At 52.4% G+C, this 70,656-nt stretch overlaps 1 protein-coding gene across 1 annotated transcript; it reads left to right on the top strand.

Moving 5' to 3' along the window:
• Positions 1-4,152: 4,152 nt before the first annotated feature.
• RND2 (Rho family GTPase 2) lies at positions 4,153-33,595 on the top strand. Its single transcript, XM_054014100.1, has 5 exons — positions 4,153-4,301; positions 5,741-5,828; positions 23,696-23,805; positions 28,997-29,131; positions 32,108-33,595. Exons 1-5 carry the CDS (start codon positions 4,203-4,205, stop codon positions 32,354-32,356), a joined length of 681 nt encoding a protein of 226 aa, XP_053870075.1. The 5' UTR covers positions 4,153-4,202; the 3' UTR covers positions 32,357-33,595.
• The last annotated feature ends 37,061 nt before the right edge of the window (positions 33,596-70,656 follow it).

A 70,656-nucleotide genomic window follows, 5' to 3' on the forward strand; every position in this document is an offset into this window, starting at 1 on the left:
TTCGTTATCTCTATTTTTACAGCATTTTGTGACAGCCTGTCGGTGACAAATTAAAGTTTGCCATTAGGGTAAATCTTTCTGCAACTCAGCCAGTGAGATATTAGCATAGAAGGAGCCCTTCCTCTTTCAGTAACTCTGCTCATTAAAATCGGTGCACGTAATGTATAGACACGCGGTCCATACATAGTGAGAAATGCCCCTCCACTGCAGAGCTGAAATTACCAAACTCTTTGCCGAAGGCCGTGGAAGCTCAGAACAGGCCTGTGGATCTGCCCGAAGGCAGAAGCAGCATGTGTAAATGGCCAGCAGACCGGCCTTCTGTCTTTGCAGATACTACTCGATGCTCTTCATGAAATAATGCGGAGGTTTTAGACTCTTGCGTAGAACTAGTCAAAATTTTTAATTCAAACTGTTTTTTTCAGTGAAGACACGGCGTTTTTGTCGCCGTGGGAAATGTCCGCTTTCGACAAAATTTTGGAGGTGGACAATGAACTGACAAAATTTTGTGGCAACTGAAAACAAAAACAAAAAGTCTAAAAACTGGGATAAAAAAAAAAGAAAATGTTGAATGAAAATGAAAAGTTGTTAATTTTTGCTGAAAATGTTCATGGGAACAAAACATATTCCCCTACCACCTCTGCTTCTGACTAAGGGCTAACACATGCGGGGGCGACACAGCAGGAACAGTGCCAGGTGAGGGTGAACAGCCTTGACCTCTGGGATGCTTTCCAGGTCCTTTGGTGCCTTTCATTAGTGTTGTTATTATTTGCATGATGGTAGTGCCCCAGGCCCCCCGTGCTGCACGAACATAACCCAAATGACAGAGCCTGCTCCGAAAAGCTGACAATCACAGTTCTCACCCTATGCGATCTACAAAAAGAAACCCTCCATTGTAACATACAAAGGTACTTTCAATTAAAGCCAGGTCATCACTGCACAGAGGATGAAATTCACCCCACTGCACATGGCCTAGGCACCACATAAATACATAAATTAATGGAAGAAGAACAGGAGTACTTGTGGCACCTTAGAGACTAAAATTTATTAGAGCATAAGCTTTCGTGGACTACAGCCCACTTCTTCGGATGCATAAATTAATGGAGATATCCTATCTCTTAGGACTGGAAGAGCCCTTGAAAGGTTATTGAGTCTAGCCCCCTGCCTTCACTAGCAGGACCAAATACTAATTTTGCCCCAGATCCCTAAGTGGCCCCCTTGAGGATGAACTTACAACCTTGGGTTTAGCAGGCTAATGCTCAAACCACTGAGCTATCCCTCCCCCCACTTGGCTTACTGGTGGCCCTCCCCCAACACAACCAAGGCCTGCTCTGCAAAGACCTGTGCAAACTCCTGTTTTTCATAAGTACTCACAAATGTGATTGAAAGTGCAATTTCACCAGGCCTCCTGGTGAACCCAGACAACAGGCTGGCAAAAAGGTGCAAAGACCCATTGGCCCATGGAGGCTCACGTCTGGCTTTCTGATTTTTGCACCGGCGATACCTGTGTATTCGTTCATGCTTTCCTTATGGTGAGCACCCTGATATGACATTTTTTTCTTAGCTTTAGACACAGACAAGAGAGGTGCTCTGGGACGTGCCAAAGGCTTCCCCAGAACTAGTTATAACCATCTTGCAGCTCAGCAAGCGTATCTCACTATTGAATCAGCTGCTAGAAGTTTGGTTGCAGGAGGACGCTGACAGATCATTATTAGTAGGGTAGCTTACCACCAGCTCTGGGCCAGGGCACAGAGATCGGTACCCAACGCCTGAGAGAAACACCTTCACTGACTGATGAGATCCATTATTTGCACCAGGGGAAAGCCATTATTATTATTTGTAAAGAACTTAAGTCACCCAAAGTGTGCTATCAATAACAGTTAATGATGAACTGTGTGCGTCTCTGATCCACCCATTACAGATTAACGACAAGAGATGCTGTGGGGGATTGTAGGCCCTGATCCTGTGTGAGCAGAGCCCCTTTTACATGAATGGGGCCGTGTGTGCGCCTAGGGTCTGTCTGCAGAGTTCTTCTGGCAGGATCAGGACCTTGTTCATGTCAGCAGTGTCTCTGTTAAAGCTCGCCAGGGACTGGCAGAGCAAGGTGTGCTGGATTCTAATCACATCTATTCAGGCCCCAATCCTGCAAAGACTGAGGCACACGAAGACGTTACACATTGCAGTAGCCCTACTCCCCGCAGCCCGGTAAGCATAGGCACAAATCTTGGCAGGTTAGACTGCCTGTCTGTACAGAGCCTGCCTCAATTGGGTGCCACGCCTGGCTGTGGCCTCTGTCTGGAGCTATTCTTGTAATAGATCCCATTCCATTCAAACCCGCCCTATTGCCGAGAAATTAAAAAACACCCCAAAAATCAGGGGGGGAATTAACTGCAGGCCCCCCAGAAAGCAGAGCGGGGTGCTCCCCCGGGTAGCTCCCCCTGGGCAGCACTGCGGAGCCCAGCTCTGGGGTGGTGTAACCCTACAAACATTCAGTGCATTAGGTGAGTGGCCTCCTGCGCCCCCAGATAAAGTTCAGTTCAGCCCATGGGTGCTGGAACCCGGTTTCCATCACATGCAGGGTTTGCAGTTTGGTTCAACGGCTCTCAGCGCCCCCGCCCCTCCCCCGCCCGCCCCTTAGTTCTTACTCAGCCCGTCTCCTGCGCTGCTGGTGACCCAAACACCGCAGCACGGGGCCAGCGAGCCAAGCGCAAAGGGGAACCAAGAGGCAACGAGTTACTGGCAGAAACACAGAACCCGGCACCTCCGGGAAGTGCCCAGCCCTCAGGGGCTGTCCCAGTGACTGTGGGGAAGGGGTCTGAGCTGAGGGGTCGGGGGAGGGATGGGTTGGGATGAGTTGTGGGGGTTGGGGAGAGGGATGAGTGGGGGGGTGCAGAATGAGTTGGGGAGTTGGGGGGAGGACTGGGCTGGGGGGCTGGAGGGGAGAGATTAATTGGGGGCTCGGGGAGGAGGGCTGGGTTGGGGGGCTTGGGGAGGAAACCAGGGCTGGGGGGGATTGTGGGGGAGGGATGAATTGGGGGCTCGGGAAGGAGGGCTGGGCTGGGGGGAGGGATGAATTGGAGGTTCGGGGGGCTCGGGCTGGGCTGTGGGGATTGTGGGGAAGGGATGAATTGGGGGCTCGGGGAGGAAAGCGGGGCTGGGGGAAGGGATGAATTGGGGGCTCGGGGAGCTTGGGCTGGGGGGATTGTGGGGGAGGGATGAATGGGGGCTCGGGGAGGAGGGATGAATTGGGGGCTCGGGCTGGGGGGATTGTGGGGGAGGGATGAGTGGGGGCTCGGGGAGGAGGGATGAGCTGGGGGGATTGTGGGGGAGGGATGAATTGGGGGCTCGGGCTGGGGGGATTGCGGGGGAGGGATGAATTGGGGGCTCGGGCTGGGGGATTGCGGGGGAGGGATGAATTGGGGGCTCGGGCTGGGGGATTGCGGGGGAGGGATGAATTGGGGGCTCGGGCTGGGGGATTGCGGGGGAGGGATGAATTGGGGGCTCGGGATGGGGGATTGCGAGGGAGGGATGAGTGGGGGCTCGGGGAGGAGGGCTGGGTTGGGGGGTTGGGGGGGATTGCGGGGGAGGGATGAATTGGGGGATCGGCCTGGGGGGATTGCGGGGGAGGGATGAATTGGGGGCTCGGGCTGGGGGATTGCGGGGGAGGGATTTATTGGGGGCTCGGGATGGGGGATTGCGGGGGAGGGATGAATTGGGGGATCGGCCTGGGGGATTGCGGGGGAGGGATTTATTGGGGGCTCGGGATGGGGGATTGCGGGGGAGGGATGAGTGGGGGCTCGGGGAGGAGGGCTGGGTTGGGGGGTTGGGGAGGATTGCGGGGGAGGGATGAATTGGGGGATCGGCCTGGGGGGATTGCGGGGGAGGGATGAATTGGGGGCTCGGGCTGGGGGGATTGCGGGGGAGGGATGAATTGGGGGATCGGCCTGGGCTGGGGCTCAGAGGCGGGGAGCAGCGGCGCCCCCCGTCCCCGAGCCCCTTGGGCGCTGAGCCGGGCTCGCAGCCCCGGGAGAGGCGGTCGCAGGCGGGGCTCGGGGAGGGGCGGCGGCGGCGGCTCCGCGCTGGTTGGTGCCGGGGGGAGCCGGGGGCGCGGCCGCGCGGGGGCCGGTCCCGGCTAAAGCGGCCCGGGCGCCGGGCGCGGGTCCGGACGGAGCCGGGCGGCGCGATGCGGGGCGCGTAGCGGCACCATGGAGAGCGGAGCCCGCTGCAAGATCGTGGTGGTGGGGGACAGCCAGTGCGGCAAGACGGCGCTGCTGCATGTCTTCGCCAAGGACTGTTACCCCGAGGTGCGGCCGGGGCCGGGGGGGACTTGGGGGTGCGGCCGGGGGGAGCTGGGGGGATGGTCTGTGGGTGCGGTGGGGGGAGCTGGGGGGATGGTCTGTGGGTGCGGTGGGGGTTGATGGGGGGGCTGTGGGTGCGGTGGGGATATTAAGGGGACTGGGTTGTGCCTGGGGGCGCGGTGGGGGGAGCTGGGGGGATGGTCTGTGCGTGCGGTGAGGGTTGATAGGGGGGCTGTGGGTGCGGTGGGGATATTAAGGGGACTGGGTTGTGCCTGGGGGTGCGGTGGGGGGAGCTGGGGGGGATGGCCTGTGGGTGCGGTGAGGGTTGATGGGGGGCTGTGGGTGCGGTGGGGATATTAAGGGGACTGGGTTGTGCCTGGGGGTGCGGTGGGGGTTGATGGGGGGGGTCTGTGGGTGCGGTGGGGGATATTAAGGGGACTGGGTTGTGCCTGGGGGTGCGGTGGGGGGAGCTGGGGGGGATGGTCTGTGGGTGCGGTGGGGGGAGCTGGGGGGGGTGGTCTGTGCTTGCGGTGAGGGTTGATGGGGGGCTGTGGGTGCGGTGGGGGATATTAAGGGGACTGGGTTGTGGCTGGGGGTGCGGTGGGGGGAGCTGTGGAGAGCTGGGGGGTGGCCTGTGGGTGCGGTGAGGGTTGATATGAGCTCGGGGTGTGGCGGAGAGTTGAAGGGGACAGGGGTGCCCCCAGGATCTGAAGGGGGCTGGGGGTGCGGTGAGGGCTGAATGGGGCTGGCGTTCCAGCTGGGGGAGCTGTTGGTCTGCGTGGGGGATTTTGCGGGGGGCAGCTGAGGGAGCTCAGGGGATGGCCTGTGGGTGCGGCAGTGGTTGGGGGGGCTGGGGGTGCGGTGGGGGATGAAGGGGACTGGGTTGTGGCTGGGAGAGCTGGGGGAATGGGCTGGGGGTGCAGTGGGGGTTGATATGAGCTGGGGGTGTGGTGGGGAGTTGAAGGGGACAGGGGTGCCCCTAGGATCTGAAGGGGGGCTGGGGTGTGGCTGGGGGGATGGGCTGGGGGTGCGGTGGGTGCTGAAGGGGGTTGGGGGTGTGGTGGGGGATGAATGGGGCTGGGGTTCTGGCTGGGAGAGCTGGGGGTCCGGGTGGGGGATTTGGGGTGCAGCTGGGCTGGGGGTGTGGCAGGGGCTGGGGGTGCAGTGGGGGATGAAGGGATCTGGGGGTCTGGGTGGGGGATTTGGGGGAGCACAGGTGATGGCCTGGGGGTGCAGTAGCAGATGAAGGGGACTGGGTTGTGGATGGGGGAGCTGGGGGTCCGGGTGGGGGAGCTGGTGTCTGGCCTGGGGGTGCCGCCGGACGCTGGCTGGGGTCTGTCAGGAACGGTTACAATACGCGATCAGCTCCCAGTGCTGACGCTGGGGCAGGATCCGCTTGGCTCCCTGGGGCTGCTGACCCAGGCTCATCTCGTCTCCTCCCCCAGAACTATGTCCCCACCGTGTTCGAGAACTACACAGCGAGCTTTGAGATCGACAAGCAGCGCATCGAGCTCAACATGTGGGACACCTCAGGTGAGGGGGCAGACAGGCCGGGTGGGGGCGCAGGGGAGATTTTGTGGCTTGGCTGGTAAATGGTCATGAGAATGTTGCATCCTGGATTCAGTAGTCAGGACTGGGACCCCTCTTTTCCCCTCCTGCCTGCTGGAACGCCCTTTCCCTCACCCCATTCCTCCTGTTGGGGCCCCCAACTCTCCCCATCCCCCCATTGCTCCCCACGCAGGTTTGCAGAGCCCCCTACTCCCAGCAGCCCCATCCAGACCCTGTGCTCTTCCCTCCCCAGGGCACGACAGCTGCCCCCAAGAGGAGGCAGCCTGCCAGCTTTGATGTGCTGGCATGGGGTGATGATAGCAGCCTGGCTGCTGATCTTCCCTGTGTGGGGCACACACCAGACCCAGCCGCAGATCTGTGTCTTCCTCCCACGCAGGGAATCGTGGCAGTGCCCCTTGCCCAGATAGGTGAGGGGTTTTAAAGTAATACAGCAGAATTAGTGACACCCCCAAGCCCCGCAGGCCATAGGAGGAGACAGAGTGATGGGTTATTGGGGGAGGCCAGGGTGGGTATTTTCATAGTTTCCTACGATTTGCCTTGCTGGGACTCTTCTAAGACCTATGGAAGTTGGACCTTTGAACTGACAACTGCGTTGTTCTCACAGAAACTAGAGATGGGGAGGTTTCTTGGGTCCTTTCTACCTCTCCTCGTCCCCACCCCCCCCAATGCAGGGTCATGCCCTACAAGGGGCTAGTCCCTGAGGGTTAGAAACTCTGTTTCCATCCCGCTTCACCAAACCCACTGAGCTGAAACAGGGTGCAGCTACCTCCAGGGGTGGGATTTTTCTGCCAGTTTGTGCTGTTTTTATTTAATCCAGTTGTAAATGTCTCCAGGGCCTGGGCTTTTACCATTTCCCTTGGGAGACTGTTCCGTAAGCAGCACGAGCACATCCCCTAGGAGCTATTCCTGACAGTTAACCTAGATTTTCCTTGTTATTGGAAACCTGTGACTCCTGGTTATTATACCACCTTGTACCAGGCCAAACCAATCTCCCTCCATGGTGTGGGTAGCCTTCACATCCGTCTATTATCGTTACACACCTGCGTGCGGCTGTAGACCCACTCTGCATGCTGTGTGCACTCACGACGACTGGCTTTCCCACTAATGCCTACTTGTTCCTTGGAACTTGCACTGTTGTTTAGAAATGTCACTGGCTGCATTCGGATACTGGGGTAGTGTCCATGTCTTCCCTGCGCAGCCCTGTGCTTCACGGCACCCTCACACAAGCCCAGTTGTTCCCCACGTCTGGCCCAACACTAATGCACTAAATGACACAGTAACCCCTATAGATGGATTGTAGCTTGCACTAATACAGCCTCCTAGACGTGCTGCTCTACACTACGTTCAGTTGCTGTACGGCACTCAGTGTCTTTCCTGTTTTGGTTGTATAATGGATACAATTGCGTAATAATAAAACCAGTTCTTCTGTGCAAGGTGAGGCCAGCAAGAAAAAGGGAAAAAAAGCTCTCAAGACTGGAGACCTCACCTTGGTGAGGAATGTGCTGCAAGAAGGTTCCTTTCTCTCATTACTCTCTTCCTTTTGACAAATGGTTTTGGGTTTTTGTTTGTTTGTTTTTGTCTGCGTCCTTGGCTGAGATCATGCAGGAAGCCATAAATACAGCCCTCCTAAACCACAGAGAGCCTTACGAAGCGGGATTCAACAGAAGTGGTTTATTTGTAGCAGTGCTGATAAAATGTTGGCATTTAGCAAACAAATTTGGGTGCACCTTTAAATTTAGCCAAGACCTGGCTGGGCGCTTGTGCTAGAAATCTGCTGGGAAGGTCAATTAAGGCTCTTGTTTATTTTTTCCTATCGATGACTGTTGCATTCAGAAAGAGAAGTGAGATTATATTCCATATGAAACCTTAAATCGGAATTCCCTCGCTCTCGAATGTTGAAATCTCACCCTTGCCTGATAGCTTAATTTATAGCTGTGGGATTAGCACCGTTTACCCCTGGTAGCTGGTCTAGCTCTGCTCACTAAGGGCTTCCTGACCTGGGAGACGTGTGCGCTGCCGAAAGGTCCCTCTGTCTTGCGAAAAAAGAGGGTCTTTCCCTTTGCAGGAGCAGCAGCGGCAGTGAACTGGTTGGCAGGGCAGCTGTTGGAGGTGGTAGAGCAAGGGATGAAACAATGAAGTGGAAAAGCTTCAGCTACCAGTGTTTACCTAGAGGCAGAAACTGTGGAGATGGAACACACAAAGTGATGGTTCAGAGCTGGGAAATTATTGAACTGATGTGTCTGCATAAAGTCCTTCCGAACACCCAGTAACAAAAGTTCAGCAGAAGTTGCACTGCTAAACTTTTCGGGCCTGTTAACGGTGGGGTACAACATGGGCTACACCAGCCTGGTGCAGTGGTGAATCAGACACTTGGCTTGCTAGGGAATGAGGTGGGAGCGGAAAAGCTTGTCATTCTCATGGCTTTTTGTCTGTGCATACTGAGTTTTGTTATCCAGGATAATTGCCTCGGATTTGCTTGGGGGAGTTTCTGAACTGTGGAACCTTGAGGCCTGTCCCCAGCAGCTCAGGGGTAGGGTATGATTGTTCGAGACCAATGGCTCCGCGGTGGGCGTCTGCATCTCAGAATTAAACACGGCAGCTTTCGAGTGCATGGCAGCATGTTTGACACGCTTGGTGTTTTTTAGGAATTGTCCAGAACGTTTGCTTTGATCTTACAAATGTTAAAAGAAAATGATGCAATGAAATGGTTTTAGAGCTATGTACATGTTGTACACCTGCATCACGCTCTGTGTAACACACTGAGTTCTACCCTTTTTTTCTTTTAAACAAAAGAAGTGAGTTTTATCCAACATTTATCTCCCTTTCTTCTTTGCTGTGAACGGACTTTGATTCATTCTCACTCCTTCTCCTTCGGAAACATGTAAACCCTTCGTTAATGGGTTATTGTGGAGAGAGGTCACTAAGTAGCTTCCCAGATAAATTCCCTCCCTTTGCAGCTTGAATTGAACTATTCAAGATCTAGTTCTTCAGTAAATAGTCCTGCAAAGCAACACACCAATTTCCCCGCATAATCAAACTGATATTTTTAGCTGTAGACTGTGAGCCACTGTTGAATTTCCACTTCCCTTTGGACACACTTGTCAACAGAAGCTTTGGGTAAAATACGTTTCACACAATAGCAAATGGAAGCAGCTGAACTGATGGGATCTGGAGCAGCTAACTGCCCCACTGGTGCAAAGTGGCAGTCTGCAGGATGCTCTGTCTCTAGACTGGGGGCTACCTGCTGCCCCTTTTAACTGGCTTCCAGGCAGGGAGTATTGTTCCTGCTACATTCCACCCTCTGCCGGAGGGAAGGGTGCTGCTGGGTAGCTCCTTCTTTTCTCCTTTTGAGACTGTGCTTTATATTTTTCTCACTCGCCAGCTCCTGGTAACTGAAGCTGAAGTCCTGGGCTTGCACCCTGCTGGGATTTGTAAAGAGACCTGAGCTGGGGAGCTGCCCAGCCATTTTTGTCCTTTGCAATTAGGTAGTTGTGAAAGTGTGTAGAGCTGCACGGGGTGGTCCCGTGTCCAGAAACGGGCACTAGTGCAAGAGCATTCTAGTTCGAAAACTCCCTCTATTGGAGCTAAATGCAGCCACAGCTTGTCTGACTGCACGAGATGCCTGTTGATAATCGTGTTCTAAACAACGATCTTGTGTGCAGCTCCTGGGAGCAGCTTGCCTGAGGCTAATGGAGCCAGGTGACGTGTGGAGGAGGCTGGCTAATGTAGGCCTATCAGGTTGAATTTGCCCCTCTTGCTAAGTGGCAAATCCAGGCTCTGACATTAGCAGATGGCAAGGGAACAGGTAAATCTAGTTAGGGAAACGTTATTGGAGGGTGAATGCAGCGATGAGAATCAAATTAATCCCAAATCATACTGCAGACTTGGATTTTTTTTCTTGAAAATCTTTTAACCCTTAACTCTCCGTTTAGTTTTTCATAGTTGGAAGGTGGCCCTGGCCTAGAATAGAATTCTTGGCCCCGAAAAGCCTTCAGCGAGGGTAAAGCCTCCTGTGCAGATGAGGCCAGTGCAAGCATTATGCACCCCGTCCCCAGGAATTTCACCCCAGGTCCTGAGAGCTCAAACATGCATTCAACAATGAAGAGAACAAGAGGTTGGTTCAGGTGCCCTGGCAGACGTCAGTCGTGTTCAGTGTTTGTTTCTTTGTACGTCGGTCCTACACCCAGACACAGCGTGAGAGTGAAATTGCATCAGGTGCCATTTTACAGCACAGCAGGGACGTCCGTTCCTCCCCCGCCTTTTTTATGTGCATTTTGGAAGCCATTAAGAAGCAGTTTGATGCCCCTGCGTGAAAGGAGGTGGGGAGGCGGGGACAGCCCACCTGTCAGTCTGGAGAAGAGGAGCATTTTGCCTGTGGGAGGGGGGCCCGTGGCTTAGGGAACAGCTTTGCCAGGTTCAGGACTCCAGTGGGGAGCTGTGGTGCTCTCATTGCAGAGGAGAGATTGCTTTGCCGCCTTTCAGCCGCATGGCGCCTGCATTCTGGTCTCTGTGCTCACGGAGGTGCATGTGTTGGCACAGTCTGGAAGTACCGGTTGCACTGGGAGACTCTCATATTTGTCTTGTGACCCTGGTGGCTTGGTAAATAATCTCCCCCATCAGGGCTTGCTTCCTCCGCAGATCTCAGGAGTGGTGCCTGAAATCTGATGTGGGCAAGGGTTTTCCCCCTCCCCTGCCAGGCGTAGCGAGAACCTGCAGCCAGCTGTTAAAAGGGCTGGATAAGTTAGTGACCCCTCAGGACATTTTTGCTGAGGTGAGGCTGTGACATTTCCAGGCCTCTGAGCGGGTCTCCACTCGGTGGATTGATGGCTGGCCAGGTAACAGGGCTAGGCAGGTTGGTTGTGTTTTGGTGATTTGGAGGGGGGTGGGGAGGTTGCTTTCCGTGCAGCTCCAGGCATTGGTCACTGGCCTTGCTGGCCCAATGGTCTGATTAGCTATGGAAAATCTTGCTCTCTATGGGAATGGCTGGTGGGTTCAGCAAGTCCCTCTCTCTCCAGCAGTGCAGTGGCTAAAGGCTTTGCTTGCCCTCTTCCCGGTGACCGAGCTCTCCAGCTGAATCCTGAAAGGGGGTGACTCAGGGTTTGCAAACTGAACGCTGCTTCTGCCCACTCCCTGCCAACAGTCGCTGCTGCCCCCACGTATCTCCGGTGTGTTTACTGCAGCCAGCTCACACCAGAGTGACTTTCTCCCATCCACCTCCCTTTCTCCTCCATGGCTCTGGTGCTAGCGTTCCTTCCCCAGCACGCCCTCCTTTGCTCTGGTTACTGGATTTGGAGAAACAGCCTCCAATGACACACGGGTCGGGAACCCCTCTCCGAGGCCGTGGGACAAGCAGCAAGTCAATGGGGTTTGGTCGGTCTGGGATTTAATCCCTCTGTTCTCTCCCCTTAAAGGGCAGGAAGTGAGCCAAGTAATCCGAGGCCTCCTTTGTGCGGTGGAGTTCAGACCCGTGCAGACAAAGCCGCTGCCGGTGCGAACGGCCAGCACCCCTTGACACCAGTAGCACTGCACTCTCATCCTACGGCGCCCCCTCGTGCAGACCGGCAAAGCTGCAGTTTGCATTGCAGCGGCTTATCCTTGCTTGGGACCCGGGCACGCCTTGCTGATGCACATCGCGGGCTGCCTGTTGATGCTCGGGGGAACTACGCCAACGGTGTAACTGGTGTGGATCCTGGCCTGACTCCGTGCTTTGCACTGGCTCCGATTCAGCCCCCTAAAGGCAGTTAGACAGCACCGGTCGATGCTGAAAAGAACGGGCCCCAGAATTCACCGCCTGTAGGAGGGACAGTGGGAGTTGTAGTGTAGCTAGGACTCTGGTGCCTTTACCACCTATCCTGTCGACCTGCTAATCTCAGGGCTTGGGCGATTTAAGCAGCGCCGTCTGCCTGTGCTGCCGCTTGCAGCCGTGGGGCTGCTTCAGCGCAGGGTCGCGGGTTGTGTTTTTGCCTCGGTGGTTGTGCTTTCAGGACAAGAATAACACCGTGAATCTGGACTTCTCCCCCTCCCCGTTCCCCTCTGGCATTCAGCAAGCAGGCTGCCGTGCTGTGGTCTGGAGTGTGGGAACCCACCGCTTCTGATAACAAATCCCTCTTCAGTGGGAGCTCGTGAGGAATGTTGATGAGATTAAGGAGCTGAATAGGGTTGGGGTTTAAGGGTGACCTTGCCATGGATTCTTGGTGCTTTCTCATTCCCAGAGTCCCAGGGCAAGTGCCTGCAGGATCACCACGGCGGGTTCTTTTAGTCCCAGGGAAAGGACGAGAGAGTTCAGTGCCACTCGCTCTCTGGGGCAAAGGAGAAATGCAGAGCTGCCCTTTCATCCCAGAATAACTCCTCCAATGCCCCCCATCAACGTACTTGTGTCCTGCCTCAGAACAAATAAGTAGTTAAGCCTAAAAATATGTGCAGCTGGTTCACATTCTCATGCAGGTCAATAACCAATTGGACAGCAGTTTAGGGAGTCGCGGGGCTAGCAGCAGAAATGCTGATGCTTGAAATAGATTTCCTGTGTGTCTGGGAAGATGCTAGCAGAGGCTGATTTCCCTGCGCAGGGATGGCCCAGGGGTCATTTAGCAGGACAGGGGTAAATGGGATTGGAGCAGGTCCAGGCAGCAGTGAAGTGAGGGGGCGCTGGGGTTTCGGGTGCTGGGGTGCTGTGTGGCACAACAGTGACGGTTTTCTGCCAAGCAATGCGGTTCTGGCCCCGACATGGCAGGGGCAGGGCGTGGCTCTCTGCAGTGACAGGCATTTCTCCATCTCGCAGGCGGGCTGGCAGCTAACCTTTCTACAGGCCTATAAAGCATGCAGAGACTTGCTGGTGGACGGGGCTGGAGAGGCGGTAGTGATGGGAGTGTGACTGGTTTAGGAGTGAGAGGCGGGTGTTAAGGGCTGTGCTGCCACTTAGGAGCAATGGGTTCATTCCCAGCTCTGACACACACTCCTTGTGGGACCTTGGCCCAGTCACTTGCTCTCTCCGGACCATGCTTCCCCTTCTGTACAATGGGGAGAATAATGCTCCCCTTCCCCAGCTCTGTGTCTCTTCTAGTTGGACTGTAAGCACTTTGGGGCAGGGACTGTCTCTTCCTCGGCACATCTGCAGCGCCCGGCTGAATGGCGCCTGATTGGGGTTGCTAGCGCAATACACAGCAATACAAATAACTGTAAGGGGGAGGGGAAGTTTCCTATCATGGCAGGCGACATAAACAGAACTGCAGAAAGCCCCCTGGAGCAGCAAGGAATCCGGGCCCTGCAGTAGCTTATCTTTATAATAGCAAAGGGGCCAAGGCAGCCAGACTAGTAACAAGAATCCCACGTCTTTTCCCTTCCAGAAATGCGAATAAACTTCAGTCTGGCCCATGGGGGTGGGAGCTGTGGGGGAATGCCGGAGTCCTGATTTGAGGGGGGGTGGCGGCGGATCGCACAAGGTCAAGCTCGCTGTGAATGACATGGCATTCCAGGACCCTGCTCCACTGGGGAATGGTGAGGATGCAGCATTCCTTTCATGCCAGGCTCGCCAAGTTTATGAGCTCCAGCCCTTCGTGCGGGCAGAAGCCCCCGTGCTCTTCGCCAGGCTGCCAGCCATTGTCCAGTTAGACACGTGGAACTCAAAGCGTGGAGCATCTCCGCTCGTTGGGAGATAATTGCATGAGCTCGGTTGGCCCCAGAAACATTTCCCTGTGAAGCCCAGTGTCATGGTGCCTGAACCAAGCTACGCCGAGGGAACCTGTGGGCTTGCCACTTCCGTTCCTTGCTGTAATCCAGGCAGTGGATTAGGAGGCACCAGGGAGAATCTGGAATGTGCTTGTGGTGCCGAAAGCCCCTGGCTTCCGGATGTGTCACGGTCACGTCCAGAGACTTTTCTCATTCGTCTATTTCATCAGCTGCCACCAGCGTGATTCTAGCATCGGGTTGGAGAAACTGGGTGAGCTGCGTGTGCTGGAGCCAGTGCCCAGTGACTCTGAGAACTGGCTGCTAGAGAATCGCCAGCCAGGCAACCAGAGACCACCACGCCCTCTGTGTTCACGTACCCATTCTCACTGGCCCAGGGAGCCAGTCTCCACTCCTTTCCCAAGCCAGGCCATCTGCACACCACCACATGCTCTGGGGCATTTAAAACTGCTCCCTGGGACTCCTTGAGACAGCTGCCATCTGGGTTAGAGACCTGCCTGCCCCACTGAAACCCTGCAGAGCAAACTGCACACGTTGCAGAGGGGCTCCCAGGTGCTGGGCCTGGGGCTTTAGATGGGTCTGGTCCTGGCTTCCCTAAACTGAGTGTGCTGAATGTCTGGAAACGCCCTTGGCCCAACCCTTCCCAGTCCCAGTGCTCCCCAGGAGAAGGGAGGGGGCTGGTCTCTCAGGGTGGTGTGCAGCAAAGCTCGCCTTATGGACCTTCTGGAGCCGCTCCTTCCTGACGTGCCTGGGCTTGCTGTATGTCTTCAGCCCCCAGCAACTGCGGGTGTGTGAACCAGTGCGGTTCTCTCCCTCCGTGAGCTGCCACAGCCACGGTGAGAGTTTGGCACCAGCTCCCTGAGCCTCGCCTCGACTGGGGGATTCCTCTGCCAATAACGACACACGCTGGACTTCCTGTGCGTGACAACTGTTCAGTAACGAGGCCCGGCGAGAGGCCCAGAAATACACCCCCCCAAAGTGGGTAAATCCCACACCCCCTTCATCCTGGTCACCTCCATTCGGAAAACCCACCAGCTGGGCCAGTTTGTAATTTATTTGTTGGCTTTTTCTATGTGCAGCACAAGAATTAGGAGCAGAGGTTAATTGTCTGAGCTGATTAGCTGTTGTCTTAGTCATGTGCTTTCCAGATGATCGCTTATTCTGCCTGGTGTTCGCTGACTTCGGGGTTACAGCAACAGCGCAGAAGTGTCCTGCCAGGCGCAAATCTCCGTTAAGACGCTCGGGGTATTAGGCTGTTGAATCGCCTCCCCCAGCTCCCCACTGAGGACTGGCCTAAAGGTGGCTGAATTGATCTCGTTAAGCTGTAACTTCTGCAGAGCAATTCAGGGCGTCCTTGGCCAAAACTCCTTCTGAAGTCCCTGGGCGTCCTGTCTCCCTGTGGTAAATGCCGCTCATGGGGAGTCTCAAGATGAGGTGAGAAATGCGTCAGCAGGTGCATGTTGAGAAAGTCCTGCTTGTCTGGTTGTGTTGGGGATGGCATTTTGATGAGGGGGTCGGCTGCAGCTGGGTTTCTTTATGTCGCATTGTTGCGTTTAATAACGTTAGGGTGCCCAGAGCAGCAGATAGACGTCTTCCGGCTTGTTTTAAGTGCCAAGAAATAACTAAAATGGGGATAACAAGACTTTGTGAAGGGCTTTGAGATCTCTGGGTGAAAAGTGCTGGAGAAGGGCCAGGTACAAGCACTGCATTTCGTCTGCAGACATGGAACCGGCTGCAGCAGGGTGGAGGTTGGAGTGTTCTTGCTTCTGTTCTCCCTTGTTTCACTAAATCCATTTCACTTTTGGTGTCATTGACCTTTATCTTTGATGATAAGAATAGTTGCTACTTGTTGCTGCATTGTGCCACTTGTGCTGCGAACATCCCTGCTCTGGATTCTGGTGCATGCTTTTGGGCTTCCTGGCTGCTCGGTTGTCCTGCTATCCCAATTAGCAGGGCCCTGACTGCCGGCTCGCCTGGGTTTGTCACCAGAATTCTTTGCTTCCTGCCTCTGCCACTCACAATTCCTGGCCTGAACTGGGACGTACACCACACCACCGCTTGAAATAAGCTTCTTGTATCAGGAGGGACTGCATTCTCCACCACTGCACACACTGAGCCACTAGGCTGGGGTCATGGATCCTGGACCTCTCTTTGTGCCCAGCTGAGTTGGGGTCAGGAGGGCACCCAGCAATCTGCTCGGGAATATCGCTGCTGCCTGCGAATCAATTGACAAGAAATTCCTCTGACTTTTATTCAGGGCGAACGGGGCTTGTTTCAGATCGGGAGAACGAAGCTGATCTCTGAGCCAAGGCACGAAAGCTCAGATCATCTTCCTGACTTGACAGCTACTGCTGTATAAAAAGCTGCAGGAGCTAATTTCATAGAATATCAGGGTTGGAAGGGACCTCAGGAGGTATCTAGTCCCACCTCCTGCTCAAAGCAGGACCAATCCCCAGATAGATTTTTGCCCCAAATGGCCCCCTCAAGGATTGAACTCACAACGCTGGGTCTTAGCAGGCCAATGCGCAAACCACTGAACCAAATTTCTTAGCCTCCTGCTTATATTGCCCATCAGTTCTAGCTATAAAGAGGTGGGACATTTAAATATTCTGCTCTGTCGTATTCCAGAGACATCGAGCCAGTTCTCTTTGAATGCTACCTTTTCTCTGTAGTTTAAGGATTGTAAAGTCGTTCGGGCAGGGACCCTGCCTTCCCGCACCTCTGCAAAGAGTCGGTCAGATTGCGGGTGCTATACAAATAACAACCTCTCTTGTGAAGCTTTTATTAAATGGCATCTACACTGCCCCTGTTACAAATGGGCCTGTGGTGTCTTGGGGTTCTGAGGGCCCATAGTGCCATTCCTATGCTCTGACGATGGCTTTTCCACTGGATACGCAGCTTGGAAGCACGTGTATTCCGGAGAGTTTTTGCAAGACGGGAAGATGCATCAGAAGGAATTCCAGAGAGTGGGACAGAAAAAGCTCCCAGTGCAACGGCTGGTATCACCAACAGCTGAGTGCTTTGTTTCCGGGCCAGTCCCCAAAGTCAAGGATCTGGGGATGTGTCTGCAGTCGGTGCACATGGATTCGTGTAGCTGTTGGTGAGCGTTGCACACACATCTCAGTGAAGGGATCTCTGCAGGGCTGGGCCCATCCCGAGCTGGCAAGCTAGTGGCTGGATTCCCATGACATGCTTGCTTCCTGTAAATGCCAGCTGGGCCTTTTACAGACAAATAGTAAAGAGCCTGCAAACCCCCAAACCTCCCCACACTCTGTAGTGGGAGGGACAAAGGGACCAGGCGTGCCCTCGCAAGGCTGTTTAACCAGCTCTTGAAGGCTGGGGTGCTTTTTCCCTGCACTCTCCCGGTGTTCAGCTGGCCCTCGGGAGCTGCCAGGAGATGTGGGAGGGCGTCCCCTCTCAGTGCATCTGCAGAGAAAATGGCACCAAACATTTCTTAGAAAATCAGCTGGCCGGTTCCCAGCTCCCCATGGGGACTGGTCTGGCCGTTGTTTACCAAAGACTTCTGGGAAGGCTGCCACTTCTGTCCCTTTCATTCACTGTCAGGTTTTCAGTCCAGGGTCTTTTACACTTCTTTACTTCCCCTTGGACAGGTCCTGGGAGGGGGACAATAGCGGGGCTGTTATATACGATCTGTGCCGTTCTCATGCAAATGAGCTGCCTGCTGCAGGAGGCTCCATTCAAGGACACCTCAAAGCACAAAGGTGGATGCGGGAGAGAAAAACCCAACTGCATTTATCGCTCAGAAAGGCTTTGCTCGGACCTGTGAGTTGCAGGATTTTGCAGAGGGCAGGAAGGGAGCAAGGAAGGGCCAGACAGGTGGTGGCATCTGCTGGCCGGGACTGGATGGAAACAGTAAGGCAGCTGAAGGAAGGGGTTTACACTGGGTTCAGGCTTGTCTCTGTGAATTCTCCTTCTAGACACAGCTGAGGAGTGAGCAGAGTGAGGAGGGGCCAGCAGCCCAGGAAGGGGTGTCTGCAAAAAATAATTTGTATGCATGAAGCCCACTTCCCTCAGGCTTGCCTTGGGGCATCATGTTCCCTCCCTGTTCTGCTCTTATCCCATTCGTGGACCACTTGGTGCCGCCAGAAGAACATCCTGTCCTCACGTAGGGTGACCAGATGTCCCGATTTTATAGGGACAGTCCCGATTTTTGTTTTTTCTTATATAGGCTCCTATTACCCCCCCACCCCCTGTCCCGATTTTTCACATTTGCTGTCTGGTCACCCTATCCTCACGCAGCAGGGAGGTGTGGCTCGCTGCTCCCCAGTGCATGGCTGTGTCATGGAGGAGGCTGCAAGTTCAGCCACTGGCACCCAGAGCCCTTGTGCAGCTCCATACCTGGCCGAGGGGTTCCCAGGCTGCTGCCGTGGCAGAAAGCTGGATGCCACCTGGCTGGCGTCTGTAGATTGACTCCGCGCCACCTTCTGTGCTGCCTCTGCCCTGGCTCACAGCCTTTGCTCATCCACCCATTCACTCTTTCTACCTCGCTGCACAGGGGCAGCCCTTCACTGTGGGCTAGCCCCCTGTCCAGGGCTCATGAGCTAAGCAGGGCTATGCTCAGAGCACAGTTGGCTGGGAGACCCCCAAGGGGAGACTTGGGTGCTGCAGGAAGTGGTCTTTTCCCCAGCAGGGGGTGCTCTTCCCTCTGAATAGGTGTGGATGACTGCCCTGCGGTGATGCTAGGGGGCATTGTGCTGATGGGCTGCTGCCCACACGTGGCCGTCACAGATCCCACCTGGTCAGTCCTGCTGGGGTCCCCTCGCAGTCGCCGAGGCGCTTACCTGGCCCCTGTTGCTGTCTGACCCCTCGCAATCTTTCATGCATCTGTCCTCACTCACTCTTTGGGAAAGCGGGGCTGTTATCCCAGTGGCGAGGCAGAGAGACTCGGTGAGAACTGAACTCATGTTTCCTAAGCCCCAGACTGGTGCTCTGACCATCCTTCCTCAGTCTCTTCCTTCTTTACTCCCCGTCCCAAATGACTGTGTAGATTTGCTGGGTGCTGTCATATGGCTGTTGTCTTCCAGCCTGACGGGGGGCTGGGTGAAGTATTCCTTTATCCTGTGCGTTTCTAAAGCATGTTGGGATTTTCACAGGATGAATAAAATCTGCTTTATTAACACCTCCATCCTCGCCGGACCTGCTGGGGCAGTGACTAACCGGGAAAGCAGTTGCGTTTAGCTGGCACGTCATGTAATATTAACTCCGGGATTGTAGACTCGGAATCGTAAAGCAGCGGGATTGGCGAGGCTCTGTGTGATTGAATGCTGGGCTTGTTCCTAAGGCAGAGTTTTGTTCTCCCGTTAGTCCTGATCCGTCCCCCAAACACCCAGGGTTTCCCAGCCCGCCTGGGGGGATGTTTGTGTATCCGAGTCACGCCTGTGGATTCACAGCCTTTGCGGCTAGAGAATGAACCCGCTGTCCAGCTAAGGGCCAAGCGGTATCTCCCATCCAGCTCCTGTATTAAAGCAGGGTGCGAATGCTGACCAGAGGGGTGGGGGCTGCAGGGTGGCTGTGTGCTGGGAAGCTGGGGGTTGTTTACGGCTATGGCCACACGGCCTCCCATATGTGATCTGAACTGGGAGTGGAACTGGAGCGTTGCATAGCCGGCTGCCATGCCAGGACTGGCAGAAATGGTGTGAACCCTCTGCACAGAGCCAGGGCCTTCTGCGAGCATCAGGCGCGAAAAACGAGCCGAGCCCCCTCCCCGCACAAAGCGGAGGCTGAGGGTGCTCAGCTAGTGGGCTTGCTTGCCCAGTGCCTGGGAGCTGGGACCCTTCTAGCGAAGGGGGGGCGTTCGCAGCAGGCTCTGCAATCTGGGCTGGCTTGGCGCCTCGTGCTCGGCACAGGGAGCTGGCTGGAGCTGCTGCCTCGCTCTGTAAAGGACGTTCTTGGCAGGACTCCAGGAAGCCCTGCAGCATCTGTGGGTTCTGGAGGGAGAGTTTACAGCGAATCCTCTGGGGCGAGTGTGAGGCTCCAAGACTCTGGCCCCTCTGCAGCTTTCTGTGCTGCGTAAGCTGGAGCTGGTGGGGGCCTCCTGCCCGGCCCGCTGGGGCTCTGCTGTCCCAGCTTGGAACGTGCTAGTGTTGGCTGGAGGGGCCCCGGGCTCGGCGGCTCGTTATCGCTCAGAACAGCTGAGACGCAGCAAACGGAGCTTGGCACTGTTTGGTGTAAGGCCCCAGCGCCTTGCAGTCCCGTGCCCAGCAACGGGAGACTCCTGGCTGAGTCACCACTCTGGCATGGCGTTGCTAAGGAGAGGAGCTAGTCACCTCTGAATTTCAGACGCTTGGTTTTATTTTTGACAGTGACTTGGGAGGCTGACTCAGTCTAGTTAATCATGGACAGATGCCCATCGACCTTATTTCCTGCAGACCTGGGTCCAGAAGGGAGTATGTCCTAGGCAGTCCTGGTAGGTCGGCTCCACAGGCCCACGAGCCCGTGCGTGCGTTTGAAAGCGCTAAACCGCAGGTCTCCAGGGCATCTCGCTGGAATCTTTGAAAGGCGTAGCGTGGTCAGCGAGCCAATCAAAGCCAGAGTCGGCGTTGGGGGAACCAGGGCCTTTGATTGTCAAAGTGTTGACTGCAGAAATTCTAAAATGGCCCCCAGGCAAATTTGAGAGGCGTTTCCCCGAAAGACCATCGGAAAGTCTGGGTCTTAGGGAGATATGAAACCAAGCCCCTCCTCTGCTCTGCCTCAGAACACCTCTGGCTTCGGGGCTCCTAGGGCAGGCAGAGACTGCTCCAGCCCTTGCCGTTCACGGCTGGAATGGACTCTGGAAAGCGGGTGGGTTTCTGGACCAGCCAGGAGTGACACGGGTGTGACTCCAAACTCTCCTTGTGTGCCTCTCCCAAGCTCCTGAGTTGGGAGCAGCAGGTCAGGGGGTGCGAAGGCCATTCTGGCCTGGAGCCTCCTCCCCATCAGCAGGAGGCCCCCGCTGCCCTGGCAGCCCCCAAACAGCGAGCGCATGCTCACGCGGCCGGAGAAGCTGCCGAAATGTGTGTGACTCGGGAGGGTAGTGACGCTGCTGGTGGTGCACAGACTAAATAAAGGGCCGTGCTCCATTACTCAGCATCCTCGCCCAGCCAGGCGTGCTCCGCAGCCCCGCGGGATCCGCTGCAGGAAATGGCATGTTGCTATGATACAGTTCGCTGTAGCAATGACTGTGCTCAGAGGAGCCGAAATCTGCAAAAAAGGGAAAGTCGCCCAGACTGGAAGAGGGGAGGAGGCATCCAGAGACCTTTATTTAAACCTTGGGAACTCTAACAAGGGGGTGTGTGGGGCAGGGTGTCGTGGGGGGGGGGGCGAGGGTGCAGTCCTGCCCACACAGGGGGATAAAGGCTCTATACAGACTCTGTCCAAGCTCCTTTGAGCGCACAGAGATCTGTGCTGGGTCCCATGTCCGTTAGCTGGGTCCCAGTGCAGCGGGGGGGCCCCGTGACCTGTTCTGACGGCAGAGCCTGTGTCTATCTGTGCCAGAGCTCGAGCTGCCGAAGTGGCTTTGGAAGAGGGGCCTGGAAACCGGCTGCCTAGCGGAGCTCAGCCCTGCTGGGCTCTGGCTACCTTAACCAGCAGCCTCTGACTCAGTGGGAGCAGGGTCCGCTCGGTGCTCCGGGGACAGCTGGGAACGGAGGGATTTGCTGGTGCCAGATCTGCCAGCCACAGACAAGGTGATTCGGGCCTAAGGCTGGGCCAGGACTCTCCGGATGGCATCCTCCACCTTCTAGGTGCGATGTGCAGGGGGCTGTCGCGTGCAGGCTGGTGGGGACTCTCCCTCCTGGGCCAGGAGCCTTAACTGGCCCAGACTGCAGCATCCGAGTCCGATTGCTCAAAAGCGGGTGCCCTGTGCTGGAGCTGGGTCGGCTGGGGCCACCCTAAGCTGAATTTTGCAGTGAGTCTGAATTCCTCCAGTCCCCAGGAGTCCGGAGTGCTCAGGACTTCCGGAAAATCTGGCTCAAGGCGTTTTGAGACCCCAGAATGGGAGACCCCTCCCCAGATGGGGCTCACGCTGGGACAGATGTGACCCTAACGAACGGTGCCCGTCTGAGATTAGCAGACGCTGCTCCCTCTGTACAGTCCCATCCCCAGCTCCCTCACAGCCTATCTCTGCGGCTCTGGCTCTGCGTAAGCTACTCGGTAACAGCGTCCATTCATTCATACAGTTTGCAGTGTTCTTGTGGCTGTGTTGGTCCCAGGCATGAGAGAGACAAGGTGGGCGAGGAAAGCATGTCTCTTTCACTAGCGGAAACAGGTTACCTCACCCGCCTTGTCTCTAGGGTGCATGGCGAGCTGATTCCTGTCTGGTTTCCCGTCCCCAGCCTTCTAGGTTTCCTGAACGCTCACTGGACTGTTGGCTTGTGGAACTGCACTGTCTGTCCTGTGATCTGCTGACCTCCTCTCCATGGTTCAGGGGATTCCAACATGCAGCCCACAACTCCACTGTGTTTCAGTACCAGGCCTCGGCATGCAGCACTCCACCCAGCGAGCAGATGGCAGCCCTGCACAGCACCTGGGGGGCTGGTCTCGGGGTTCTGGCATGGCCCTTGGCTGGGCGGAGTTGATGTATCCTGCTCTGTGATAGTGGGAGGGCTCTGCAGGGTTAGCACGTGTGTCCCGCTAGGATTCCCCGAAAGCCCGTTGAGCCCTGATGGTGCCAGGGGATGGGGAGATCAGAATGTTCTCCCTCTCTGGGGCTGAACAGGGAATGAATAGGTCTCCGTGCTCAGCCTGTCCACACAGACGAGGAAACCCTGCTCCGGGTGGTTTATTTCTCCCTCCCTCCATGGAGGAGAAGGATATTTCAATGGGAGGCAGTTTGGGGCAGCGCCTTGTCCTCTTGTCTGCCAAGTTCCTGGTTGGTGCTATGCGTTGGCCCGTATGGCGGAGCCTTCTCTTAGCCAGCGACGGGGGAGGAGAGCTACATTCTCATGGCCAGAAACTCCGGCAGAGAATTAGCCTATTCTCCTCTCACCCTTCCGGAAATGTGAACTGTCATCATCCATAATTCATCAGGCGCTGCGCTCCATCAAGGGGCCATTTGACACCAGGCCTGGGTGTTCGGACTCCCTCCCTCGCAGTGGGAAAGTGCCCGCCAAAAGTATTCCCAAGGGGCTGCCGACAGGAAGCGTGTCCTGTTTCCGCACCCTCGGGGTGGGGGATTCTTTTGGTGAAAGAGGGAAAAAGAATCGTGAATTCAACAAGGACTCGGGTGTCTCTGCTTCCCCGGTTCATAAATGAACAGCTGCTGCTCACCCCTCCGGAAGCTTAGGCCATTGTAAAGCCAAATATAAAGCTGTAACAGTGTTTTTAAGTAGCAGTGAGCTGATTGCTCCATTACTGTTTACTGAGGCATTTACAATCGCACACAGAACGCACTTCAAATAAAAACCTGATGGGATGCCGACGTTAATGGCTGACATTTGCATTTGAGGGCTCGCTGGGTGGGTAGGTAGCAGTGCACGCACCCTGCCAGCTCCGTCAGAAATTCTGCAGAATACAGAACTGGAGTTCCTCTATGGCCTATTCTCCAAACACGGCACATTCTGTACCCAAAAAAGGGGGGAATCCGGCTGACTGTGGTGGGGATATGTTTTCTTCCAGGTCATTGATAAAAATGTTAAATAGTGCAAGGCCAAAAACAGATCCCTGCAGGACCCCACAAGAGAAACACCTGCTCAGTAGTTCCATTTTCAGATCTATCTGTTAGCTGGCTTTTCATCCATTTAACATGCCATGTTAATTTTATATCCTTCTAGTTTTTAATCAAAATGTCGTGTGGTACCAAGTCAAACACCTTACAGTAGTCTTAGTATATTACATCAACATTATCACCTTTATCAACCACACTTGTAATCTCATCAAAAAAATGATATCAGATTAATTTGACAGGTTCTATTGTCCATAAACCCAGACTGATTGGCATTAATTATATTACCTGGGCAGTTCTGTAGCGATGTCGCCATCAGCTGTGCCTGGAATTAACATGCTGGCACCTGGGAGAGTGAACAGGCCTGCCTGCCTGGCCTGCCCTCGCCAGGCTCCAGGAATAACTGATCGCCTAGCTCCTGTCTAGTACAATCCAGGGGTGTGGAACATGTCTCCACTAACAGCTCGCCTCCCTCTCTCTGTTGCAGGCTCAGCGTATTATGACAACGTCCGCCCCTTGGCCTACCCCGATTCGGACGCCGTGCTCATCTGCTTTGACATCAGCCGCCCAGAGACGCTGGACAGTGTACTCAAGAAGGTCAGTGTCCGATGCTCTGTCATGGCCGCTGTCCCATGAAGCAGGCTGTGCCAATACAACCCAGGGTGCCTCTCCCAGAGGCCTGCTGCTCCTCTGGGAATTTGTAGCCTGAGGCCTGTGGAAATGGGGTCAGGGCATTGCCAAGGGCCAGGTGAATGCCCTGTTGACCCTCTAGGTCCGGCAGTGTGTCCTGGCCGTTGTCTAACACCCAGCTCAGAATGGTGTCAGGCTCTCCGCTCACAGGAATGGGGCCCTGAGTGGTGGGGCAAGATGGCCTATGCACACCTGCTCACCCGGTGCGCTTCCCCCTCCCTCAGGGTGCTCACACTGCCTGGGAAAGGACCAGCTCTTTCTGGAGTGAGTTTCCTGATGCCTGTGCCCTTCTGGAAGGGCCAGTCCCCTGCCGTGAGCCAGGTCGGAGGCCACTTTTCTCATCCCTACCCTTGACAGCAGCTACTGCCTCCCCCACCTGGGCTGCCGCAGAAAGTGACACATTTCAATCTGAAAGGAGCCCGTATGAATAATGCAGCTCCTGGAGTGCTGGAGAAGGTGGCTTGGCTGGTGTTGTTCTGTTTTTAATGAAGACCTCGGAAAGCGCTGTGCATCTCAAAGCCCTGGTTAGCACCCCCAGGAGCCGGTGTGCTAGGAATTGGCTCACGGCAGAGTCGAGAAGTGGCCTCCGGTGCCCATTTTCTTGTGACTGGAGTGTTCGTTAGCTGGCTCAGTCCCCCTCGGGTCAGTGTGTGCACCATGGAGAGGACAGCAATCAACTCCCCACAGACTGACAAAAACATAACCAGCTGTGCCACTGAATCTCAGACTTGTCTGAGAAGAAGATGAATTGGCACGAGGGTGCTGGCCAGGCAGGGAGGCAGAGGGCCGCGGTTGGTCCATGGCCACTTGGATGCTGCCTGCCACTGGCAGCATAAATCTGAGCTGACCGGTCAAGCTTCTCCACTAGCAGCCAGAGGTTTGTCTCGGGGCAGTTTAGCACCTTCCAGCAAAGCTGTTCTGTGTGCCTGGTAATAGTATGTCAGATCTTTAGCGCTACCCAGGGATAACAGAGTTTGGGTAGAACTTCAGCAGACCTGCATGCGCTATGTGGTGCAGAGATGGGAGGCTACCAGGGACAACCCACGGCACTGCTGGGAACGGAGCTGGGGAAGCACTTCCCTCTGGGTTAGCACTGAGTGACCCAATGGCCCAGAATTTTGCTTACGGGTATCATGCTGTCGGAGCAGCCTCCTTTCTGGTGAGCTGCAAAACCCACACCTGTGACCCGAGAGCACTTCTTGTTACCCCAGCATCCTGGCCAGACTCGGATGGGCCATTACATTCCGTCGACGGAGAATCCTCCTGCAATTTCCAGTAGGGTCTCACTGTGATGCACCACTGCTGTGCTCTGTGAAATAGCTGCTCTGTCCCACTCCAGAGGGGCGCCGTGACTGATATCTGCTTTGAAAAGCACTTTGGAGTCCTGTGGAGTGAAAGGCCCTAGAGAAATCTATTGTTGCTCCCGCTAACAAGCCCCAAGATACTGGACTGGCCCAGACTCTGGCTTCTGAATAAGTCACATTGTGGTGTCTGGCCTGGTGACCCCCCCCCAAAGTTTGGCCAACTGCTGAGCTGAAGCAAATGCCTCTTGTTCAGCTGTTCCTGCTGATAGGGAGCACTGGGAGGTGGGGCTGGGACTGCGAGATCCTGGCGAAGGGGACAAAGACCCTTTAACAACTCAGTCAGTGGCTCAGTGTTTGAATCCAAAGCAGCTCCCTGGATCTGTCTCTCGCTGTGTAGAGGGCGGCATGCGGACAGTAAGGAGACTCATTGCCCAGTTTTAGGATCTGCAGAATAATTGCGACAGCAAATCACTTCCACCTTAATGAGCAAGAAACCCACTAATAACGGTCTTGAGCTGGCATTTATTTACGGCTCTGTCTGCAGACATTCCTGCGCTGTTAAATGCAAGATCTTCCCCGCACAGCCTTCCCAGATGCCTCAAATACAATTAGGCAATGTCTTTTTGATATGGCAACTTAAAATAAACCCTAAATCACCAGGGATTTCTTAAGTACCTCTGAGTAGATGCCTTGTTTCCTTTGGCGCAGGTTTTGCAGCCTTCAGAGGTGAGGAGAATGCCTAAGACACCATGAAGTGGAAATAGGGTTTAGCTTTTGATATCAAAGGAGTAAGGATAATAAAGCTGTCTATTCCAGCCCTGGCTCAAGATGCTAATTCAGCAGAGGAATCTTTATTGTCACTGTCCATCTGATGCCTAGGATGCAAAACCAGAACGAGTGTTTGATTCGTGGAGCCTTAGTTTCTATAAACAGCACCTCGCACTGAGGGGGAAGGAGCCACCTGAGAGAATCCAAACAAACATCTTGCTAGTTTATACAGCCTGGGCTTCCATGGTGCACTGCCTTAATCCTGACAGGTCTTGGTAGTGCAGCCCTGTGCCTGGGACCTACGGCAAACGCCAGTCCCTGTGTGCCCCTCTCCAGCATCTGCCTCATGCAAATTAACTTCCGCCTGGTTACAGACCAGAATCAGGCCCCTCTCTCTCCAGTGCAGGGGACTGGGTGTCATTTCGGGGCTGCAGTAGTTTGGAGCCTAGTTCGGGTGATCCTGATGCTCCACCTTCTCCGGGATCTCTATCCCCTGGAAGAATGCTGATGTTTGCGTTCAAGCTACAAAGGAATTTTAGGCACCTGCCATCAGAAGTCTCTGAGTCATGGCAACTGGCAGTGATGTCTGAGACCGTGGAATCTCCCGTGAGCTGTGCAAGCAGCTGCTGGTGCAGAGGCTGCACGTGTCCCTGGCCCCAGGTGTGGACAGGCTGTGGGGAAGCAAACACTGAGCCCCACCCGCCTGGTGGAATAGATGGTTTTTCTCTCTCTCCAAGCCCAGCTGTGGCTGCTCTGCCCTGATGTTTGCAGAATGAAACCGGCGCTATTCTGAGCCATGTATTTTTCCATCAGACCGTGGGCACCAGCTCATTTTTTAATTGCCTGGAATGTTTTCCCATCAGCTCCTCTGGTAGGATATTGCTAGTTCTGAGTCAAGGCTGGATGAGTTGAGATGCTGGGAGTTTCTGCTCACCGTCTGGCTGCATCTCCCAGCACTGAGCACGTCGCCGGGTAGCTGACTCCAGATCACAGCAAGGGCGACCTAGACAAATCTTCTTTGGAGACGGGTGGGGGGCGGAGCGGTCACAGGGATGGTTTTATTTTCTGCTGCAGTCACTGAGCTGCATGGTGGAGCTTCAGAAGCTGCCAGAGCAGAGGAAATGGCCGTTTTGATGCCCTCGCTTGTTCCTACAGGGCTCCCAGTTCCTAAGGCCACGGGCCATGGCTGTGTTCTGAAGTCTGATGGGCTTTGATGGCTCCCAACTGCAAACCAATTCCGTGTTTGCTGTGCAAATAGCTCCCTGCTGACTGCGGTGTCTTGGAAACAGTTGTGCAGAGGGCTCAGCTGGGGCACCCTTTGAAGTGCCAGATCTGTGCACCAGACTGTGTGGTCGTTACTTTTCCATAGTTAAGCCCAGAAGTGGCCTCCTGGGGGCCCACGGTGGGGGAGGGGAGCTTAGGCTTAGCAGGTCTGCAAGGCACATCTGGAACAAGTGAGCAGAAAGCCCCCTATTCAAGAGACACTCTGCTAATTCCCTGCCTGTGACAGTCAATAATGTGCCCTGGTGAGCTAATCACCCTTCGAACAGCTGTGACCCCAGCTTGGAAACGGCATCTGCACTGGCGGGCTTTGCAGCTTGTCCCAGCCCATTAAAGCCTCATGTTCGATTCAAAAGGCGACTGTCCCGGTGTTTTCCCATCCTGGCCTCCAGGTACCCAGCCACTCCCAGCATGTGCGTTGGCCGAGCGTTTGTAATAGGATATGGCAAAGTCCCCTCTGGTGTGTCTAGCTTCAGCGAATCCAGGTGCGGTTTGCATACCCCTTCCCCCCTCCACCCCTGTGTCTCATGGACCCCGGGCCTCTTTGACACCAGTCCCCATCCTTGTGCCACTGATTTGGGTTTGCTGGGGCTCCTCCCGGGCAGGGTAAACCCATGTCAGCTGCATCTGTCTAGGGACGCCTGTTCCGAACCAAGCACCCACGCAAACTCGCCCCGCGGTACCTGTGGAGGCGTATTGGGCCAGTCTGCTTGTTTCGGTTTCTGTGCTGCCCTAGGCTTGGCTTGCGAGGGAGATCTGCCGGTCAGGCTGGCTTGGTGGCCCCTGAGGGAGCTGGGTCAGAGAGTGCGGGAGGGAGAAATGCACCCAGGTTTGCATGGCTCAGGGCCCTGGCATGCAGCCTGGAGAAGGCAGAGGCCTCTCCCTCACTGGGAGCCCGGTGCCGGTCCGTAATTCGCAGGCTGGCTGGTATTGAGCCAAGCCAGGGAGCTGAGGGTGAGGATGGAGCTGGCGGTTCAGAGAGAAGAATTTTTTTCCTTGAGGGAAGCTTGGCTGGGGTGGGGGCCAGCTGCCGCTAACTGAAGGCCGGGGTGGGTGGGGGGGAAAATGGGGCCTGTCAGCGGCAGCTGCCTGGGGTCTCTGGGGAGCCCCCTGCCAGCCAGCTGCAGATAACCTGCTGAAAGCAGCGCTCCGTCCCTGTGAAGCATGGCTCCAGCGACGGGGCCTGGGGGTTCTTGTCCCTGAAAAAGGGACACAATGTGGGACTGGTCGTCACTGGCTGAGTCCAAAGACTGTGGAAAGAGCTCCTTTCTGTGCTGACCGTGCCAGGTGGGGTCCTAGGATACACTGCCCAGCCAGCCGTGCTGGGGGATGTGGGGAGGGTAAGGACGGGGAGCCAGGACTCCTGGGTTCTATCCCCAGCTTTGAGAGGGGAGTAGGCCCTAGTGGGTTAAAGTGGGAGGGTGGGGGAGACTGGGAGCCAGGACTCCTGGGTTCTCTCCCTGGCTCTGGGCGGGGAGTGGAGCTGGAGACGTGTCCGATACACAGTACTATTACGATTGCCCGTGCCTGCTTTCCTGAGGTGCCCCCATTATGCCCCCCTGCTGGCCCGAAGGGGCTGTGCCTGAAGGGCTGAGTCTGCCAATGCCCCTGGCTGGCTCCTGCTGTTCTCCGGGCGGCTGTCCAGCTGCCAGGATGAAGGTGGCGTGGGGGAGAGCCCTCACCCTCTCGGGGAGAGCCCTGCGAGCTGCCATCTCACCCCGCCCCCGCTTTGCTCTCTCCCGCAGTGGCAAGGGGAGACCCAGGAGTTCTGCCCCAATGCGAAGATCGTGCTGGTTGGCTGCAAGCTGGACATGCGGACAGATCTGAACATCCTCCGGGAGCTCTCCAAGCAGCGCCTCATCCCCGTCACCCACGAGCAGGTGTGCTTCTCCGGGGGGGCGGGGGTAATGCCCTACGTCCTGCTAGCCCCAGGCAGCCCCGCTCCCGTCCACTGTGCCAGGGACTCTCTGCCTGCTCCAGAGCTGGTCTGACCCAGGCTCCACGGAACAGGCAGCCCTGGCTCACAGACGCTCTTGGCTGGGTATATTCTTAGCGCTCTCACTGAATATTCAGGTTGCGGGCGCCTCCCAGGAGCCGTTACTCTGCACACAGGCGTCAGTTTCTGGTTAGCACCTAACAGCTAAAATTACTTTCCTAGAAGGTGATGAAGACACTTGGTCTCGCCTATAAAGTGGGTGGTAAAGGCGGGGGGAGGTGGGGCTGCTCTAAGGTGGGAGGGCTCCCGGAAGCTCTTTCTCCAGGCTGGGAAATGAGGCTGCAGTTCTCTCTCCTCCTATTGCTGCTCGGTGATAAGGGTGACTTGCTGGGCCGGCTGCGGCTGCTGCAGCCTAGGTGGAGTGAAAGCCACAAGCCAGCGTTTAGTGACTGCAGTTGGGGGCAGAGCCCTAGCGCTGAATGTCACTTATCCGAGCAGATCATGGCCCGTTGGAGGCTGTTGCGCAAACTGGCAACACCCTCTACTTCTGATCACGAGAGACCGCTTGGCGCAAGCTGTGAGTAAGACAGAGGAAGCTGCTGTCTGGGGGTGCGTCTAGCACCGGCGCTGGGCTTCATTCCCTCCTGCTGCTCCAAGGAGGCCACTGTTCAATTACCCCGAGACTGGCCCTCAGGCCGGGTGCCCTGCAGGCCACAGGATGAGCCATTCGCTGTCAGGTGTGTGAACACATCCCTGGGTGTGACACGTTCCCTCAGAGCATGCAGGAGTTGCGATCGCAGACGGACTCGGTCCTGCCTTCTGCTGCTTTGGTGCATGCTGCCTGATAACCTCTCGAAGGCACCGCTGCCAATTCTGCGAAACGCACTGTCTTCGATGGGGGGAGTTTGACCTGTCAGATTTCAATGGCGTGAATGGGGGTGAAAGCCCCAAAGGAAAAATTCACCCTTGTGCAGGGCGCCAGTGCAAGGCCTGCTGAAGCCTTTCCAATCTGTTTAATCAAATTGATGCAAACCGGCGCGTGGACGCGTGTTTTGGTGCAAGAGCAGTTTATTTCAGTTTGTCTTAAACCAATTCCTGATACAAACTAATCTGAAATTAACCTGGTTTAAACTGAAATCGGCACATCCACACAGCGGTTTGCACCATTTAACATCCTGTCTTTGGTTAAATGGCACAACTGGGTGCAGCCAAGGCCTGAGACAGCAGCACTTTGCCCCTGAGGTCAGTCCTCAGCCTCGTCTCTTTGGCATTGCTGGGGGGTGGGGGAGAGACATGTTGCACCGGCTGCAGCCTCCTGGCATCCCCTTTGGAGTTGTCGGGCTGTGGGCTGAAACCTGTTCTCTGTTTATGGCGCCACAGTGTCAGCTTGCAGGGGAGGGATGAATGATGCTGTGGTTTTGCTTGTTCTGATGCTGGTAACTTGTGCTGAGGACACAAGGTCGCTCACTGGGACAAGGGGATGATTTCCCCTCCGGGTTCACCAGCGGGGTGTCGGTGCAGGCCTGGCAGCTGAGATGGTGGCACAAACACGCATTGGAGACGCACAGCTCACAAGTCCTCCCACTGTCCCTTCTAGGTGCCAGGGCTCCAGTCATTTAAGGAGCAGGTCTCTGGCTGAGTGATGAGCAAATTCCCACTCTTAGGCAGCGGGGGTTCAGTGTCCACTATCCAGAACTGGAGGGGAGGGATTCTGTCTGCCATGGGACCTGTGTGGGGTTAAGGCACTGGCCTGGGGAGCTCTTGGTTCAACGGGTGACCTTGGAAAAGTCTCTACTACTCTCTGGGCCTCAGTTCCTTGCCTGTAAAATGGGGACAATAATCCGGCCTTTGTCTATTTGACAGGCCAGGGAGGGTCTCAGTGTATACCCAGCACAATGGGATCCCAGTCGCAAATAATTCGTGGTAATAATGTGCCAATCACAAGAGAGGGGTCTAATAGATGGGAAGCTGCCTGGACAGCCAGTGCCTGGTAACTCTGGGGCCCTTGCACCAGGACAAGCTGGGAGCAAAGGGTGGAGAGAAGAAAGAAGCTGTTTCTTGTAGTTAGAAGCGGGTGGTGACGAAACCCAAACCAGCCTGTTCTCTCACTGCCCACAGGCAGTCGGACTCGTTGAAGGTGCCATTTATCTCGATTATCTAACCATGGTGAGCATGGCAGTTACTGTCCCTTGTCTTCCCACAACGGCTGAGCGGCTCTAACTTCCGCCAGGAGCACAAAAATGCCCCCCCGCATCCCTCCCTTGCTGGCCTCTCTGTGTGTAACGTGGTCCCAGCCCTACTGCTTGTTAAGGCTGGCCTGTGGAAATGGCACAGCCCCACACGAGCTCCTGGAGCCCTGCCTGGGCACGAGCGTCCAGCGTGGCAGAGCTCCGGCATGTGGAGCTGCCCGAGGCCTGGGTGGCAGTTGAGTAAGTCATTACGTGTTCTTAGTCCCAGGCCACGCTGCCTGCCCGGGGGCCAGGAATGTGAAGAACCTGTAATTGAATGCCTAGTTCGGGGGAGGATTTGCACCCAGCCCTCTCGTGCCTTGGACCCCAAGCGAGAGTCGGGGGGAGGAGGGGGAAGGCCGCCTTGCCCTCCTGACAGCTGAGAACGGGCCCTCCTGCCTGTCACAGGCTGATTCTGCCCACAGCTGGGATCTCAGTGAACCGGCACCTGACATCAGCGTTCCTGGCACTGCCATCCCGTTGGCACCTGCAGCGCCGGCCGCTCAGGCGGCTTGTCTGCACCCAGCACTCTCACAGTTTGGAGAGGGGATGAATTAGCGTTGTGTTAGAGCAGCTCCCCGTTGAGCTGCACTTACTGCCCGCAGCTGCCAGCGCACACAGGCTGATGCCATGTGGACGGATGGTGCCCGTGGCTGCCATGCAAACACTTCTCTCCCTTCCCCGACTCCTAGGGCAGCACGCTGGCCCGGCAGATGGGGGCAGTGGCCTACGTGGAATGCTCCTCCAAGGTCTCCGAGAACAGCGTGCGGGACGTCTTCCACGTAACCACGCTGGCCTCCGTGAACAGGATGCACAAGAATCTCAAGCGCAGCAACTCCAAGCGGGGACTGAAGCGGGCGTCTCAGATGCCCAGCAGGACGGACTTGTTGAATGACACAGAGATCAGGAAAGACCGAGCCAAGAGCTGCTCCATCATGTGACAAATGGGCTGTAAATAATGTGTGTGTGTGTGGTGTTTGTTTTGTACAGTAACGGGCCTAGACAAGGGCCCGGCGCTGGCTGCAGGAGCCAGCCTGCCTTCCCAAGGCTTTTCTTTTAGTCTCTAGGTCTGAGAGACGCTAGCTGCAAATCAGGGTGCATGTGTCACCCCCCCACCACGGAGACTTCTGGATTGGCTGCTGCTGCGCCGACTGCTTGGGATAAAGGAACCGCTCCGCAGAGGAATATTCAGGTGCTGGAGAGTCTGTGCTGAGAGAGAGAGAGAGTGTGTGTGTGTGAATCTCCTGTACACACGTCTCCCTGTGTATGTGCGGCTGTACCTACACACACCGCGCGCACGGGGACAGGCGGTGGGGTCTGGAACCGAGGCCGGGGAAGTGGGGGGAACTGTCAGTGACTGTTCCTGGGCCGAAGAAGTACTATCCCAATAATCGTTTAGGACCAAAAGCAGCAGGTGAGTCACTGGCGCCCAGCTGGTGACTCACCATTGGAAGGGACTGGCTCCGGCTCTAAGGCAGGGTCACCGTAGGAAGTAGGAGATCTGGGTCAGTGAGCTGGGCGGGGAAGGCTCCCTGGGGTGGACTATAACCCAGTGGGATTTCTAGTCACTCCCAAGTGGAGGACAGATAATTTGCCCCTTCCGAGACATTTTAATTACATCCAAATGCTGTTTAAACAGTTGTGATCTACCCGTGGGGAGACCTGGCCCCAGAGGAGAGTTCAGTCCCAGCAGATTCACCCCATGAACTGCGGTTCCCTTTAGCAAGCGGGTGCTATTCAGGAGAACGTGCAGAACAGCCAAGAGCCAGGCGAGTATCTGTATTGCCCCCCGCCGTGGGCAGCTGCACCCTGAAGCATGCAGCGTCCCACAAAGCAATCCGCAATAACTATCCAAATCCTGTTCTCCAGCCATTCCCAGCCGCAGAGCGTGTTGCATGGTGCCCGTGTTTGGTTTGAATACTCAAAAAAATATCCTCACCTCCCCATCTCCACTATACCAGTGGGAGAGATGGAGTATCCTGCCTTCTTAGCCCCCTGTAACCAGCCTGCTACTGCCACCTCTCATTGCTTCTAATGTCCTCTAATGCCTTTGACTACAAGCTTAACTTTGACTTGATGTCACACAGACACTTTAAGGAAAAACACCAACCTCATTGCCTAGGCCCATCTGTGTTGATGGGCTGCAGGAATCTAATAAACAATGTCATTGGAAAACAGAAGGCGTTTGGCTTTATTTCTTTTTAATGAATGCAGCAGAAGTGGGGCCCCGCCCCTCAAAACGGGTTCATCATCTCGTTCCTGGTGGCATCACTGCAGGTCTCTCACACACACGGGCCTGGCACAGGTGAGGGAAGCAGCATGTTAGACTGCATGCAGCCACTTGTCTAAGTCGACATGTGATCCGTCCTGTGTCTCTAAACCATTCACTAGGTTTGCAGCATGTTCCTCTGCCCTGTTAGCACTGGGGCAATGCAGGCCAGTGTGGGCTGCACCAAGCTTCATTATATTGCCCTGGGCAAGTGGCAATAACTCTTGGCTCCTGATTTCAGTGGCTGGCACAACCAGGCCTCAACAAGGCTAACGGCTTCAGTCTGAGCACAGCAGCTGGCTAAGGGTCTGGAGCACGAGAAAAGGTTAAAGGAATAAAATGTGTAGGTGGGATTGGGTAAAGTCTACTAGCCATGTGCAAATGGAGAAGGGCTCAGTGGAGCTGGGGGAGAGGGGAGCATGAGCAATGGGACGGGATGGGACTGGACAAGGCGCCTGGAAAACTTTCTCAGCAACATCAGCCCCTTCTCGTACCCTTTCAGTCCAGGGATCTCCAGGCATCCGTGGCTGAAGCCTCACCTCTGCTAGGGGCTGGGTCAGTGTCAATCTGGGAGTAGGGTGGCCCCCATCGCCCTCCTAGCCAAGTGCCTCGCAAGGTTTATCTTTGCAGCACCTCTCCCAGGCAGGGCCGCTGGGGACGTGAGGCTCAGAACAGTGATTTCCCCAAGTCCCAGGGAAAGAGGCAGGGCTGGGACTTGACCCTGAGTCCCTGGCCAGCCTGCGAGGCGCTAGATCAGCCTCTGCTCCAGCTGTATCAGCCATGGTTTGCAGAGATGAAAAGGGGCCAGAGCGGCGGTGGCAGAGCCAGGAATAGGGCGCAGAACTTCCAAGTCCCAGGGAAGTGCTTTAGTAACAAGACTGTGCTTCTACACTGCTGTAAGGCCAATGGGTGCGTGGAACCGTGTCCCAAGGGGTGGGGCGCAGCAGCTGTAAAGGAGGGGTGGGTTCCTTCTCCTGTCAGGAAGAGACAAGGGGGCTTGCCTGTGTTTATGTTCAGTGATGAAGCATAAGCATTTAAGGCCAGACGGGAACAAGAACAGCTCAGCTCACCTCCTGTAGAACAGGCCAGAGAATGGCACCAGTCACCCTTGTCTGTAGCCCAAGACTTGTGTTTGGCTAAAACAGCCTCGGAAAGGCAGCCAGTCTTGTTTTGAAGCAATGGAGACTCCACCTCTGCCCTCAGTAGTGTGGCCCAATGGTTAATCACCTGCCTTATTTCTAACCGGAATTTGCCTGGTGCCAGCTTCCAGCCCTCAGGTCTCGTTCTGCTGTCCTCCACTAGATTAAAACGCTGGTTAGTCCCTGGTTTCGGCTCCCTACAGAGGTACTTAGCCACTGTTATCACGGCACCTCGCAAGCTTTTTGATACACAGATTATGCTTTTTGCAGTCTCTCACTATCAGGCTTTTTCTCCAGCCCCTCAATCATTTTTGTGGCTCTGTTTTGCACCCACTCCAATTCTTCAACAACCTTTTAAATATGTGGACACCGGAACTGTATGAATTAGTCCAGTAGCGGGCTCACCAATGCTGCACACAGGTAAAACCACCTGCCCACTCCACTGTTTATACAGCCCAGGATCGCATTAGTCCTTTGTGCCACAGCATCACACTGGGAGCTTGTGTTGAGTCACTTGTCCACTATGACCCCAAATCATTTTCAGCGTCACTGCTTTCCAGGCTATCGCTTTGCATTTGGCTGGAATAACATGCATTTCATCTGAACAGGCTCAGTGTACCAAGTGACCCAAATCGCTCTGTACGATCGCCCTGTCCTTCCCATTAGTTACCATTCTGCCAAGCTTGGGATCACCCACCAATTTTATCAGCAGTGATTTGTTTATAATGACTTCCAGTTCATTGCTGAAAATGTTGAATAACATCAGACCTAGTACTGATCCCTGCACTACCCTGATACAAACTCGCCCATTTGACATCAATTCCCCACTGCTGACGACTACTTGAGATTTGTCAGTTAGCCAACTCTTAATCAATTTCACATGTGCTTTCCTGGTAGTGTATAGTGTGAATTTTTTAATCAGAATGTCACGGTACTAAATCAAACACCTTATAAAAGTCTGAGTGTATTACATCTACACTATTAGCTTTGTGGTGGATTCTCCATCACTGGAAATTTTAAAATCAAGATTAGATGTTTTTCTAAAAGATATTCTTTAGTTCAAGCACAACTATTGGACTTGAAGCAGGAATTAATACAGGGAAGTCTTATGGCCTATGTTATACAAGAGGTCAAATAAGAATAGATAATCACATTGGTCCCTTCTGACCTTAGCGTCTATGAACCTTATCAGCCAAACTTGCTATCTCATTAAAGAATGACCGATTTTCCATAAAATCATGTTGACCGGCATTAATTATATTCCTGTCCTTTAACTCTATAGTAATTGAATTCCTTATTAGCTTTTCCATTCTTTTGCCTAGGATTGATGTCAGGTTAACCAGCATACAGTTACCTGAATCATCCTGCTTGCCCTTTCTGAATACTGTTGCAACATTAGCACCCTTCCAGCCTTCTGGCATTTCCCTAGTATTACACAATTTATTAAAAATTAACATTAGCAGGCTAGAGAGCTCCTCGGCCAGCTCTTTTAGGACTCTTGGGTGCATGTCATCTGGGACTGATGATTTAAAAATATTTATCCCTAGCAGATGTTGTCTAACATCCTCCTTAGTTACTAAAGGATTGCTATCCTCGTGATATGAGTACATCATCCTGTTTTTTTCAAAACACAGACGAGATATTTATTGAACACTTCTGCCTTTTCTGCAGCATTATTAATAATTTTGTCATCTCCACCTAGTAATCGGCCTATACCATTGCTAAGATTTCTTTTGTTCCTAATATACTTTAAAAATTCTTTCTTATTGTCCTTCGCCTTGTCAGCCATGGATTTTTTTTTTCTTGATGTCTTTAGCTTCCCATATAAATTGCCTACATAACTTCTAATTTGTATTGCTTGCAATCCACTGCCCCTTTTTCCATGGTGTTATATGTTGCTTTTCAATGTCTAATTGCTGTCTTCACGTCACCATTGAACCAGGATGGGCTTTCAGCCAAAGTTGTTCTCTTTTTCGATTGTGGAATTGTGGCTTTTTGGTCATCTTGTAAGTATTTTTTTTTAAGAACTCCCAACTTTCATTCATGTTTTTTTGTCATAATTTTCTTGGCTTTGGGAAGTTAGCTCTTCTGAAGCACCAGGTGTCTATATTATTGGTTGGGACTCTTTTTTGCCCATTTTGAATGCACTCCGGTCACATTCCCTGGTCCCTAGGCAACCAGCAACTTCCAGTCAAGTGAGTAATTCATAAAGCCACCAGCTGTTGTTATCTAACGCACTGTTATGAGCACAACCTGGAAATAAATCTCTGATCCTGGGCATTGTATGAACACAAGTTGTACTAAGTATCTTGTATAACAAAGGATTAAGAAGCCATGATCATCCTCAATGGCATGTTCTCACCTAGGAAGGGCTGGTCACACCCATCTCAGGTAAACATAGATGGGCAACAAAAACCTTTAGGCAATTTCTGCATGAGGCGGGAGGGAAAAGCCTGGTTTATAGAGGAGGGGAGCATATAACGTAGTGAATGGGCTCCAGGAGACAGAGCAGGCTCTCCTTGCCATCCTCTCTCAGCACAGAGGAGCCAGGGGATAGTCAGTGAAATTAAAAAGCAACTAATTTAAAAGTGACCAAGGGTTGCGCAATGAATGGGTGACGATGTCAGAAGCAGAACTCCCAGTGCCCAGGCCTAGCTGTTGCCCCCTGACCCTCAGGCACCTGCAGTAGACTCAGCACTTTTTGCTTTCCCGTCAGTTAATGAGAACATGCAGAATCTGGATTGCGCTGTGGCTGGCGCAGAGCCATTAATCTATCAGAAAGAGGCGCGAGCTCTATCCGGCAGTTCCCCAAGCAACTGGCAATGCTTTCCCATTTTCTCAGGTCGCTGGTGCAGAAAGATAACTTGGCCCTTAGCGGTGCTGGCACTTCGGGTAGCTGTGACCACAATGTTGCTTCTTTTGCTGCTGGTATGTGTTTTATAAAAAAAAGTAACTTTCCAGGCTCTTGCTGGCCCTCGGGGAAGGAGCGTGACTGATGGAGAGACATTCATCCCAGCAGCTCTGGGTGGGAGTGTGCAAGAACAGACCCGAATTAAGGGCCAGTGAGGCAGTCTCCAAAACCATTTATCAGCAAGCAGCTGAGCTGGCTCCGTGGAGGGGGAAGCAAAGAGATGTTAAAGCTCTGGTGTCCTTGCTAATTCTCAGCAGCAGGCTCCAGGCTCCTTACCTGTGGGAACGACTCTTCCACTGCAGGTGATCAGCTGCACGAGGACAGTGGAGCAAATCAACAGCGGGGTTCGGCATGGCTAGCACTGGCAGCTAAGGAAGCAGTTTCCAGGATGATGGAGCTGGGGTGTGCACGGCCCATCAGCATGGGTCACGTGTCTGCTGCTGGGGTGTGCTACCTGTGGTACCCCTGCATTTTGGGGGCTCCCGTGGCATCTGCATGATGCGGGAGGGCATGAACCGCGTGCATGCTGGGAGCCTTGGACATGTTTGTAGAAGGGAAGGGAGGCCAGCGTGTGGCCACTGGACCGCTGCTCAGCCAAGGAGGGTGGGATTGACTTTGTCTCCATGCAGCAGCCTCCCTGTTTCTCCTTTAATTTGCAGCGAGGCATTCAAAGTTACCCCCGGCATTGGGCTGAACAGGAACAATGAACCCCAGACCCCTGGGCAAGGGGTGCAGCGGCACCAGCCCCTCTTACCTACAGCACCTGCCTGCTCCCAGCGGAATCCCACAGCCCCACATCACACTGGCAGACCTCCAGTGCCACCCACCCAGCTGCACAATCCTGCCAGGTGCTGTGCCCCTCCTCCAAGGTGCTACCCACGCTCAGCCCGCACTGCTGCCCAGCCACGCACCTACTGCATCATCTGTGGGCTTAAGGGGGGATATGGGGGCTCTGCTCCCAGCAGGACTGTGTGCTCGGGTCTTTGCCAGGTGAATGAATGCGCTGTCGCTCTATTGCTGGGTTATGGGGCAGCCAGCGCCATTGGGCCTCACCTCTCCTGATGCAGCAGGATGTTTACCTGTGGTATCTGCTTTTGGCAACAGCAGGAAGTAGGGCTTACTCTTCCCAGCAGCTACCTACTGACTCTACCCTCCTGCAGCCTGTGACCAGTGATCAGGCAACTCATCCTTGGCTGGAGTGTCTCCCTTGTTGGCTGGCAGCTAAACCTAGGAGTTTGCCACTAATGAGTTAATTAATTTGATCTTTAATACTTTATAAAATGTTGTGTCTTTATTAATATTCAAGAGATTATGACAAATTAAAATTTAGGGCCCAGCCCAGGTGCATTGGCTGCAGTTCCCCCACGCAGAAGCTCAACTACAAGTTCTGTTCTGTATTTGTCCAGCGCCTAGCACACCAGGGCCCTGGTCTGTGACTGGGGCTCCTGGCTGCTAAAGGCGCGTTCCCTGCTAAGAAGTCAGGCCACTGGGAAAAGCTCTGACTAGGACAGGTGAAGCAGGTGGATACTGCAGCCGAACGGGGGCTGGGAGGGTGTGTCGGTTTCTGCCTGAGACCTGGTTCAGCACACAGAGCCATCTGGGTGAATCTAATCCGAACTGGCAGTTCCGACTGACCTCTGAGCTGGGGTGAGATTCCCAGAAGGTCACACAGACTTTTCCCTGAACTTGTTTTCTTAATGGTTTTTCTCAGTGAGCCAGTAACTGTCTTCCCAGCACAAACACACTCCCCTCCCGGGCCTGCCCCACCGTGAGAGACAGCAGCGAACGCGCTGGATAGCGCAGAAGCGATCTGCGTGGGTGAGGAACGACCGGGCTGTCAGGTTTGACGGCCAGACCTCTGCAATTCTGCAGCACCGGGGGTCAGAGGGCAGGGGCAGCAGCCACAGAACTAGAGTCAAAGTGACATTCATTAAGGGCTCCCCCGGACGGATTGAAAGCGCAGAGAGGTGGGCTGGGTCACATCTGACAAACAGAGCTTTGGAGATCAGAAGGAGAAGGCAGGGGAAGGTCTGATCTCTGTGAGTCAGCGGTGGGGCTGGGCGGGCCATGGGAATAATCAGGCCTTTCGCGCAGCTGTTTCTTTTTAGCATCACTGGGGCTGGAGGGGCAGAGGGGCCTGCTGACAGGCAGCTTGCCCTCCACAGCCACCTTCCTTCCCAGAGTACATCGTGCCCAGAGGGGGATGAGTTTAGCTGCAGCATAAGGGCTTGACAGGCAAGAGGGAATTTGTCTTGGAGCCTGGATCATCAATTAACTCCTTCAGTGCCGGTGTCGATTGCACAGCAGCCAGGACACCGTCTCCAAACCCGGAAAGGTGAGGTGAAGCAAGTACCTGACATACCAGGTACATCCGGCAAGACTGAAGGGGTTAATAATGCAGCCAGTTCAGGGTGAAACTCTATGCACCAGGATCCTCCATAATACCGCTGGGAGAGCAGCCACCTCCGGCAAGCTCTAAGGGGGGCGCCGGCTGAGGGACACCCACTCTGCCCGTGGCAAGGGGAGCACACGCAGGTGGACTGGCCACAACTGCAGTGGAGTTTTTCTGGCACTACTGGCCACGTTGGCTGGGAGGGAAGAACTGGCCTGTGACTGGTGGGACGAGCTTTGGGGGAGCCCTTCTGCGGTTGGTCAAGGTGGCCATGCTGTGCTCCCACGGCCAGAGAGACTGGCAGCGGTTGGCTGAGCGAGCCCTGTGGCTAAGGAGCAAGGGAATGAAATTGCTTTATGGCAGCTGGAACCCACAACACCTTCTCCCCTGCAAGGTCACAAAAAAAGCATAAACCAAGGAACGGTGAAACCCCAAAACCCCCTCTTGCCCCACCCCTCCATGGAGGCTCAGCTCAGGGCCGCCCAGAGGGGGGGAGCAAGTGGGGCAATTTGCCCCGGGCCCCACAGGGGCCCCCATGAGAATATAGTATTCTATAATATTGCAACTTTGTTTTATGGAAGGGGCCCCTGAAATTGCTTTGCCCCAGGCCCCCTGAATCCTCTGGGTGGCCCTGGCTCAGCTGAGTCACACGGCCCACAAGCCACCTGCAGACAACAGGGCAAAACCAGGACAGCTGTCTGTTGTGCAAACCCCAAGCAAGCTGGCATTATTTTCAATTAAAAAACAGGCGTGCAGGGCTTGGGGACTCAGAGAGACACCCCCGAACTGCTGAACAGATCAAATGACAATGTATCTCCACCCACTTCAATCTCCAAAATCAGCACTGCCCTGCTCTGCCATCTCCCTTCACCAGGAAATTAGTCTATCTGGAACACCACAGAGAAGCTGTATTTATAGGGCTTAGCTCCACCTCTGTGACAGCAAACTCAGTGTGACATGTACTAGGCATGCTCAGTATTGGCCACAGGTCCTTAAACAGCAGAAAGCAGGAAAGTTGCTGGAGGTTTCATGAAACTTCTGGGACCTTTCATTGGATAGTTTTGCAAAACTTTTTGGAGTTTCCTGAAACTATTTCTCCTCTTGCTGAAAAGGGAGGGAACTGTCATTTCTATGCCTGTCTCCCTTTGCAGCATAGTTCTAACTAATGGGAAGCCTGTGGTATGAAAACAACGAGTCTGCATTGAAAGAAGAACAGGATACAGACTAACACGGCTGCTACTCTGAAATCTGCGTAGAAAGTGATTTGTGACCAGTTGCTTCTAGGACAGCTGGAAAAAAGACTAAAGTGAAAAGCATGCAACAGCTAGAAAACGTGCCTCCCATCCGAGCCCAATGGGACCCAAATCTCAGCTGTTTGGAGACCTGTTTGAAATCCACAACCTGTGATGGCTGCATGGGTTCTAAACCTGGCAAAGTGATCAACCCTTCGTCCCTCATAATAAATAGGGCCCGTATGGGCAGCTCGCTTCAGTCCTCTGATTCCAGCATGCAGCTTAACATTCTGGCACTCACTTCTCCACCAGCCTGCTCGACGATAAGGAGCCTTAGGACTCGCACAGTGGTTCACTTAGCCAGGCTTTTCAAAGGAACCTCCCTTTCTCTAAACAGGAATAAACAAAGGAGATAAAACAGGAAGCAAAATTAAGAGAAGCAGAGAAAGGAAAAAAGCAAACCAAACCTCAAACAAACATCTGACGGAGGGCAGGCGAGAGAAAGACACTACAGACCATATGAAACGCGGGCTTACTCCACCAAGCCATGCCAGCTGCCTGCCTAAAAAGAGGTAGGATGTTTTAAGAAACAGTGTCAGGAAAAAACAGAAGAGGAGAGCGCTTTTTTCACACAGGAGCAACTCCGAGGCATCCCTTGGCATTAATGCCAGGTAAATTAGAACAAATAAAAGACAACAATATGTCCGTGCACAACTGGTAACAGGCAGCCTGTGGCGTCCCCAGCCCAGGGTCAGGAAGTCAAGCCCTCTGCATTTTAACCAGCACCAGATGATTTTGTGACCAGTGATGACGTGATACAATAACAACAAGTGGGGCTTAGATGCCTCGTTGATGGGTGCACGGGATGGATAGACAGATGCAGACCTGCAGACGTGCTCATGTTCTACATTATAGGCTGCGTCTCTGGAAGCACCAGCTGGGCTTTTCCCTGCCGTGCACTGTGCAGTTACTTAGGGACTTGCCGGAGGTCACACAGCAGAGCAGTGGCAGAGATGGGAATTGGACCTGGGTCTCCTGACTCCCAGGCCAATGCTCTATCCACTGGGTCAGGCTGCCTGCCAGAGTAAAGCATCCATACAAAAGTTACAGCCCAGAGAAACAATGCACTAGAAAGCAAGGAAATGCTTCTCCCAGGAAGGAGAAAGGACCGATCTCCTCTGCAGCCTGCCCCAGGAGAGGGGTCACCGGAGGCTCCCCAGAAATATCCCAAAAATCTGCCTGGTGCTCTCAGCAAATTAGTCAGCCAAGGAAAACAAAACCAAGCAGATGGGATCAATGGAACCCAGACTTGAGAGTCTGCAACTGAGGAAGACACAAAGCCGCTAATTAGTGCTTGCAGAAAAATTAATGAGCAAAGCAGCAAGTGCAGGTGTCCCTCCTAAAAAGCATTTCAGCCAGATGGGAGATGGTGAGCAGCGACCCAGCCGACTGGGACAAACAGCCCCTGCAACGGGGGGCTGGAGAAACAATTTGCTCGACTCTTGAGCTGCGACTTAAGCAGAAATGTAAAATCTCTCCTCTCTCTGGCATTCTAGACTAGCACAGCTACCGCTGCCCCTCCAGGGCTGCCCTCCAGGGCTGCCCCAGAAGCCAAGCATTAACCCTGTGCCAGCCCTAGATGCAGGGAACATTCCTGTGGGCTCAGGGAAATAAATACTGCACAGAGCCATGGGTCAGTGCTCAGAACTGGAAGGAATATGACTCACTGCCACTGCAGTGACGTGTAGGGGCAGACTCCTGGCAGAGCACCCCTCCCCCCCCCCCCCAGGGGAAGCAGTGCACATTGCAAGGGAAAGCTGTGGGAAGGAGTGCAAGCTGTGTGCAAAAGCGAGAGTGCATCCTGCACTACAGCAGTGCACAAGGAAACAGGAGAAACTGGTTCCTTAGCAGAGCTCAGAGCAACTGACAACAACATGCTGCTTTGTCCAGCACCGTTCCCAGTTCCTGTGGACCCAGGCAGGCCTGGCACGGGCTCGGGCTCCTGTGGGACCATTACACCCATTGCACCCCCTTGAGCACCCCTTCCTTTGGGGGTCCTTGGGGCCACAGGGTCTGTAGGTATCTAGGCCTGGTGCAGGGAATGAGAGACTGGAAACCAGGTTCTGAGCTGCATCCCTGACGTAACTGGCCCTTTTTCATCACAGCGAAAAGGACAGTAGGAGCGACATGTGGGGTTTGGACTTTTTCTTCCTAACTCCCTCCTTCTGTTTGTACGGATGTGTCAGGCGATTCAGAGCCCTTCCCTCGTCCCCACTGCATTGGGCATGCCTGCAGCACTGTCAATCCGTGCACAGAGGCGCGTGCCGAGGTGAACGACAGGTGCTGCTTACAGGGAATAAAAAGCACGCACAGACTATAAGGCAGGTTAATGGAAATAAGGAGGAAAGGAGAGAGAGTGTTAATCTGCTGCGTGACCCATTGCACCCAGGGCTGTGCCATGCCCTCCAGCATCACAGGAGACCCCAGTGCCCCCACCTCACCCATTTCCTCATGCCAGTCTCACAGCAGGGGAACACAGAATGGGCAGCATTCCCAACCCCAAACGGTCAAAAATCGTGAGTCAGGCTCACCAACAATCATGAGATTGGCTTTAAAATCCCGAGATTCTGTAACGACAATAGAGGTGGGCTCTGCTTATTTGCCTTCTGCTCAGTGAGCCTTTATGGGGCACTGGGGTCACATTCGGAAGCTTTCTCCACAGCCACGAGGGCGAGAAACTTACTTTTCCTTTAAGCATGAAGCTGAAATCCTCCCAGACCCACCTGACTCCAGGAGCTGGGGCTTTAAGGAAAACAATCATTATCATGTGACCCATGGCAAAATCATGAGAGTTGGCAACGCTAGTGGGGGCGGGGGCAGGGTTTGCAGCATGTGCCATGTCAGCACAGTACAAGGAAATGCAGCTGCTCCTTGGGGCCTTTCCCATCATCCTTCCCTCCAGGGCAGTGACCTCAGTGGCCCAGGAGCCCTGGGATCAGCCTTGCCCAGAAAAGCCCCAGGCGTGTGAATTCACTGGGTCACTCTCGCACCATATAGTCACTCCACGGTGTGTTACTCTCACGTGCTGCACGGAGCCGCAGGAGACACAGTGAAGAGCCACTTGCGGCTCGCGAGCCTCAGTCTGAGTATTACTGCTCTGGTGGCTCCATCTCCCGTGAGCTGCTTTGAACCCCAGACTGAGGGGGAGGGTTCAGCAGCTCTTCCATTATCACCCCATTTAATCCTCCCTCTCCGGCCTGGCGTCGGGCTGCTCTGTGTCTCTTCTCACTGCTCTCGCTGCATCCGATCCAGGGAGTCTCTGCAGAACTACACGAGGCCCAGGATCGCAACAAGGTGCCTCCGCCGCGCTCCCACCTCCAGCCTGGGTGCTGAGCTCCGCTCCCCAGCGCTCTTGCTGTTCGAACAGCTGGCCAGACTTCAGGACCCTAACGTTGCTGAATCCGGACAGTTCAGTGACTCCAGGGCTCCAGGGTGCAAATCCCTCATTGATCACACCCTGTGCATCGTCTCTTTCGCTTCCACCCTCAGCGTGTTAATTATAAGGCCCCTGTTAGTTCTCTGTGACCCAGGCTGGTTCACTAGCTCCCTGGGAGGTCTGTTTTCCCATCCAGATCTGCCTCATGACAGTCACGGTCTCCAGCTGGTAGTAAATTAGCCGCCTGACAAATATTTTTATAGTCCATGGCTGTGGTGAGTGAAAGAGCCACGGCTGCAAGGAGGTGAATGATGCCATCTTTGAGCGGGTTCCGGGAGCCCCCTCGATCCCTCTGGAAAGGACCGCACAGGTCAGCTCCTCGGGGAGTTACACAGCTCAGCAAACAGCACAGCCGGGTGTGGGGCTCGCTCTGGGCTGGGGGGAGTTGAGCTGAGGCTGTCAGAGGGAGACGCCCCAGGCTTCCTTTTCTCCAAGGCAAAGATGTGTGAACCAGAATTTTCTGAGCGCCAGGTTTGTTCCACGGATCCCCTCAGACAGTCCCCAGCCAGGACCATAGTCAAGTGACAAGGCCGGCGAGCGGATGAGTTATTACCCACTTTAATTCCAAGCACAAGTCATTAACTCGTAAGGGCAGAGATCCTACAAACCCAGAAGAGCAGTTTGTATTTCTTTCTTTACTCACATCTCCAACAGGGGCTGGCCAGACAGCAGGACTGGGAGTTAAGCTAGCATTTCAGGAGAGGAGTTTCCTTGCGAAAGGACAAAGCTAATTCTGTTTGCAGGAGCTCACTGTTCAGAGAGTAACTTAGCACCACCTTTCCACAGACCGGCGTGTGCTGAGGTATTGCTCATCGGCGTCAGAAGCTGTGCAAGCACTTCACAGGAGGGGAGCCCCCGACACAGGACGGCTGCACTGTGCAGTGTCTCGGACGGGAGATTTATTCTCTGAACAGTGCTTGGGGGAACAGACTCAGGTGCTGCTGGAGTTCCCCCTTCCTTCCTTGTCCTGCTGAACGAGCAGAAACTGCATCAGCCTTGGTACTTGGCAGGCTCCTTGGCACAGGAAAAGCAGCGGAATGATGGGGCCTGAAGCCCAGCTCAGCAGCAGGGCACATGGGAAAGAAGCAGGAAGACAGAAATAATCCCTGGGCTATTTCACACCATAGAAGTTCAGCAGGACCCTGGAGACACTACGAAGACCTGAGGATACAAACCAGCCCAACAGAACTTTCCAACACTGGTCGCAGCAAAGGTGCTTGGACTGGTGCCTGCTCTGAGGTAAACGTGGCTGCCACGGTGACTGGCGCCTGTGTTAGACGGATGGGTGCATGGATTAGATGACGTGGGATCCAGATATCGAACTCACCCACCTTGGTTCTGGATCATCCAAACCAAGGGGCCACAGACTGGGTGTCTAGCAGAGGTCAGCGAACAGTGTCCTAGAAACGCTGCAGTGGTTGTTTAAGGGCTGCCTTTTGGAAGTGGTGTCCTTCATGCAGAGAGCAGGTCACCCTGTGTTTATCATTTTACTGCGTTTCCACTGCATGTGTTTTTATATATTACCTCTGACACTTTTGCAACTTAACAGAGATGCTTTGTGTCAACAAGGGCCCAGGCCACTTGGCCAGTGATAGCAGAAGGGTATTTGATGAGGCAGACCCAGGCTGACACCCTGGCTAGCAGGACTGACTTTGTGAGGAGGAGAAGCTGGACTGGGATAATGAGAAGGAACCAGAACCGGCTCTCCGGAGGTGAGATTCGCTCTGTGCCAACAGTCGCCCCTTAAACGGTGCCTAGGTTTTGTACAGGTTCGTCTGCCCACAGCTGAAGTTCACGCAGTTACGCTGAGGTCAGTGTGGCTGCCCCGCTGATGCAGAACAGAACATGGCCCAGGGTCTTTACTCAACACATTTCTAAACTAAGAGTTACCGAGGGAAGATGCACAAATACTGCCTGGTAAATTGCCCTTTGTATCAAATGTTCCCTTTTCATCTTGCCTAGGAGCATCAGACCCTGTGACCAAGGCAAGCTGAGGACTTTTCTCTGGTGGTGGCAGCTCCAGTTCAGAGACTTGCAGCCACAGAATTCTTGCTGGGCAAATTCCCATTTTCCTTTTGGCAAAACATTTTGGAGCAGGTACAAACCAAACCTAAACCGAGCCCACCAAGGGCCATATTCTGCTCTTGGTCACTCTGGGTTTGCCTTGGTCTGTTCCAACAGGACCCCATCCGTGGAATGGCTCTGGATTTATACCAGTGTAAATGAAATCAGAATCTAGCCTGGAGTCTTATATTGCAAAATGTCCAGCCCTAGTTCTAGCAGCATAGAAAGCCTGCAGGCTTCACCTCCCCATTGTCCCCTCTCCAGACACACACACTTATGGGGACACGTTCCTGGAAGTTTCTAGCCAAGATTCTCCAGCAAGTACTCTCAGATAGTGAGACTGGGAGGCCAAAGAAGCACAGCACGGCATTATGTCCTTACCGATTCTGCCGTGTCATTAGCTAGGAAGTGGCTGCAGTTGGGCACTAATGGGCGATGCAACCCTTTTATTTCCCCGTGTAGGTGTCGTAATGAGCTGCAGCCCAGATCTCGTCTCTGGAAGCACTTTGAAACCGGTTGTGATTTAGGGTGAGAAATCCAGGCTCTTTGCTTCCATTACTTCAGCATTGCCCATGCATCATCTTCATTGCTGGCAGGGCCTAGTCCATTAACCATGTGTGATTGATGCTTCTCTCTGGACTGTCTGTCAATTCTGGACTGTGGTGTCTGCCGAGGAGACACATCAACCTCTCTCGAGTCTCAACTGTTGGCGAACTGGGAAATTTGCCATGTTGCACTTGGACTCACTTCAGACTGATTGTTTCAAGCATCCAGACCACTGCGATGCAGCCCAAGAGCTTGGGAGCCATTCAGCCTGGGACAGATCATGAAAATCACCCCAGTGCAGTGGGCCAGCACCACAGGGGCTTAAGCATTGCCTAGACCTTGTGCTGGCCCCCTCACAAGGCTGAATTCACCCATAGCAAGTATCTTTCTGTCGTATCGGTCTGGCTGGAGGCTGGGGAAAGCCTTTCCCAGAGACCGTGACTTGGCAGTGCCTGGAACACAGAGACCTTCACGGGCTGGAGCGGAGGCCTGGCTGCTGGAGATCGGAAGAACAGACCAGGGTCAGACCTCACCAATTCACACTGCACTCCTGCATCTCAGTGGCCTTGGACCGGGCAGAGGAGCTGGGAATTGTTCCCAGCAGTGCCCAAGGCATTTCACAACGGCGGGGCGGGCAAGGTGTGGGGTTTCCATCCCCAAGGGTGAAATCCATCCCAGTGCAGGGGCCTGTGTACCCTTACACTCCACACACGCCTCATGTTGCGGGGCCTAGGCCTCGGGCAGGATTTTACCCTAACCACCTAATTCTACATGATTACAATGTGAACAAAAAGTCTCTCCCCTCCACCTCCCCCACTCCTCCTCGCTTCTAACACAAGCCTTGTTTCAGCATGTCTATCCCTGTGTTCGTGGCTTCAGGATCCCCGCTGCAGGAAGGGATATGTCATCTCAGATGGGGAATTAGGGCCAATTAGTGTGAGCAGAGGAAAGGGCAAGATGCTGGCTATAGGAGAGAGGTGAAGGGAGAAATCTTTACAAATTAGTATCTCGTAACTATTAATATCCAGACAGCAATTAAGAAAACCTGAAAGGTAAATGGATTTCTCACTCCTCATTATGTTTCATTATCTTCTATTACTGAGCATCAATATTGATCTTTGGGATTTGCAGAGCCCCAGGGCTGTGAATGAATTATTGGTGTGCATTGTGTGTATGGAAATAGACCTTTCCCCGCAGCAGCGCTCTTCTCCTTGCCAGCCAGGAGCCGACTTCCCGCCACTTCACATGAACCTGAGGATATTGCCCCAGGAGCAGGGCCTGGGTGAGGCAGCTCCCTGCCAAGAGCAGGTTCTAGTCTCTCCTGATGAGACCCTCCGGCTCTGAGAGGGCAGAGTGAGCGCGCCCTTCATGCTGGCATGAAAACAGCACCCAACAGCACCCAACTGCCTCCGAGCACTGGGAGAAGAACCGGGGCGTGCTGGGCTTTGCTCGAATGGTTATACCACGCTCCCTGCCTCCTGTGGTGCCCATCTCCAGTCCAGAGACAGACACGGCAGAGGTCAGTAGATCAGCCAAGGCACTTGGAATCCTGTGGGCTGCACAGGGGCTTTTCCTCTCTGCCCATGGTTCAAGGCCCCACACACCACTGCTGCCCTTCAGTAGACATAAATATCCATGCTAGATGTGCCAGCCTGAGACGATCAGCCTGGCACTCAATCCATAATGTCTCCAAAGAGTTGTAATTGTCCTTGGCCAGGGGAGCTAAGCTGTCTCCGATCCTCTCCAGGTGTTTCTCCCACAGCCTCGGCAGCCACGTGTCTGGGGTGTTACTGCACTCCTCCCTTGGCATGAGAGCCCACGGGCTGGAGTTCACCCGGAGGCTGAGGGCTAGCACTAATCCTTTGAACCCTTTAAGTTCCAGGGCTTTGTCACTGGGCTGGATTTCACACACAGAGCCTTGGGACAGAGGCAGACGAGGAGTTTCCCATCCTGCAGTTATAAGAAGTCTAAAAATGTTCAGCTCTGCAAAGGGCTGATGTGAGAAGCTGACAGCACAGGGCTACCTTGGTTCCTGCTTCACACAGAGCTGTGCGCACTGCCCCCTTCACGCCGATAATACGGCTTCCCAGGCTGAGAAGGATATTGGGATGCTGATTAGCAAAGGCTGCTAAGTTATCTTGCACGCTGAGAAAGCGCATTTTGTGTGTGCTGGATTTGTTCACAATGGCGCTATTGTCTGCAGCCAATAAGCCGAAGCTGCCGCAGCTAATCAGCATGCAGAAATCAGCATTCCTTCTTCACCCCTAGCATCACCCGGGGAAGTGGGACAAGCTGCCAAATGGGCTTCCCAAACTATATGCCTGCCCCCAGCAGCTTTGGGGGGCTTTGCCCCATGCGCTCACACAAGGGTTTCTTGGACTTGCATTCCAGAGAGTGACTGCTAAGGTGACCGATGCCTTCAGAACAACACCGGGAGGGTGATGTCTGTGCTGTGACAGTGCCTTGGAAAGACTGCGCTCACTTGCTTCTCTTTTATACCAATTGCAATCTGGTGCTTTGAGTCTCTACGGGGGATGAACAAGGACCCAGAAGGTCAGGAAAGCACCAGTATGGGTTTCCCATTTGACCGGGAAACTGGCAAGCTCATGAGAACAGCCCTTCCCTATGTCACTGTGAGACATCAGCTTCCTGTCCCGCCTGGAACCTGCAAGTGCAGAGACCCAGTAAAATTCAAAGAAATGGACCAAAGCTTCCAAACCTCCTGGAACCGCTAAGAATGTATCTCCCAGTTTGAGTGTTAGGTTCAGGTTCTGCAGGTTTATACTGCATCTGATCTGCTTCAGCTGGCGCATCTCTGTTTATGGCAGATTTCCATAGCCCCCTACCCTGAGCCACCTCTTCCCAAGGCAGCCTTGACAAGCCCTCGGTGCTTTTGACAAGGTTTCCAGAGCAGGTGCCGTCCATCTCACTATCCCACTAAGCTGCGAGAAAATTTCACGTGTGAAACCAGGTGAAACTGATTTCCTTAGACACCCACAAGAGTGAGTTTCATGGGGACTTGCAAACCTTTCACTGCATCAGGGCTGAGTGTCAGATAAGGCTGGGCTAGTCTGGAGTTTGTCTCCAAAGCAGAGAGCTGCTGGGGGAGATTTTCCAAAGCAGGTACCTAACCCCCCTTGAAAGTCAATGGAAACAGAGCACCTAACTGCCATTTGTGCCTTTGACCACTGGTTTCAGCATCAGCTATCAGGGGTCGGCAACCTTTCAGAAGTGCTGTGCCGAGACTTCATTTATTCACTCTGATTTAAGGTTTCGCGTGCCAGTCACACATGTTAATGTTTTTAGAAGGTCTCTTTCTATAAGTCTATAATATATTTCTAAACTATTGTTGTATGTAAAGTAAATAAGGTTTTTAAAATGTTTAAGAAGCTTCATTTAAAATTAAATTAAAATGCAGAGCCCCCCGGACCAGTGGCCAGGACCTGGGCAGTGTGAGTGCCACTGAAAATCAGCTCCCGTGCCGCCTTTGGCACGCGTGCCGCAGGTTGTCTACCCCTGAGCTAGATGCATTGGATCCAGTTATACAGACATAAACAGAAGGCTTTTTCCAGCTACACCTTCTCTGCTTTTCACAAACATTTAAGCCCCAGGCTCTCAAAATCTCCCTCTTTCACTAGAGGCTGGCTCCTGAGGCATTGCAAGTGTAGCTCAGAATGCAGCAAAATTATCCCGGATGTTGCAGAAAACCTGCGCATGAAAGAAGTGATGCTGTAACCCATTAAGGAAGAGGTTTTAAAATCCATTGGGACTGAGCTGGTAAATAAAAGTTCTTAAGGGCAACGATAAGGTATCCCCCAAGACAAGAAAAAGGCTTGTCTATGACACACTGTTTGATAAGATAAGGAGAAAGAAGTCACCCAGAATTACAGCTATCACCCCCACTGTTTATCAGGAAAGCCTTGAGTCAGAAATTGTGGATACGTCTCCTTGTATTAAAGTCCCATTATGAACAATGCATAACTAAATCTGCTTTTGAGTAATAAGCAAGGCAGAGAAGCCACAGAGAAAGAGTTCAACTGCTAGATTAAACATTGGCGATATAATTAAGTTGGATGTAATGTGGAAATTGAAACAATTATTGGATTATGAAAACACAATGCATGAGTCACCAGGAGAGATACTCCAGGAAAACTGTCATAAATGGCAGGGCCTCCATCGCTTTGGTGAATTACTGGAGTCTTCTGGAGGACACTGCTATATCAGATGTCCCGCCCTTGAACTTCACGAAGGGACTCTCTCTATTAATCTCTCCTTCTTGTTCCCATTTCCCAATACAATCTTCTAAGTATAGTTTCAACTAAAATACACAGGCGAGCACTTCCTGTCAGTGGCTGCCAGTGCTGGGCTGAGTATGGAAACCAAGAGAACTGCCAGCGCCAAGCAGCCACAGATTTGCTGATTGCTAAAGTCAAGATATATCACATCCACCGCTTTCCCAATATCCATATAGCCAGTTATCTGTTCATAGAACGCAATCAGGTTGGTCAGGCATGACTTGCCCTTGGTGAATCCACATTGACTGTTCCTGATCACCTTTCTCTCCTCCAAGTGCTTCAAAATGGATTCCTTGAGGACCTGTTCCATGATTTTGCCAGGGACTGAAGTGAGACTGACTGGTCTGTAGTTCTCTGGGTTCTCTTTCTTCCCTTTTTTAAAGATGGGCACTATATTTGCCTTTTTCCAATCGTCCGGGACCTCCCAAGATTGTCACGTATTTTCAAAGATAATAGCCAATGACTCTGCAATCACATCAGCCAACTCCCTCAGCACCCTTGGATGCGTTAGATCTGGACCCATGGACTTGTGCATGTCCAGCTTTTCTAAGTAGTCCTTAACCTGTTCTTTCACCACTGAGGACTGCTCACCTCCTCCCCATACTGTGCTGCCCGGTCCAGCAGTCTGGGAGCTGACCTTGTCTGTGAAGATCGAGGCAAAAAAAGCATTTTCCACATCATCTGTCACTAGGTTGCCTTCCCCATTCAGTAAGGGTCCCACACTTTCCCTGACCTTTTCTTGTTGCTAACATACCTGTAGAAATCCTTCTTGTTACTCTTAACATCCCTTGCTAGCTGCAAGTCCAATTGTGCCTTGGCCTTCCTGATTGAACTTGCTGATGCACTTGCTGCATGGCTAGCACATTGAAAGGAGTCTTCAGACACAGTCACCGGGGCAAAAATCACACCTCTCACAGCCTCCTCTGTCCTGGCCACCAGACTCCCACCTGTGGTCCGGGGAGGAGACTACATGACCTCTGGATTCGGGATGCCCCATACTGATGATTCTGGGGTTTTCCACTCATGGTTTGAGTGTCTCTTTATTCCTTCCACACTCCAGTCTGGTTTGGGTTATGACACACTCCCCCCACCCTCTCTTCCCAGCCCCCCACTCCTGATGCTTCTCAGGCATAAAATGGCGGACAGGTGGTGGGAGCAGCCAGCCTCCTCTCTGAGCCAGTGCGACAGCACGTGCAGAGGGCGTTTTCCTGACCGTGTCACAGCTTAGCTCCACTTCCCCTCCCCTTCTCCTGGCTGGGTGTAAAGCAGTGAAAAGCAACCCCACGTGGCAGCTCAGCTGCTGACCAAACGGAGCCCCACGGCCAACATGGCCTGGGATTTCTGAGGAGGATCAAAGTTAAGGAGGAATAATTCTGCCTTAATATAATGTGATCTCATCAGGGGTCTTCTAAAGGAATCAGCATGAGGATAACCGAAAAGTAAGAGCCTTCATACAAGGCTCGGTCCATCAGAGAGTGACAGTATGATACATAATTTATTTCTGATGTACAAAACATCGCACTGCTTCTTGATGTAATTCAGATCCCTTCCACGCAACATTTGGCTGATGCTCAGGCCAGCATGGGATATTCACACTCAGGAATCAATCTCTGCAGAGACGTTAGCATTAAAAAAAAAGGGGGGGCGAGTGACTGTTCCCCCACATGCATTTGAATAATCCTGCTGTTAATGCAGCTCCAGGGCCATCTCACTCTCTTTTCTTTAGAAAAGAATTTCCGATAGTGGTGAAATAAAAATGTATGTTATCGAACCCAAATCGTCCCAGTGGCAGTGAGTGCGCAGCACCGTGTGTCTGAGGGCTGAGCCCCCGTGCACAGCTAGCAGCACCAGGCCCCAGGCTCGGGGTGCAGCACAGGCATGTTCTCCCAGATTTGCAAGCCAGACCATCTTGTGCTGCGGTTTCATCAGATCTCACAAAGGAATACAGGATTCCGATGGGCCAGTGCAAGGGTGGGAGGCCTCCATGGAACACATATGGCAAGAGGTACAGGAGGTGGGGTTGGTGGTTCTGTAGGGGTCACTTTTCTCTTTGAAGAAGGCTTGAACTGATGCCTCAACATGATGTTAGGGGCTGCTGTGTCACCAGAGGTGCTAACTGTCAGGCAATGCATAAACCTGGGGTCCTGATCAATTGCGCTCATTAGGGGTCCCTTGGCACTTCTGTAAACAGAGGGTCATTAGCTTCAATGTCCTGGATGAATCCTGTCTTAGGTGATTATATTCTTCTGCCCAAGATCCCACCCACAGTTTCCTCCTTCACTTTCTGCTCTCACTAGTGGTGCAGTACTGCTGTGCACAGTCAATGAGCAGATACGTTGCACCCCAGAGGTGGCTGCATTTCACTGAAGGGAGAGGTGAAGTGATCCTTATGTATCAGCTTGTAAAGTGTGTGACGCCATCAGGGACCCTTTGAAACGAAGGGAACCCGTCAATGTAAGACTGTTATTCAGTAATAAACAATCATTATTTGTCAGAGGCTGTTGCCAGCTGTTTGCCACTTTGCCATCTCTGATTCCCGAGACTCTGGAGAGTGGGTTGAGGGCTTGATTTCCAGAGGCAGGTGCTGAGCACCCCCATCTCCCACTGACACTGAATGGAGCCGTCGGTGCGACCCGACTCCACCAGCTGTGGTTTCCCTTGAAAGCTACAATTTTGGACCCCCCCCAAAAAGCTGGTTATAAGGCTGGGAGGCTCCCTTCCCTCACTCCTGGGTCTCTGGTTGAGAAGCAGAGCCAGCCAGGTACCAACTGCTAATCCACACCACCACTGGCTCCAGGTATCCTTGAGTCTCTCAGATAGAACGCATCCCCACGCCAAGAACTGCCGGAGGGGCAGTTATCAGCGTTTTGCCCGCGGTCTGCAGAGCCAGGGATGTCAGGGGCAGGGAAACTGAATTCCATTTCACCCCTAAAGATCCCGCCACCTCCTCAGGGTCAGATGGCAGGGGCAGTGTGTGTGTGTGTGCGTCCAGGCATGGATGTAGAACGCTTGACATGCCCGAGCCCAGGCTGTTCCTGCCACGTGGATTAAAACAGGATTTTGGTTCCTGGGCTGCTAATCTGGCACCTTTTTCCTGCAAGACATTCACTTAAAAATTAGATGTGAACAGTCCATCTTTTGGCCACTTTGCTCTGATTTCTTCAAGAAAAGTGAAAACTCCCCTCTAAGCAGAGCCTGATCATTAATACTCCCTTTTCATTACAGTATTTGAATATTGCCTTGGGCGAGTGATAATAACCATGAATTCTGCGGAAAGCCAGTGAAACACTGTTCACGGTAAAGGTGAATTAGGTATCATATGTCTGTGGTCTATTGGGCTGATTTCTCTGGGTTACAAATTTTATTATCTGATTTGCTCGTGCATAAATTTCCTCATAAGACTCGCTGATGAGATTCTGCAATTTCTTAGTTTTATTTGCTGTTAGAACTGAGGTGCTCACCCTGGACTATCGGCATGGCTGGTCTATGCAGGAAAGGTGCTGGTGACTGAGTGGAGAGGCGTGTGTGTGTATAACCAGTGTCAGCATCCTGTACTACATGAGCTATGCTAGCACTCATGTTAGCCCCCAGATTGATCTCAGTGGGAATTCTGCAGATGGGATTAGAGTCACTCCTGTGCAGAGAGCTTCCTCCACTGAAATGACCTGAACAATTCTCCCCCTCAGCAGAAGGGGCAGCAAAATTGCCAGCCCCAATGATTCAGGCCTAAAAAAGTTGTGAGTGGTTTTAAAACTGTGAGATTAAAACAAATAAATCCTTAAATGTTGGGTTCTTTTTCTTTGCCTCCTGGTTTCTGAGCCTTTACACTGCACTTGGGTTATCTTTTCAAACTTTTCTCCATAACCATGAGGGGCAGAAACATATTTGAAAAATAAATCAATAAAGCGGGGATTGTCACATCATGACATGCCTTTTCATATCAAGAGACTTGCTATAAAATGGTGGGAATTGGCAACACTGAACACAAGTGCTACTTTTTCAAAAGTGTCCTCTCATTTTGGGTGCCTCAAATTTAAAATGTCAAACTTGAGCCATCTTCAGCTTGATTTCCAAAGGTGCTGAGGATACAGCGGCTCCCACTGACTTCCCCTCACATTGTGGGTGTGCAGCACTTTTGAACAGCTGGCCCCAGGTATCTCAAGTTGAACATCCAAACTCAGAGACCACTTCTGAAAATATGGCTCTGTCTCAACTCCCCACCTGCCAAACAGGAATAGTCAGGCTTAACCGCCTCACCTGAGCGCTGGGAGAACTAATGGTTAATGTTTGGAAAGTGCTCTGAACGTGTAAGTGCTAAGTATTATCATTAAGAGGAAAAACATTTCCTTCTTCCTTGAGAGACTGTCTGTGATTTGGCCAAACGTTGCCTGAATTAGGAGAATGGAAATAGTACATTGTAAATCTCAATGGAAAATCATGGCTGATTTAGCTGGCACATTCCTGCTGTCACTGAATCACAATGCAGCTGTCAGCCCTGCATGTGCTGCTTTCCTCCTGTCCCCAGAATCATAACCTTCTTGTGTATCTATGGGTGAAATCTTAACCTCACTGAGGTCAGTGGGAGTTCTGCCATTGACTTCAATGGGGCCAGGCTTTCACCCGATGCATCCAAGATGTGGTTTCTTCAATCCCAGATGCCTGTCAATGCTGCACTCTAAGAATGGCACAGTCTGATCCCCTCGCTGCCCCTCCAAGTCTCACGTGAATGAAACCCTGATTTCTCCAAGCAGAGTATCATTACATTAATATATTAACATCTGCCCCTGTTTGAGGACAGCATGTAAAACACAGCTTTAAAAATTGCTTAGGACACTCTATCATACTGGAAATATTGTCTCTGATTAGTTTTTACAGTCCTTGTAGCCCTTGGAAAGGAGATGTCGTAAAGACACTGATTCAACAATGCAGACTGATTAAAGGAAGTTTTTTTCCCCCGCTTGCAGCTACGTTACCTATTTTTAACACTGCTGGAAGCTTGTTGAAAGAAATAATAAATATAATGAGTTCTTTGACGTCAGAGTGAAGTGCAGTTAATGAATAAGCACATTCCACAGTAGTTATATGTTGTATTTGAAGGGCCCCAAATGCTTGATAATTTCTTGTATGGCAACATTTTTTGGCTTATGTCTAAATGTGAATACAAAGCTCCGGAGTGGCTTAGAGCTGCCACATACCTAAATACAGCCGCAAAGGCCTTGCAAGTTACTTATCCAATATGAACGCTGGAGATGAGAACACATTCCTAATGAGTGCCCTGATTAAATGCTTATATGATGTTAAGGCTCTTTAAAAACTGTTGACAAGACAGATCCAAAATGTTCAGTTCAGATAAGAACCCAAAGGAATGGATACATTTCCCAGGTTCTTGAGGCTGGAAACCGCCATGACATCTATGCTAGTTCTTAGACCATGCCTATCACCGTAGTATGAGACCCAAATCAGGCTCTGTTGTGAGATTTCCACCAGTCCCAGGTTTCATAAAGGTTGGACAATAATCTCTTTCATGATATCCCAGGATTTCTGCTTATGGCTGAAGCTAGAAAATGCAGGTGTGTTAAAACTAGGACAGCCAGCACTGGGGAAATGTTCTTGGATTCTTCCAAACCTTCTGTCATGCAGGTTCTGGTTCTGGTTCTGTTTGACCTTGGAACAGAGGTCTCACCCAGGCCGGACTTCTTCCAGACCTTGGAGCCCAACCTGGCGAGAGCAAGCCCTGGCACTAAAACAAGTGCAGGCTCTCTGCGTGCGTAGAGATGCCCAGCAGTGCTGGCGGGTATGTATCACCCACGATGCTGTCCGGAGACTGGGGGTTTCTCAGTGTGGGGACGGAGAGGTGCCCCTTACACCCAGGGCTGGGGAGGCACTCCCTTCTGCTCTCTGAGTCATTGCCGCATTGTTTATATGTTAATATCCCTTGGGGAAAAAGGCAGGAAGGAATAAAGAGACTCGGTGACATTTCGTTCCAGGGCTAGGAGACAACTTCATATACTATTAAAAGGCACAAAAGCTCACGCCGGGGCTGCCTGGGATCACGCTTCATGCCATTTCAACACCTCGCCAGCGCCTCTCCCCCACCTCATTCACTGGAAATGTCACTCGTTGAAGTGGGGGTGGGGAAATCAAAGTGTTCATTGTTTATGCCTTTGTGGTTTCCAGGCTCTCTCAGAGCACCAGGTTCCCTGCATTATTAGAGGGATCCCAGATAGGGCCAATGCATGGCGGCTTGCAGCTCTGGGATGAGAGAGGGGGCAGAGGGGCAGAATGAGAATCTTGCCACCCTAACATAAGGGGCCTGGGTATCGAGGGAGCCATGGGATACTGGGAAGCATGTGTGTGTGTGTAGGATTCCCAGACAAAGATCTGAGTAAGTGGATGTGCTGACACTAACCCTTTTCTGGCCTGGATTGACTTTACAACCTGAAAATGTGGCCCCTTGGAGCCAGTGCACAAGCAGAATCTGTGTCTCCTCGATCAGGTATGCTGGCCTGGGGGATGGCATCACAGGAGGTCGGCCTTCCTTTGGGCCTCTCCTCTGCTCCAGCTGAGGCCTGAAGATAAGATGATGGGCTCAGACCTGAAAGGCCTGGCCTGTGCCAACTTCTAGGCACTCAAAGTGCGGGTAACACTTGTTCGGATTAGAGCCCCAGGATGGGGTAGGAACAGCGGCACTGGGCTTATAATGTCACAGTTCTCACCATCTAGCCTGGCCACACCAGGGACAGCAGCAAATGATGCCAGGTGAACTGCACCTGCTACGTCATTGGCAGCTGCTCCCTGGGAAACATATCCAGTGTCTCTCCCTCTTTTGTGAAACATTGGAGTCGCTTGAAAACGTGACCCCAAAGGCTCAGAACCACAAGGACCATACGAAGAACCAACATTTTATTCTTTCTAGACATCTCAGGAGTTTCTGAGGCCTGGCTCATGATTCTGAACAGTTGAGGTCAGCAACGCCGAATCAGTGATTCCCAAGCAGTATGAACGAACCCAAAAACGAGCTAGGGTTAGTCTCCCCTCCCCTTCCTAAATAAAGAACTCATTTCAGAATGCCCTGTCTAGTCCTGGCCTCTCCTATTTGAGCTGATTAAATGGTGGTGCCTCGGTAGGTGGGGCGGAATCTGGCTTTCCACGCAGCTGCACCTAGTCACCCTCCGCTGCGTGACTGTCTTTCCAGTAACTTTGCTGATCAGAGGCAAATCATCAATATATGCAAGAATGGCAGGAACCTTACTAAAAGCTCCATTATGATTCCAAATTGGTTTTTAAGTTTTAATTAAGGGGCACCTTCCAAGACAGGATAACACGTTAGTGACAATTTCCTGTCAGCGCAATTCCATCATTATTAATTAATCTGGTATTTAGTGTAATAGCACTGACCATAATGAGCCTAAATTATTCATAAGAACTATGTAAAGTGTTTATTAATCATTAATAGCATTTTCCTGGTGTATTACTTTAATAACGCTCCATAATCTGTAACATTAACTCGCAGGGAGGCTGAGGGGAAAGGGAATAGAGCCGAGGCACAAATATAAACAAACCTACGGAATTAGCAAATTCTTTTCTTCTCTTTTAGTTTACTTTCAAGTGAGCCAAGTGCAGAAGGATCATTAGGGTCTTGCTGTATAGTTAGATTTCACCGCGGAGTCGGGGTCATGCTGCACAGACAGGCTGGGTTGCACAGGAACTGGTGATGCTCAGTGCGCATAACACCTACCTGAATATAAAAGAGCCTGTCACTTCTTGATATTGAACTGAAACTTACATCAAAGGCCCTTCAAATGGACCATCTAAAGGGAGATTTGACCCTGGCTCACCACACTTACTGTGTGTTAAACTGATTTACAAAATGGCCTGGATCAGAGGAGGAATCTAGCTGGTCAGTGAGGGATTTCGAATGATAAGGAGACCCAGTGCACCTGCTCAGCTCCAGGCTTGTTAGCCCGGTTTCCTGAGGGAAACTTGCTAAATGTGCTGCCACCGTTTGAGAAGCAAGGGGACCCTGAGCATCTCTCTTCAGGCATGCACCACGGAGCACAGCTATGTTGGAACAAGCTGCAGGCCTTCTGATGTCCTCTGAACCACACATCATAGTCCAGAAAGCTGGGACTGGATTTCTAAGGTGCTCATTCTTGCAGGAATGTCTGAGATGCTCTGGGTAGGACACTCTGACATAGCTCTAACTGCTGCTTCGGCTGGCTCTGAACATGCAAAGCGTCCCTCTAAGCCCTCTGGTGGTGGCCACCCCTGGCTGTTAGAACAGCTCACTTGTGAATTACAGATTGCCAAGGTCACGGCTGTGTGAATGGCTTATAGAACTCTGGGGGGACATCTTTCCTCACTGACCACTGGCTTCATCTCCCAGCAATTCAAAGATGTGGTTCAATGGTGGACGTGCTCCTCAATGCCTTGCACAGGGGTTCTGCTGGGAGAGTCTGCAGTTAGCTCTGCCATTTGCTAACTCGCTGGATGATTTGATTTCCTCTGGGTGGGGGCATTATCTTGTCTCGTCCAAACTGGCTACTTAGTGTAGCAGACATCCAGGCAGGGCTCCTTCCAGGTAAAGAGCCTGGAAATGTCGAATTCCCATAACATGTCAGAGAATCAGTCCAGAGAGGCAGAAAAACAAACGCCTGCCATGCAAGGCAGTTGTCTCTCATGGAACTCGGACATGCCTCCTGCTCAGCTGCCCACCTCCTCAGGAGTGAGACATGGATCATTACAGACATCCTTTGTCTCTAACAAACATTTCCACAAATGACAGGAGAGAATCATCTCGGACCAGCCCCGCCCTGCTTATTCTGATGGCGTTTCTCCTCTGAAATCAGTGACCTCCTCTCTCACGCACTGCTTTCTGACCCTGACGCCTGCAAGCACCCAAAGTGCTAATGAGGAGATAGTGATTATGGAAAGGGAAAGAGTCAGTGATGGATGTGACTGGGGCCCTGTCAGATCTTCAGCACAGGCAGCTTCTCCCACGGAGCAAGGACATCTCAGGAATTAGTGAGACAGAGATTACTTCGGAGCCTTGCCCATCTCTGGTGGCTCCTTCCACCTCACGGAAACTCAAAATGCTTTACCAACATTATCCAACCAACCCTTGCAGCCCATTCATGTGAGGCAGGTAATTTCTTTCACCCAGTCTGAACCCTTGCTTCTTTCTAGCATGGACAGTTGCCAGGGGTGACTGATCCTAGCCCAGGCTGTGGGTACCAGGGCATGCAGAGACTCACTGGAATGGGTTCCTTACCCCACACTGCCTAGGGGTGCTGTCTCATTCTAAGCTAGCTGCCACAGGTAGAGCTCACTGTTTCCTGTCTCCAGGCTGAGGGCTCTTTAAGCAGAGTGCAGTAAATCTGTCGCATCTGTTGCCTGGGAAATTGGTGAGACATGCAGCTTAATGAGAAGGATTGAAGAGGAGATGGGATGTAGACATGATCAAGTGTCATGCCGGCAGCTGCACAGGACTCCAAAGGTAGGTACGAAATGTAGCAGAGCTTCCAGCCCTCATGGTTCAGTGTGTCAGGTGAGGTCAGGAGAGTTTTCCCTCTCCCTTCACTCAACAGCACTCTGTGCCTTTGTAAGAGGTTTGCTTTCCTTCAAAGCACTGGCTGGAGGCAGGATATTAGACTACAGGGTCCAATGGTGCTCTGGTTTGCAGTGTAGTAAGAAATGGGATATCAGGACCATTGGCCTGCTCTGGTATGGCAGGAAATAGGATATGCTACCACATGGCAAATAATTCCTAAGTTCCTGAATAGCAAAGGCTATTTCCTGGTTCCTCTTTCCCCCAATCTCCTTTGCAAACCTGCTCCCCATAGGACGGATTTTCTCTGCCAACCCGTGGGGCTGCAGAGGCAGAACACATGACACACAAAGCCCATTATTTATTAATCCCATTACTATTCATAGAGTAGCAATGGCCACCTGAATTATGTCTCCTGAAACCTTCAGATGAGGAAAAAGAAATCCTATCTACAAGAGAACATAAGGCTTGTGAAAAGGCTGCAAATATGATGCCCAATCTAGTGCCCAGGAGAAAGCTGGTTGCATTCCAAGATTCTTAGCTGGCACTAGCCAAGCAGTCCCCAGCTTGCAGTGTGGGGACTGACTGTAACTCTGTGATTAAATAGATGGTTTATGGACCTTTGCTTCCCTGGGGAAAGCCACTGTTTGGTGATATGTACGTGACCAGGGTGCCTAACTGGGATGATGTATTACACTAATTCATCAGTCTAACCACCAGTCACTCTTTGTGATGTAGTAGACCAGGGTGATGGAGCATTATCAGAGTATTTCTCCAGTGATGGAGCCGTGCAGGGACTATGTGGCCCAGGGATGGAGTTGGCGTAATTCAAACCTGACAAACATTCCCAGCCTGAAGGCACTGCAGGTACCAGACAAAAATACAGTCTGTCACTTTGCTTCCCTGACTTAGGGAAGGTGCTTCACTGGCCAAAATATCATTTTCTGTCTTTATCCCCAGGCAGGATGCTAATCGTCAGAGCCCATCCAAAATCTGTTTCTACTGGTCCTGGCTTGACAAAGCCCTGGCTGGGATGATTTAGTTGGGGATTGGTCCTGCTTTGAGCAGGGGGTTGGACTAGATGACCTCTTGAGGTCTCTTCCAACCCTAATCTTCTATGATTCTATGGTCCTGCCCCTTAGCACACATGGTAATTCCTGCTTTCCCCAAGCACAGCCTTGGAGTTCTGTTTCCTTTGGAAAGAGGCCAGATACTCATGTGCTAAAGATACTTCTCAGAGTCAGGTGTGAAGGGACCTGATGGTGTTGGGGAATTTCTAACAGGATGGAAAGAAGCCAACATGGCCCTGTGGGTGGGGCAGTAGGCTGGGGGTCAGGAGACCTGGGTTCTGTTTCTGGCTCTAATACTAACCAGCTGTCTGACCGTAGGCAAGTCACTTCTCTTCTCTGTTTCCTCTCCTACCCTTTGTCTCTTCAGGCCAGGGACTGTCTTTCACTGTGTGTTTGTACAGCACCCAGCACAGTGGAGCCCTGATGTAGGCTGGGTTGTCCAGGTGCTACCCTAATACATATAATAAAGCCAGAACATCCCATTGTAATTTTAAATCCACTTTTCTTTTGTGATCCTCTCTGCCTTCCTCCCACCTCTCTGTCTCCCATTGCCCTAACCTGCTGGAGGGAGGTAAATTCTTCTGTAGACTTGGCTGCTCCAACTGCTAAACTGGGGCCACTGCAAAAAATGGACCCGTTTTTCCTGGGAAGTATTTTCTGTTTTTAGGAGCAGTTCTTAGGAGCCCTTCTCTCCTAGAAAATTTCCCATAAGAGTCAACACTTGCTAGGGGATGGGGAAGGATGGGCCAGGGCCGAGTTCTGGAACAAAAAAAACAAAACAAAACAAACCTCACACCCTCTCCAGCCATTGAAACAAAGGGACAAAGGCAGCTCCGCAGATGGGAACCCTAACGTGCAGAGGAATACGTAGAAGCGAGGAGCAGCTGGGACAAAGAGGAGGGATCGTCTCTCGGAGCTGGCTTCTCAGAGAAAGAATTCAGCATAAAGAGGGGCTGAAATAGACCCCAATGTATCTAATCATACATTTTAGGTAAATAGAATTTTGCCAAAATATATTCAATTGAGCTGTAAGATCGCAAAGATATGTATTTGTTCCAAGAGAAATTTAATTTGAAGACCAAATTGTGAAAATGCAAGAGAAAGCAGGGTGCTCTCCTATGTTTGATAAAGCAGATTACCCAAAATTGCAAACAGGTTTTAAGTGTACAAAAAACAGGTGCTGGGTTTTGCAGTTGTAGCTGCTTAATTTTTATCTCTCAAATTTTTTTCTAATTTTTTTTCTGTGTTTCTTGTCATTGTGAGGAATTAATGTGACGAAGTCAGAGCCGTTAAGTTTGTAGTATTTGAAAGCTCTTGGGCCTAACATTAATCTGATATTTAGTACCATGCATGCAAGTAAATATGCAGGCTGGTGTGTTTCAAAATGGAAGAAAAAAGGCAGTTGATATTCACGTCTATGGAAAATTTCAGTACATTTTATAAGCTGTCTTTGGAAATGAACCAAGGAATTAATATTAGGCAGTTTCCATTCACTCTCCTCAAGTTGGTGGATGTTAGCAATGCTTATTTTAACATCTTTTAATACAAGTTATCACACAATTTGTAGCCACTTTGTGTGATTTTTTTATTTTGTTTAGTAAATATTTGCTTTAAACATATTTAACAAGATCCTTTTCCAAGATGATCAATCTGTGTTTAAACTGGCTGCTAGAAACTAATGTAAAAATGCCACCTGAGCATTCCACACACCCAACAGAACCCCCGGGGCACCCCACTAGGGATTCCAGGAGCCTCCAGAGGACACTAGGGGATTGAAGGAGTGTGTAGTATAGCAGTCCTGTCCACCAGCTTGGGGACAAAACAATCAGCCACTCCCAACTCACTTTAGCTACAGTACAGGCAGGCTCTCTTATTGCTCTGCCACACACACACACCAGAAATAACGAAAAGAAACAAAAATGGCCTGGACTGGTACTACCAGATCCTCTACACCCCAACAGCTCAAGGGTCACAACCCTCCCTTTGCCTTAGGGGAACCACAAGTCCTGCCTGCCCTGTTGCAATCTTCCACTGCTACTTGTGAAAACATTCAGCCTCCCACTTACAGCTGGACCCTTACTTATCTCTTCCAGCTGGGAATCAGAGCCAATCTCTAGCTGCTGCGTATCTGGATCAGCCAGTTCCCTACACCTGCCTGGCCTCCTGGGCTTCTCCCTGGGCCAGGGCTTGCTGTTCCCTGGCTCTGCAGGCCCTTATGGGGCAGACGGCCCTGTTAGCGGGTGAGGAAGCAGGATGGCCAGAGTGCCCTCACACTCCCCAGCAATATCAGGGGGGCAGAAAGGAAGTTTCCATAATTATAGCAATGCCCCTTCCAGAGCCGCCCCCCCCCCCCCAATTGTGAAATATTTCATACACAGAGGCCCCAGGTCTCTGGCAATCAGGCTCTGCTTTGACAGGTTTGCTAGAGGGGAGAATTCCTGGTGGGGCTCATCACGTGCTTTGGCAGGTCTCTTTCCACAGACATGTCAGACACCACCCACTTCCCTCGTGACTTGGCGTGGCATTAAATACCCGGCCCGGGGAACAGCCGCTGTCAGGCTGCTCCGTTCAGCTTGAGGAGCAAGAGAGGACGGTCCGGGTCAGCGGCAGACTTGGGCTGGTTTACAGACCCCATGACGAGCACACGAATGCGCTCGAGGGCTCCCAACGCATCACAGTCCTGGCGCAGGCGAGCTTGTCAGCACGGCTTTAACGTCCAGCCCGTGCTACGTCCCACTGAGGCCCTTGCTTCGTTCCTGCCCATTCCCCTGCCAAACGCATCCCCTCTCTGACCTTGCCAGGCGCCAGTGCTGCGGCCTAGGGGGGCTGGCAGGCCGAGCCCTGAGGGCAGGAACCTCTGCTTGGGCCTTGGGGGCCGGGCACTGGCTCCTGGGAATTTTACCTCAGTCAGTGGCTGTTGTTTGAACTTGATTGAAAGGTGAACCCCAGGATGATCAGGGACAGGGAGGAACAGGAAGCTTTTGCCAAGCTCCTGCTTTACCTTGGGGTCTGATTTTCTTCCAGTGGAGGAAGTGAAGTCAAACAGGCAAGACACGGAGAAACAACCAACCAGCCAACCCCCTTTTCCCTTTCTGAGAATACACAGCCCCATTGTTCCACCTTTGCAGAGAAAGAATAAAAGTTGGTTCCCAAATTGGATATGGTTTTTACTTTTGCCCATGTGCTCTGGACCAGGCCCAAGTGAAACATCTAATAGATCGTATGCACACAATACACAAATACCCACACTCTCCTTCACACACTGCCAACTGCCATCCCAGTTATGCATATTATTCATCAGTGAGCTGAATACCTGCAGAGAGAGTTTGCGTGCGCCATTTCAGCAGCCACTGGGCCATCAATAACATCCCATGTGGAGCAATGAATATTTTCCATTAGTGTCTTTCACTCTGTGGTGAGGAAAGGGAGGGTGGACACGACAGCGGAGCTATTTGCAAGAAGAGCGTGACACACAGACACGCTGGCAGGGGGCTGCTTTTTATCCCCTAGCCCTGTCCACCTGACCTGGGCAGGGTGACAACTTGTTATATCCCTGTCATCTGGCAAGGGTTGGTATCCACTGACTTCAGCAGCAGCAGCAGGTACATTATCACTAAACATTCTGTGCCACACTTTATACTAAGGTTTTAAAGGGCTAATAAATTATCAACCGATGTTTTAATGAATAGCTCATCAGTTGTTCTAGAGTCCAACGGGGAGCTTATATCTGCAATGCCTTCTAGCGAGGTGCTTATACCCATCTCTAACACACACGTCTCCCGTCTGTAACATGCTTACAACATATCTTAACAATCCATTAACCCTTTGTAAATGGAACCTCAATACAAGGTGTGATTGTGCTCAGGGCCAGTGCAACCCATTAGGTGACCTAGGCGGTTGCCTAGAGCGATAGCATTTGGGGGGTGGCATCTCGGGTCCTTCAGCGGCGACCGCGGCGGCTGGATCTTCGCCTGCCCCAGTCGTTGTCAGCATTTAGGCAGAGGGAACTGGGGCAGGGCAGCGCGGGGAGGGCCGCCTGCAGCAAGTAAGGGGGGGGGGGCGGCATGCAGGGGAACTCCCTGCCCCAGCTCACCTCTGCTCTGCCTCCTCCCCTGAGCACGCCACCCCGCTCTGCTTCTCTCCCTCCCAGGCTTGCGGTGCCAAACAGCTGATTGGCGCCGCAATCCTGGGAGGCGGGAGAAGTGGAACAGCGACGGTGTGCTTGGGGAGGAGGCAGAGCAGAGGTGAGCTGGGGCGGGGAGCTGCTGCACGGCTCCCCGGGCCGGGGGGAGCTGCCGCGGGGGAAGGGAAGGGCGCCTCAGGGCGGGGGGACGGAGAGCTGCCACAGGGCTCGGGGAGGGAGGGGCGCAAGGTGGAAGTTTCGCCTAGGGCACGAAACATCCTTGCACCCGCCCTGGTTGTGCTTAGAAAAGTTTCCTGCCATTTTTAACAGCCACGGGATGCTTAGCAGGCAGGGGCAGGGAAGGCTCCGCAGCCCCAGAAGCACCTTGAGCTTGTGAATTGGCCCACGTGAACATGGTCTGTTTGGCGGGGCAAGACCTCCACCCTCCAGCTGCAGTGTTTCGGAACTAGAGTGACCAGATGTCCTGATTTGGGGGTCTTTTTCTTATATAGGCTCCTATTATCCCCCACCCCTTGTCCCAGTTTTTCACGTTTGCTGTCTAGTCACCCTGTTTGGAACCCCTACTCCTTTGCTGAGAAACTGATCCCAAAGCAGCAGCCACACCCACTACTTTACCAGGCCAGCAAAACCAATGTGAGAGCTCCTCCTGCTGGCTCCGCGGGAACACATCACTATATTTCCTAGGCCTTTCCCTCCCACCCCTACCATCTTCAGTTGCCGTTCTGGACCCTGCTCATCCCAGTGCAACTCCATTGTGAGGAGATGTAGTGTAGATAAGGCACCGCCAGCAACAGAAGGGGAAATGGGTAGTGTAGACCAGCCCTGGAGATGGACACATCCTTGCTGACAACTTTTCACTACAGAGGCAGCAACAAAAACTGAAACCAATGGGAGTAATTCCTAATCCTAGAATGCCTGGGAAGCCAAAAGAATGGGGTTTACTTTCCTTGGACCACTCAGAAAAGTTAGTGACAAAAGGAACATCCAGCAACCTGCAAGCTGCGTGCCAGGATGTGAGGAGCTAATCCCTCTCATAGCGATCTGTGCTAGACCTTTAATTCTAAGCTATCATTGTGACTCTTACCTCCTCACCTCCAGTTTAGCCTTCCAGGCTCCTGGAACGTCAGTTTGTCCCGGACACAGTTTGCAGAGGCTGAAAATTAATACATTAATAATTAGTTACAAAAACAATGACATATTCTTTTATCAGAAAGAAATATGTTAGTTACAATAACAATACACAGTAAAACTGAAAACATTCGACTCCAAAGTTTGGGAGGTGGGGAAAGTTCTTTAAAACGAGAACAATTCATGCTGTTCTGTGTCTGCGTCCCCTTCTACACAGACTTATACCAGTGTTTCTGAAGAACTTTAACAAGAACCTTATACCGAATTACAGCTAACCTCTGAAAAAATTCCTACAATGACATAATTTCACAACGCCATTTCAGTGCAGCAAAAGAATTGGTCTCAGAGAAAGCCCAGCTGTGCAGAATCCAAAGCAGACATTTCTCTGTACACCAAAGTTCTGGTCTGGGTACCGCTGCCAGGTGGCTTGGGGTACTACTTATTGCATAATTTCCTGCCACCATTACATCAGACTCTGCTGACACTTGGCGCTAGCTTGGTACCTTAATATGGAATTTGTCCCGTTCTCAGTGTAACATGTTAACATATTAGTGGTCAGTGTATCTATCTAATCAGAGGATCACAGGAATCAGAGATGGAAAAGACCTAGGGCTTGATTTTCCTGTACACTAAGGCCTGTTCACAGTGCTCTGGCATTAAATTACATTTACACCGATTCTAAAGCCCCATTACTCTGAAAAGGAGACAAAGTGTAAATGCAAATCTGTCCTCTGTAAGGTCACATCTAATCCGTTCCATCTGCCACTATAGAATGGTGTCCTTTTGGCTTCCCTGGATCCGAGGGCAGACATCTACAGTTCAGATGTATCTGCATAGAGGAGCCACCTGCTGCCACTAGATGATGATGTAATGCAGAACAAGTGCAAGCGAATCAGCACAACACAAAGTTACCTTTCTGCACTGCGCTGCACGCTTTTGGAAACGTGTTATCGACTCTAAGGGAGAATATTTCTTCTCAGTTCATTAGCACCGCGAAGTATTAGCAGCGGTCAAAGTGCAAGAATCATAGAGTGTGGACTCTGAATTATTTCCCTGTGATTTGTTTGCATTATCTCTTTAGTTCATAACAGAACAGACTGTTTAGCAATTTCTGAGTGTAACACACATCAATAAGTTGTCTGAGTGGAAATGCATCTACAGCATAAGTGAGAGCGGCCTCTCCCTGGCTTCCTCTCATATGGGCTCCCTGATAAGGTTTAATTACTGTATTGACCTTGGTCTTTGTCTGAAGAAGGAACATAATAAGTATGAGCTGCTGTGTAATTGCTGTCAGAAGTGGCTTAACTCATTAAGTGTCTAACAGGAGGAACCTCCTTCAACCAAGTGGGTTGTAAGGAAATTAAAATCATCAGTCTTTATATTCAACCTTAAAGCCTGCTGGGGGGGATAATTAACAGACGGATCTGACATCATTAAGCCAGCATATACTCCTCTGCATCAGTGGTCAGCATTAGCTATAAGGGTGCCATAATGAATAATGCTGGTGCACTCGAGCAAGGAGGTGCTGGAATGAGGAGATGGCTAAAGGCTACTGAAATCATAAGGTGTGAAATGCACCTGGTACATTTTGCAGCGTGACAGCTTGGATCTATCTGGACATACCCAAATTACTGACTTTATTTCTGTGACCCCCGTCACCTTCAGATCTGAGTGCCTCACAAACAGGAATTAATGTATCCTCATGCCCTCCTGGGGGTACGGAAGTATCATTCTCACCTCTTTACAGATAGGCATGGAGGCAGAGAGAGATTAGGTGATGTACCCAGGGTCACACATGCAGTCTGTGGCATTGCCAGAGACAGAACCCAGATCTTCTGAAGACTGGAAAATTGAGCTGCCCACTTCAGGAGTAAAGCTGGTCTTTGCAGGAGACGGAGCTTTCTCAGTGGCTGGTGTGAGACTGTGGAAAAAACGCCTGCAGGGTCTCAGAACCATCGCAGACCTCAGACCCTTCTGCTCTTGGTGCGAGGCACATTTCTCTGACCTGCCTTTTCTAATATAATCACGCTTCACAGGAGACAGAATGCATTTAAAAACACAGCCACAGACAGTTTCTTCCTGGGGAGAGGAAGGAGAAAGAGACTCACACCTGACAGACGCCAGTGATAGGCAATCCCATCAGATACTACGGTGAGGAGGGTGACGTTAGAATCTCGAGTCCCAGCCCAACATCCTATCCACAAACCAGCCTTGCTCTCATTCTAAAGGGTCAGTTTAGTATCAGAGTATCAGGTGATCTACCTGGGCACAGCTGGTACATTCAGCACCATACAAACCTTCTGCCTGCTGCTATTTGGAATACATAGCAGGCAGCGGAGCAGGTGCCGTCTATCTGGACATTGCTGGTACGTTTGGCAGCAAATCCCCTGGGCTTAGAACATCTACCAGGCAGCACCACTGGTGCATTGCTCCAGCCAGGCACATGTGGAACGTCCATCCACAATCAAGTGGTTAAAGGAGCATGCCCACAGGCATGCAGTCGTTTATTCATCCGAGAGGCCAGGTATTGGATCTGACAATCAGAAATAACCTGGTGAATGTTTTTATGGAACAGTTAATTCTGACATAGATTAGGTGTCTAATAATTACTGAGTACACTGAACAGAGCAGTGTTTACCTATGTATCAATGTGTTTACCTGTATATTTGTCTACGAGATTGCCAGAGGCACTCTAACACTGCTCTGTGCTTCCCCTGTTTCATGCCTACCTCATTATGCAGCTTCCCAAGCTGGGTTCTGCCCACTCACACTACCCCACACCACCGCAGAACTGAATGTTGGGTTTTGCTAATGAACAGTCATGTGACATTTATATTAAAAATGCCAGATTCTCGTCCTTCCTATGTCCCTCTAGCAGGGGGACAGCTCGCCAGGAAAGGATTTGCATTTTAGGGCTTCATGCCTTTCTCACGGCTTGTTTCGTGCTCTCATTGGGTGCCAAGGAATTTTTCTGTGTCACTGAAGTTTTGACCAGTGGTTTAGCCCTT

The sequence above is a fragment of the Malaclemys terrapin genome, chromosome 25 (genome assembly GCF_027887155.1).
Source record: "Malaclemys terrapin pileata isolate rMalTer1 chromosome 25, rMalTer1.hap1, whole genome shotgun sequence".
Taxonomy (NCBI): Eukaryota; Metazoa; Chordata; order Testudines; family Emydidae; genus Malaclemys; species Malaclemys terrapin.

Coding starts and splice junctions, on each gene's coding strand:
- RND2 (XM_054014100.1), top strand. CDS start 4,203: ATGGAGAGCGGAGCCCGCTGCAAGATCGTGGTGGTGGGGGACAGCCAG. Junction 4,302..5,740: donor CCAAGGACTGTTACCCCGAG/GTGCGGCCGGGG, acceptor CTCCTCCCCCAG/AACTATGTCCCCACCGTGTT. Junction 29,132..32,107: donor TCCCCGTCACCCACGAGCAG/GTGTGCTTCTCC, acceptor CCCGACTCCTAG/GGCAGCACGCTGGCCCGGCA.